The sequence below is a fragment of the Populus alba genome, chromosome 13 (assembly GCF_005239225.2).
Source record: "Populus alba chromosome 13, ASM523922v2, whole genome shotgun sequence".
Lineage (NCBI taxonomy): Eukaryota > Viridiplantae > Streptophyta > Magnoliopsida > Malpighiales > Salicaceae > Populus > Populus alba.
The window spans coordinates 7,036,720-7,108,808 of record NC_133296.1 but is presented as its reverse complement, the minus strand read 5'-3'; the positions used below and the strand labels follow the sequence as shown (position 1 = coordinate 7,108,808).

The 72,089-nt window shown below is 33.8% G+C and overlaps 5 protein-coding genes and 1 pseudogene across 5 annotated transcripts; all 6 read left to right on the top strand.

Annotated features, from left to right (window-relative positions):
* The first annotated feature begins 15,138 nt into the window (after nucleotides 1-15,138).
* Nucleotides 15,139-17,079, top strand: LOC118032164 (benzyl alcohol O-benzoyltransferase). The gene is made up of 2 exons (XM_035036765.2): nucleotides 15,139-15,535; nucleotides 16,051-17,079. Exons 1-2 carry the CDS (start codon nucleotides 15,368-15,370, stop codon nucleotides 16,936-16,938), a joined length of 1,056 nt encoding a protein of 351 aa, XP_034892656.1. The 5' UTR covers nucleotides 15,139-15,367; the 3' UTR covers nucleotides 16,939-17,079.
* Nucleotides 17,080-24,958: 7,879 nt separating this feature from the next.
* LOC118032162 (benzyl alcohol O-benzoyltransferase) lies at nucleotides 24,959-27,121 on the top strand. Its single transcript, XM_035036763.2, has 2 exons — nucleotides 24,959-25,529; nucleotides 26,042-27,121. Exons 1-2 carry the CDS (start codon nucleotides 25,080-25,082, stop codon nucleotides 26,963-26,965), a joined length of 1,374 nt encoding a protein of 457 aa, XP_034892654.1. The 5' UTR covers nucleotides 24,959-25,079; the 3' UTR covers nucleotides 26,966-27,121.
* A 14,858-nt stretch (nucleotides 27,122-41,979) lies between these two features.
* On the top strand, nucleotides 41,980-47,741 carry LOC118032161 (benzyl alcohol O-benzoyltransferase-like; annotated as a pseudogene).
* Nucleotides 47,742-49,421: 1,680 nt separating this feature from the next.
* On the top strand, nucleotides 49,422-51,434 carry LOC118032163 (benzyl alcohol O-benzoyltransferase). The gene is made up of 2 exons (XM_035036764.2): nucleotides 49,422-49,930; nucleotides 50,446-51,434. The coding sequence occupies exons 1-2, from the start codon at nucleotides 49,484-49,486 to the stop codon at nucleotides 51,331-51,333; spliced, it is 1,335 nt and encodes a 444-aa protein (XP_034892655.1). The 5' UTR covers nucleotides 49,422-49,483; the 3' UTR covers nucleotides 51,334-51,434.
* Nucleotides 51,435-54,513: 3,079 nt separating this feature from the next.
* Nucleotides 54,514-55,595, top strand: LOC118032160 (benzyl alcohol O-benzoyltransferase). The gene is made up of 2 exons (XM_035036762.2): nucleotides 54,514-54,960; nucleotides 55,215-55,595. The coding sequence occupies exons 1-2, from the start codon at nucleotides 54,514-54,516 to the stop codon at nucleotides 55,593-55,595; spliced, it is 828 nt and encodes a 275-aa protein (XP_034892653.1).
* Nucleotides 55,596-60,326: 4,731 nt separating this feature from the next.
* Nucleotides 60,327-63,466, top strand: LOC118032165 (protein BOLA4, chloroplastic/mitochondrial). Its single transcript, XM_035036766.2, has 3 exons — nucleotides 60,327-60,742; nucleotides 60,812-60,879; nucleotides 63,176-63,466. Exons 1-3 carry the CDS (start codon nucleotides 60,449-60,451, stop codon nucleotides 63,327-63,329), a joined length of 516 nt encoding a protein of 171 aa, XP_034892657.1. The 5' UTR covers nucleotides 60,327-60,448; the 3' UTR covers nucleotides 63,330-63,466.
* Nucleotides 63,467-72,089: the final 8,623 nt, after the last annotated feature.

The following is a 72,089-nucleotide window of genomic DNA, read 5'->3' as shown; positions in this document are numbered from 1 at the left end:
CGATATGGTCCACTAGAAAAGATCATATCCAATAATGCCTAAAACTTCAATGGCAAGATGACAATAGAACTCTACACTGGATGGAAAATCAAGCATTCCAATTCCTCGTCACATAGGCCAAAGATGAATGGTGTGGTAGAAGTTGCTAACAAAAATGTCAAGAAGATTATTTAGAAGATGATATTCACCTACAAGGATTGACATGAGATGTTGCCATTGGCCCTTCACGCATACTGCACCGCATTCCAAACCTCAATAGGAGCCACCCCGTATATGTTTGGTATATGGAATAGAGGCGGCGATGCTTTTAGAAGTGGAAAACCCCTCATTAAGAGTATTGATAGACTTTGAGTTTAGAAGAGTTGGAATGGGCAAAAGTTAGATATAAATAGTTGAATCTGATAAGTGAAAAGAGGATAGCTGTAATTTGCCATCATCAACTATACTAAAGAAGAATGGCCAAATCATATGATAAGAAGGTCCGACCTCAAGGATTCCACGAAGAAGATCTTACGTTGAAGAAAATATTGCTTTTACTAGGAGAAGATTAGAGTAAATAGGCGCCAAACAATGAGGGCCCTTACGTGGTAAAGAAAGTGGTCTCAGGAAGAGCTTTCTTGTTATCTAGAATGGATGGAGAAGATCTAGTTAGACCTGTGAATACTGACTCTATAAAGAAATACTATGCTTCCCGATCAATGAAATAAAGTTCGGCCATGAATTCTCTTTGTAAAGAACCTTTTTTTTCATAAAACATATGATCTTATAGCATTTCAAATCTTTTACTTAAAAGAACTGTTTTTTTACGCATGAATAAGGAGATGACTCCATCAATTGGAGAGAACCAAATCAAATCTAAACTTGATATATTTTTGCACACCACACTAGGGGGCAAGAAGTGCATGAAGTGCACATAGGGGTCCATAGTGAACCAAAGCCCAAAGGGGTATCATAATAAAAACTTCTAAAAAAGCATCTTTTATGAGAATTGCTAATTGCATTGAAAGTTTTAGTTTTCATGAACAAAACCAAATCTTTTGAGTTTTCCTTTTAAAATAATAAAAGACAATACCCAATTGAGCAAGAAAGGGCCCCATAAGGAACCAAAGATCTCTTCACCAAGAGGATAGGAAGTATAACACATGGAGCATATTCTGTTGTAAGAAGATGAGTCAGACAAACAAATGGAAACAGAAGCTCAATAAGTCTACAACAGAAAAGGGGACCTATGTTTTCAAAATAGGAGAATGTGTGACGAAAGCCAAAATAGTTCCAAGTTTTTGGGAATCACTAAGAGACAATCTCAAGTCAACGGAGCTACGGAAAAGAATATGAATTGTGAACCAGCACTGTTTCATTTCCTCGAGGTAAGATGTTTTCTTTTGAAGTTTGAGATGGGCAGGTCACCCGATATTGAGACCATTTCTTAGAAAAGCGTGGAGTTTTCTAAGAATGTTTTTGGGCCGATCGCCTGATATTGAAACTGTTTCTTAGAAAAGCGTGGAGTTTTCTAAGAATTTTAAGAGGGGCCAGTCACCCGATATTGAGATTGTTTCCTAAAAAATAAAGCATGGAGTTTTTTTTTTCAAAAAAAAAAAAAAAAAAAAAACGTGGAGTTGTTCTAAATTTTTACAATAGGCAGGTCTCCAGATATTGAGACCCCTTTCTAAAAAAAAAAAACCATCATCTTCCATTTGGGTAGGTCACCCGTCATAATGAGACCATCTTACATTTGGGTAGGTCACCCATCACAATGAGACCATTTTTTCTGGGTAGGTCACCCATTAGAATGAGACCATTCTCCATCTTTTTTTTCTTTTTTTTTTACCTGGGTAGGTCACTCATTATAATGAGGCCATTCTTTCCCCTGGGTAGGTCACCCATAAGAATGAGACCATTCTTCCCCCTTTCCACTTGGGTAGGTCACCCATCACAATGAGACCATTTTTTCTGGGTAGGTCACCAATTAGAATGAGACCATTCTCCATCTTTTTTTTTTTACCTGGGTAGGTCACCCATTATAATGAGACCATTCTTTCCCCTGGGTAGGTCACCCATAAGAATGAGACCACTCTTCCCCCTTTTCACCTGGGTAGGTCACCCATCACAATGAGACCACCATTTTTCTTGGGTAGGTCACCCATTAGAATGAGACCATTCTCTATCTTTTTTTACCTGGGTAGGTCACCCATTATAATGAGGCCATTCTTCCCCCTGGGTAGGTCACCCATAAGAATGAGACCACTCTTCCTCTTTTCCACTTGGGTAGGTCACCCATCATAATGAGACCATTTTTCTGGGTAGGTCACCCATTAGAATGAGACCATTCTCCATCTTTTGTTTACCTAGGTAGGTCACCCATTATAATGAGGCCATTCTTCCCCCTGGGTAGGTCACCCATAAGAATGAGATCACTCTTCCCCCTTTCCACTTGGGTAGGTCACCCATCATAATGAGACCACCATTTTTTCTAGGTAGGTCACCCATTAGAATGAGACCATTCTCCATCTTTTTTTTTTACCTGGGTAGGTCACCCATTATAATGAGGCCATTCTTCCCCCTGGGTAGGTCACCCATAAGAATGAGACCACTTTTTCTCTTTTCCACTTGGGTAGGTCACCCATCACAATGAGACCATTTTTTCTGGGTAGGTCACCCATTAGAATGAGACCATTCTCCATTTTTTTTTTTTTTTACTTGGGTAGGTCACCCATTATAATGAGGTCATTCATCCCCCTGGGTAGGTCACCCATAAGAATGAGACCACTCTTCCCCTTTTTCACTTGGGTAGGTCACCCGTCATAATGAGACCACACACATATTTTTATATTGGATGTGGTTAAAGGAGATCGCTAGATGGGATCTCAGTTTAACCCAACCACACACAGAGTTTAGCTTTGGTTAAAGGGAATCGTCAGATGAGATTTCAGGTTGACTGAGCTACACACCGACTTTGCTTCGAGTTAAAGAAGATCGCCAGATAGGATCTTGGTTTAACCCAATCAAAAAGGTAGGTCACCCATAAAAATAGACCAGCATGAGTATATGAGCAGGTCGACCCTGAAAATAGACCAGGTTGAGAGTGTGTGGGCAGGTCGCCCGTGAAAATAGACCAATTTTCTTTTTAAAAAAAGTGAAGTCCTTGGATGAGTGGATCACTCAGCCAGTGAGGAAGACTTTTTTTTTCTTTACAAGCTTACTATGCAAAACATTGAGAAGTTTTGCTTCGTAAGCATTGTAAAGAGGGGGCATCTGTTGCTACCTAATTTTAAATCCATGTATCGATAAATTTTCACAAATAAAAAAAAATAAAAAATAAAGGTTTACATGTGGCGATAACATAGAGCATCAGAAATAATATTAAGGAAGCAATATGTCAAGGAGATAATTGTTAAATCATATATAAATACTACAATATAAAATATTACAATGGATATATGATTTGATTCGTGCCGGTTATGGAAAATAATCAATGCAATATAAAATACCATATATATGAGATTTGTTGGTGATGGTTATAGAAAATAATCTCTGCAATAATTATTGTAATATTTCCTTAAATAAACACATGTAGAGATTTTCTATATAAATGAACATCCAGCCTTATATAAGAGGGGGAGAAAAATTTTACAGGGGGAGGGCAAAAAAAAAAAAAGGCAAACAAAAATAAAAGGAAACATAGAAAAACCCTAACCCTATTTCTCTAGCAAAGAAGCGTAGCCCTGCTGATCTTTTAAAGAAAAAAAAAATAACGAAGCAGCTAGTCCCTGAGAGAAAAGAAGGATCTCTCTCTGGCCATTACACTGTCCCCTCTCCCTTTCACCAGAACCCCGATTCCCCTCTCAGCCCTTCCACCATCGCCATCTCTTCTCCAAAACACAGCAACTCCCCTCTCTGTTAGTTCCCTATCTCCATTCTTCCTTTGCAATTCCAGAGAACCCCATTAAAGTCACAGCCCCATCTCTCTTTTCACAAACGTCCTTCCCCTTCCCTCAGCAAAGTTTTCCCTTCCGTCAGTCTAAAAAAAAACAGCCCATAGCCGCTCATCAACACAAACTTTCAGACTCTACTCCCAACTAGCAGGTCCTAACACATCGTCCCTCACCCGAACAGCAAGAAAACCAAAGCCTCGTCCTGTCTTTCTTTTTGGCTTCTCCCCATCACCACCAGATTCTTCCCCACGGTCCAACAACCTCTCTTACTATCAGCCAAAACCGTGAGTCACAAGCAGTGTTAGGAGCTTTGCTTCACATTTCAAACAGACAGTTCTTCTCCAAGTCCTGCACCAGAACGCAGCCGTCTCCAGCTTCAACAGCGGCGTCTTCTTCAGCCCCGGCAGCCATCGCTAACTCGCAGCCCCTCAACCACTGGAAGCAGGTACTAGCCGCAACAACAATCCAGTAGTGCGACCAGTCTCGTCTCTGCACCAGCAGCTGGTCCCAGTCGTCTCCAGAGAAAGCATCGGCAAGAAGAGAAAGACAGAGATCAACACCAGTTACCAGCATTCTTCGTTGTCTTCAGAATCAGCGTGACCGGTTGTGCACAAGAGAAGCTGGAGTGCCATCTCCTTCGCCTGTACTTTCAGCGCCAGGATCTGCAGAACAGAAGAGAGGATAGAAAAGCTAAAACCAGTAGAGAGAAAGGGATGAGGACACAGAACTGAACGCAGGAGACCGACGCAAGCAGAGAACAAAGGGAAAAGAGCTGGAGCAGACGAACACGGACAGACCAGCCAGCACGCCTTCAACATTGCTGCAGCTCCTTCGTTTTTCTCCAGGTCCGTTATTCAATTCTGCATGCATTTCTTGTTTGCAATTTGTTACTGTTCAAGTGAAATTTAATTCACTTGAACAGTAACTCGCCAGTTTTGCACCCTTAAGCTGTAACTGTACCCTTTTTTTTGTGTCCAGCCGGGTCACTTGCTTGGGCAGGTGACCCGGCCGGACTATTTTTTTTTTATTATTATTTTTAAAATAAAATAAAAGAAAGAGAAAGAAATTTATTTTCTGGCATATTTATTTCAAGGTCTAGATTTTTTTTATATTATATTGTAAAAAAAAATATCAATCTCGTATTTAGAATACCCGGTTTTTCGACGCAATGTGACAAATATACATATATATCAAAAACAAATGTTTTCTTATGTGTTGCATACGGCCAATACTCTAACATGTTTTGAATGTTCTTTTTATATAAAAAAAATATTGGAAGTTTTGAAAATGTGTTTTCGCATAGATTTCTTAAACACAAATTATTTTCTTGCATTTCTGGATTTTACAACATGTTTGTAAAACTCCAAAGGGTATTGGCTAATATTCCAAAAACTATAAAAATCTTATTTTGGGGGGAATTCATCTATTATTCACCGCTAATGTTTGGATAAAGAAATCCTTAAAGGACGAATATCCAAAATATTATTGGGAGTAATAAATCCGCACACATCCTTGAAAGAAGCCTTGATTATAATCGAGGACATTTCAAAATTTCAAATTTTTTACTCCACGGTTTACGAGCCGTGAAAGTATGAAATACTAAGGCAAAAGGAGGCTTTTAAAGCGCTCCTAATTTCCTTAGATTTCTAAATCTGTCCTTCCTTCTTGCGATTTACGAGTCGCAAACTCTTGAAATACTAAGGGAAAGATGAGTTTTTACAGCACATGGAATCTCCATGGATTTCTATCTTAATAAATTTGGTTTGAATCAAACACAGATTTCAAGAGATCTGCATTGGTTCTCCTTGGTACTTTGTAGACATATCTAAGGGTGAGATCCACATTGACCAAGGGTCTTTTTTTTTTTTAGACTTTGAATCCAAGTTTGTTCATCATAGCAAACCTATCATAGGAAAATTGTTGGGATTAGAAAACACCAACACCATAGCAATTATAAGACAAACCAAACACCAAGCAGCTTACCTTAGGTAGGGCGTAATAGGGGTGCTAATACCTTCCCTTTACACAACCAGTCCCTTGCCTTAGAATCTCTGAAAGACCAGTTAGGGTTCCTAGTAACCATAATACTAGGTGGCGACTCCAAAGAACCAATCAAACAAATCAACAAAAACATAAAATGAAAAATCGCCATCGGACGTCGCGCGGGTGACGTGCGACACCCGACAATGAGGTAAGTAGTGTCATTAAACTTTGTCATTCTGAGGCATGTGGGAGTCATTTCTCGTCAAAAAGGACGACTGCAAAAATCTTACAATCTGGATTCTATTGGCCCACCATGTTCAAAGACACACATGTGTTCTGCAAAGCTTGTGAAAATTGTCAAAAGTCAGGATTTATTTCAAAACATAAGGAATCTTTAGATAATCTTCTATTGACTTCTACAACATATCCTGGTGGCAATGTGCATTGTGCATTTCATGACTTATGACCCAATTTTCATAAAGAACATGATCGATTTAGTCTTGGGAATCTGACTAAAAAAGACCTTGTTTGCCAGTTTTTAAGAAAACTGGATGAGAAGCCTATCCCCGACTCATAAAGGGCATTTAAGTCGTTCTTGGACGTAAAACCAAGGGAAGATGTGAGCCACAATCACAACTACCTGTACATACATGCTTTGTCAAAATAAATAAATAAAGAGAGAGAGTGTGAGACTACAGCTGACCTACATATAGGTGGTATGATTGCATTTTCACTTTTTCATCTATAAATTCTTCTCTTCCTTCCCTTCATTTCTACTCATCCCATACATTCATCAAATATAGAAGTGTGTAGAAATGGCAGGTTCCTCAATTCATCACATAAGAAATATTTGTGTTTTCGGTGACCCTGGGAAAGAAAATGAGTTTTTAGAATTAGCAAATCATCTTGGTCAAGTACTAGCTGAGAGAAAGATTCATTTAGTGTATGGGGGAGGTAGCCTTGGGTTAGTGGGAGGTGTGTCAATGGCTGCATTTTTAGGAGGCAGTCAAGTTTTGGGGGTTGTCCCCAAAGCTTTGATAAATGGGGACATCATTGGAAAAACAATTGGAGAGGAATTACAGGTCCCAACAATGTCTAATCGACTGAATGCCATGTTTAGCCATGTTGATGCCTTCATTGCCTTACTAGGTGGTCTGGGCACATTGGAAGAGATCTTTCATATTTCATCTTGGGCCCAACTGCACATTCAACATAAACCTATAGGTTTGTTAAATGTTAATGGTTTTTATGATAAGTTGCTGTCTTTCCTTGATCAAGCTGTGGAACATGAATTTCTAACATCAGCACGACAAATCATAATATCTGTTGCTACTGCTGAACAATTGATTGACCAACTACAATCTTTCATCCCTGTCATTGATCCTTGCATGAGTCGCCTAGATTGGTCAGCTAAGGAAAGCCGTAAAAAGCTTAGATTAGATTTGAGCCTTCATCTGTGAAACCTTGTGTCTTTTGGTTTTATTAATAGCATATTATTTTGTTACTTCTTATATTTGTTTAAGTGTGTTTCAAGTTTGTCATTGTTCGTTGTTTCAGGTGATGTCTTCTATACTCTATCTTTCTACCTTAGGACATTGAGGACAATGTCTCGTTTTGGTTGGGGGGAGAGGGTAGTAGTTTAAAAAAAAAAAAAAACTAACCAACTAACTGTTGTTGTTTTTAAAAAACCATTTGGCAAAACTGTTATTACTAGGATGGCAGAGTAAAGAGGAATTATTCTTGAGACGCATCTTAGTAAAAATTTTCTAATGGTTATTTGCAATATTCATAACAAGGCTTATTAGAATACTTCTTGAAATATTTAGGTTTACAAACTCTCGCATTGTTATCACTTGATTCTGCTCATATACTCATTTAACAAGTATTATTAAAGCTTCATTTTCACACACACACTTTAACATATGATTGTGGGTTGCACATTGGATTATTACATTATTTATGTTCTTTTGTTGAAGGTAACAACTAAGGAAAAGGGATAGTATATAATTTGCAAAAAAAAAAAATATTGATAATATTGATGATAATAAAAATGTAGATAAGTTTGGTTTCGTAGCCTCCCTAACCTAAGCAATTAAACCCGAAGGGGTGTTTTAACACCTAATACCCTAAATTCAACTGACTTGGGAGCTATTGGCCTAAAGCTTGTTACATGGGTTAAGGAGAAAAGCTTAAGGGAATCAAACATTGCACTATCTACGTATCAGTATCTGCAACCCGAGTTGTTAAGCTCGTAGGGGTGTCTCAACACCTAATGCCCTAAGACCAACTGGTCTGGGAGTCATTAGCCTAAAACTCGTTACATGGGTTAAAGATACATTATGTTTTAAGTTGTATGTGTATATAAATAAAATAAAAAAAAGAAAAAAAAAGTAATAATAATAATAATCCCAACCCAAAGAAGTTCACCTTAAACATTTGAACATAATATTGTTTTCTTCCAACAAAAGCCCCATCATCTATGTTTTCATATATTGAGCACATAAAAAGAAGGTTTATTAATATCTTGTTTAAGAAGTATGAAGCAGTAATATAAATTTAATGAGAGTTTGTTTATCTGGATAGATTAATGGAAGTTGAATGATGAATGCCTTGCTTTGTGAAACTTGCAAATTGTTTCTCTATTTTAACACTTTAGATTACTAGGGACTAGTAATAAGCTGGTTAGGGGGTGTGATTAGTACTTAAAAGTGCATGTTTATCAAGGTTTTATATCATCATTTTGCACTTGAAGTATCAATAACTCCTTAACTAAAGCATGTTTTATAATAACAAGTTTGATACTATAAGATACCTTAATTTATGGTAAATGCTCATCTTAAATGCAGACCTATCACATAAATAAAAGGATTGATTGATGAGTTTAAGTATTGAAAATGAAAGGACAAAGAGATGGCCAAACTTAGAAAAGAGATGCCGGTGCAGTCCAAACCGAAACATTGCTCGGTAATTGGATCATATCTGGAGCTCTAGATCTCGGATTTAGGTCCATTTTATATGGATGGAAAGGTAAGACAAAGGCCTACAACTTTCATGGGAGCCCAAGATTTAAAAAGACCGTTTTGAAGTCCAAACTGAAGGAACAATGAAGAAGTCCGAAGCTGTCCTGCAGCCCAGACACAATTTAGTGTTCAGCCCATATCTTGAGTTCTAGAAGTCCAAATGACCTCATCTTTATTTTGTTGGAAAGCTGAGACAATTTCCTAGAACATACTGAGTATTCTGGGCAAATTATGATGTTAGCAATGACGTCTTGTTCAGACAAGAAGATAAGGATTGTCACCAAGTCAAGATGTGGCCACCCACTCATCAATTAATTAACAAATCAATAGTTTCAAATTTTTGCCTATAAAAGGAGGCACTTACCATGTATTGAGGCATCTTGGTTTCCAGATCAAGATCATGCTCTTGCTTTCTCTTTTTGTATTGCTTATGTTTTGCTTTCATTAATATCAAGTTTATGCACTTCATTTCCTTTCCTTTACTTAGTTAACTTCTTTCTCATTTATGTTCTTATCTTGTTCATTTATGTTTCTTTCTTTCATTATGTTTAGCTAAGTTAATTATGTCAAGGTGAAAAGGGTACACTAATGGTGTAAGAATAAGTATAATATAAACTTAACATGGACCTTAACGTTGGATACTAACATGTTTTATATTTGTTATCTTGTTCACTTTTAATACTTTGCTTGTTAAATGGTTATTCTAGATTTATGTTGTATAACACTTGGTACAACAAATACTTGGTACTTTCATAGCCCATACTGTATGGTATAACCGACACCTGAGCTATCAAAGGAACTTGATTTGTTGTTAACATAAGTTATAATCATGAATGCCTGCCAACATTTACAAGTATTAGCTTTATTCGAATAAGATAACTAATGTAATCATGTTAACAATTTATAATCTGATTGGAACCTCCTTTATGTGTGGTTTCCAATTGAGTAATAAAAGTTTATACTATACTTGTTTGAAGTACCATTAGTGGATCCTCTAACCTTGACATTTATTTTTATCGTTGTTTAATCCTTACATTAATCTTTCAACTCAAAGTTCTCATTAATTTCTTCCTTCTCTTCTTTATTGTTGTTGTTGTTGTTGTTGTTGTTGTTGTTATTATTATTATTATTATCTGTTCATAAACTCAGTATATAGGCTGAAAACCTGTGACCCGATCTTTTATATCATTCTCAGGTATAACGCCACGTACTGAGTATTATTATTATTATTATTATTACTAGTACTATTACTACTATTGTTATTATTATCGTTATTATTGTTATTGTTGCGTTGTTATTTATAATTTATACAATTAACCTCTGTGTGGTTCGACCCCGGTCTTGCCAGGTTATTTATTACTTCGACACTCCTGCACTTGGGAGAAGACATCAAGCTTTTGGTCGTGTCACCTACCTACCAATTCAAATTAACCAAGCTTCATATTTATGTTTGAATTGATGGATTAATTAACCCGCGATTGACGAGGGATAGGGAAAAAGAAAAACCAAACACATACTTATTAGAAAATGAGAAATGATTGAAGACACAATTTCAATTTGTGTGTTAACATCAATATTCACATGTGAATTCGATAATAATATACTTAAATAAGAAAAAAAAAATCAATCATGAATAGTATACCAATAAAATTTTTATGAATGACTAGGATGTTAAATCCTACTCAAAGTTGGAATCTCTTATAATTTAAATTGACAAAGTGGTTTAGCTTAGTTAGGAATTCATATGATTATCAACAAATGAAAGTTTAGTTTGTATTAAAAAATCAATATACCTCCTTATCTGATATATGTTACCTATAAAATATTAGAATTATATACTTAGATTAAAATTCTAACACTATATCGATTAAAATAGGGTCATCTAACTACTTTAAAAAATGGCTAGCCCCATACATGTCATTGCTTTTATTTACAACATTATATATCTCTTTTTTTTTTTCCTTTCAAATCATTTTCATGTTTACCTATTGTTCTTCTCATGTGATGTTGCTTGGGATAGATATGTATTTCTTAAGATTTAAAATCTTGAAATACCCACAATTTATTTAATTTTATGAGACTATTACTTGTCTTTGCTTATGTTCCTAGTTGTAGTTTCTTCTTATTAGAAAGAAGAAATTGATAATAGGTTACATAATTGATCAAAATATTAATGATTAGTTAATTAGTTGATTATGTTAGTTTAATATGCCATATAACCAGGTGGTTGGTTACACGTGATATTATTATATTCATGTAAATATATAATTATTATTAGTAAAGACTTAATGTATTTTTAATATTCATATAATATAAGATTAATGAATCTAGAGTAAAGATAAAGTCTATGAGACAAAAATGTTGTACAAAGAAAATTATAAAGTTTTTATAATTATGGGATTTCTATTGCATCAAAAAATTACTTCTAATATGTTCCTCATTGATACTCTCTTAAATATTGAACATTCATTAAAGCCGTAAAGATTGATACATATTATGGTATTTTCTTTATAAAAGGAAGTAGTTGTTCTCATAAGCTGAGGTATAAGGGATACCTAGAACTAATATGTAAGTTTTTATCATAAGACATGTACACTAGACTGACTTGTATGAGAATTCCATAGAAAGAGATAACCTATGTCTATGGAAAAGCTCACGTAACTGTTATGTAAATGTTCTTTATACTTGAGATTACTAAGTAATCTTATATAGAGAATGTTATGCTTTGATTTTATTACTTTTTATCTTAATTAAGGTAACGAAGGGCAAACATTGGGTATAATATGAACTATATAAAGGTATTTGAGTGATCAAGAGAGGATGATCATCACCTTAGATGAATTATGAAAAATGTTTCATCTATTCTCAAATAGTAGTGACTGAGAAATCCTTGGTCAAGGTGGAAAGAAATTTGAAAAGAGTTTTAAATCTTATTTAGATGATCAATGACTATTATGTAAAGAATAAACATTATTTAACATGATAGATATACTCTATGTTTTTATGTTAAATTGAAACAATATGATGAAAGGATATTAATTACATTGAAAAATCGATCACTGAAAGGCTAAGTCAAACCACTAATGACTTTTCTAATATTTGGGGGATCATGACACGTTACTAGACAATACACATGATCTTCAAATATAAATTAATCAATTATTGAATTCGTAATAAATTAAAAATTTTAATTTATTTAATTATAATTGTTGCACTTGACATCGTGGCGGCCCATAAAATAATCCTTGAATTATGGAAAAAGAACAGATTTCTGGCATCTTGTTATTTTAGAAAAAATGGTGTTGTTTAAGAAGTCGTCACCTAGTATTATGGTCACTAGGAACCCTAACTGGTCAACAAAGATTCTATGGTACGGGACTGGTTATGTAAAAGGGAAGATATTATCACCCCTTAAACATTCTGCTTGAGGCAGACTACATTGTTGATTTTCCCTTAAATTGCTAAACATTTGTTCGCTTATGCTATGATGATTTGTTTATAATATTCCTGACTCTGGCGCCATTGAATATTCGATCTTTAAATAATTCCAACTCTGGCGTTGGTAAAAATTCCACCAATAATAATTCCAACTCTCGCGTTGGTAAAAAATTGTGGCTATGAAAAAATCAACATATTTTCTTTTTTATTCATGATCCTGATATCATTGAATAAGTTGATAAAGATAACAGGGAAGCCTTACCTGGCGATTCAAAGGCGCAGGCGACAGCAACAGATCGAGCACTCCTGAAGAATTCTATCTTCCTCCTTCTCTCAGTCCCTTCCCCTCTGTTCGTGTGTTTCTGTTTGTTGGGTTTTTTTACCTAACGTCTGCTCTCCTCTGCTTTCCTCTTCTGTTCGTGTTCTTTGCCTTCTCCCCGCTGCGTTCACTGTTCTCCCTTCTTCTCAATTCTTGAGGTGAGCTAACTAAGAAAGTAATGCATATGCCAGCTTTTCTGATTTTTTTACTTACTTCGGGTTCTTCTTTTTCTGCAGAAATGAAGACAATAACAAGGTTGATTCTTCTTTGTATTGCCCCTCCCTCTTCTCCTTCTCTCTGTGAATTTGTGCTTTAGATTTATGCTCTACTTTTTGTCTCCTCTTTTCTCTGATTTTCTTCTATGGTTTTTCATCTGGGTTTAGCTGGAGTTTTTCCTCGGTTTCTCGTCCAAAATCCCACTGTTTTCCCTCTTTTCAATCCCTAGTTTTCCTTCCTTTTTCCCCTTTCGCGCTCTCTCATCTTCTCTGGCTTTGTAATCAGAGAATGCCAACCATTTGAAACGGCTTCAAAGCCATTATTGCTAGAAACAGCTCTTGACTCATACAATCAAGCCCCTGTGTAAGAGTCTTGAGGAAGAAGGCGAAGAAGGCGATGAACAGCTTCTAAAAACGGTGTCGTTTGTGTGATGGGAATGGCCATTTTCAATCTGGTCACTAAAGTTCTAAAATCATACAATCAAGCCCCTGTGTAAATTGTAATTCGACCCCTTTATTTCAGCGCTTTTTACAAGCTAATCCTTGGATTTTAATTTTGCAACTTGACCCCAAACTTTAATATTTCTTCAATTAAGTCCCTGAATAAGTTAATTCCAAGCTTAATTAAGTCTCAAAACTTTATCAATTCTCCAATTAAACCCTTGATTGGATTAATTAAATTAATTTCAAGCTCAATTAAGTCTTGAAACTTATCAATTCTCCAATTAAACCCTTCATTGGATTAATTATATTAATTTCAAAGTTTAATTAAACCCCAAAAACTTCCAATCATGTTGCCCTTAACCCAAATTTTAATTCATTCCTTATTTATTTCATTTTACTTGTTTTTCATCATTATTATCATTTTTTATCCTTTTCAGTAAATAAAATAATAATAACAATTAAAATAAAAATGGTCAAAAATTGGGTTATGACAATAATTATAGTTTATATTTGGCCCTACATATTAGGAACCTAATAGGTCACACACATTAAGAACTATTAGTTAGAAATTAAAATCGAATGATTTAATTAAGTATGACTTGATTAAAATATATTTTAGAAATCAAGGACTTAAATATAGTTAATACATAGATTATATTTCTAGACTTAAAAAAATAAAGTACGGACTTGATTGAGTTAATTTCTAAAATTATCCTAAATTAATATATGAAAATTTTTCATGAGACATTAATATTTTATCAATTTATAGGTTGTTTCAGATATCTCTATAAATAGTAAGTTATGCCTCTTATTTAGGGTATTTTTCTGTAAGAAAGAAAAACTATGTGAACATAATAATAGAGTTAACACTCTAGGTATAGTAATCCCTTTCTTTTAAATAAGAATTTAGGAGATTTCTCATAAATGGTTTGCGTGGATTACCATTGAAGGTCGGACAACAGAACAGCGTGTGATTTGTAATAACCCGGCCATTAAGAAATTATTCAAAGTCGAAGAAAAGATTTTCAAGTAACAAATCCCTAAGTAATTCTAGATTTATCTAATAGATCCTAAAGACTCTAAAATAATTTTGTTTCGCAATTTCCATTATATATATATATATATATATATATATATATATATATATATATATATTCAGGAGCTCAAAGGACTAATCAACTATCAATAGCATAATTGTCAATAGATTAATAATGTGCAATTGTAAATACACTGCATTACTAAATGTTGCCACGTTTGCTTTAAAATTGGAGAAGTTTTTAAAATTTTGAGTAGTACATTAAGATCATTGGAAAATGGCTATAAAATACAGTGCCAGAAAAACAATAGCAAACTCATTTCCTTTTCATTTTTAACCTCCATCTCTACTATTTTCCCCATTTTACCCAAGATCATTGGTGAGATGGCCCGCGGAGCCAACGCCCCATCTGTCCCTCCAGTGTGGGAAAGACATGTCCTTAATGCAACTAACCCACCTCGAGTTACATGCAGACACCGAGCGTACGAGGAGGTAGCTGGCTCCACGAGCTCAATTCTTACACATGATCATCTGGTTCATCGTTCATTTTTCTTTAGCCCTTCAGATATAACTGCTCTTCGAAGATTGGTCCCACCTCACCTCAGCCATTGTTCTAGTTTCAAAATATTAACGGCATGTCTTTGGATTTGTCGGACCATTGCCCTCCAACCAGATCCTAATGAAGAAATGCGCATAATTTGCCTCGTCAACGCACGCATAATTTGCCTCGTCAACGCATAATTGATGAACCAGAACTCATCAAACCAGCGAAGCCCACCCCACATGAGTTCAAACTGTTATCTGACATTGATGACCAAGAAGGGCTTCGATTCCACATTCCAGTCATACAATTCTATCGCCACAATCCCTCGGTGCAAGGAAAAGACCCCGTCAAGATCATCAGAGAGGCAATTGCTAAGACATTAGTGTTTTACTATCCATTTGCCGGTAGGCTGAGGGAAGGGGATAACCGCAAGCTCATGGTGGAATGCACTGGCGAGGGTATCTTGTTTATAGAGGCTGACGCCGATGTTACTCTTGAGCAGTTTGGTGATCCACTTCAACCTCCATTTCCTTGCTTGGAGGAGCTCCTCTTTGATGTGCCTGGCTCTAGCGGGGTGCTAAACTGCCCTCTGTTACTTATTCAGGTAATTTTTCTGTATTTTTGTCCACTACGCTGGTCCAAGACTTTTTCTGTGTCACCTATTAGGTAGCAAAGATTATTAAGGGAGCAAGAAATCCTTCTACGTATCAAACACTACGAAGTCTATCAAGCCATCATAAGAGTAGACAGATAGCAAAATTATAAGCTATATATTATATCGGTGAAACCTACCATGATTAATTGTATGTTCCGATATTTTTTTTCGCGCAGTTGTTATAGTAACTATAAAATTACATTCAAAATTTTATTAAAACAATGATCTCATAAATTTAGTTTCAAATCGTAATCTTTCTTGTTAGTGCAAGTTGAGGAGGAAAAAGTCACATCATATATGTTATATATATTAGGTTTAAAATTATGTTCCTGCTTTGTTGTGTTGATGATCTAAAAATTCCAATCCACTAGTCAAATAGGCATAATTCGCTAATACATCCACTCATGAAATCATCTAACAATCATCTAGGTATTTGCTGTCTAATTTATTATGCAAATTGGCAGGTGTCACGGCTCAAGTGTGGTGGTTTTCTCTTTGCCCTCCGCCTCAACCATACCATGAGTGATGGCCCAGGATTAGAGCAATTCATGGCAGCGGTGGCTGAGATAGCCCGCGGAGCCAACGCCCCATCTGTCCCTCCAGTGTGGGAAAGACATGTCCTTAATGCAACTGAACCACCTCGAGTTACATGCAGACACCGAGCGTACGAGGAGGTAGCTGGCTCCACGAGCTCAATTCTTACACATGATCATCTGGTTCATCGTTCATTTTTCTTTAGCCCTTCAGATATAACTGCTCTTCGAAGATTGGTCCCACCTCACCTCAGCCATTGTTCTAGTTTCGAAATAATAACGGCATGTCTTTGGATATGTCGGACCATTGCCCTCCAACCAGATCCTAATGAAGAAATGCGCATAATTTGCCTCGTCAACGCACGTGAAAAATTCAACCCTCCAGTATTACCAAGAGGTTACTATGGTAATGGTTTTTTTCTTCTAGCAGCAGTAGCGACTGCAGGGGAACTTTCGAGAAAGCCAATTGGATATGCTTTGGAGTTGGTAAGGAAGGCTAAGGCGGACATGACTGAGGAGTACTTGCGATCTACAGCATCTTTGATAGTGAGCAAGGGAAGGCCTCTTTTTACTGTGCCAGGGACCTACATAGTGTCGGACTTGAGACGTGCCGGACTTGAAAAGGTAGATTTCGGATGGGGAAATGCTATCTATGCTGGGACTGCAAAAGCCATCCCTGAACTTGCAAGCTTTTATATTCCGTTTACAAATAAGAAAGGAGAAGATGGGATCGTTGTACCATTTTGCTTGCCATCTCCTGCTGTGGAAAGATTTTACAAGGAGCTTGAAGGCATGCTAAAGGGACAGCTAGTTAGTTAGCGGAGGAGCAAACTCCAAGTTAATCGTATCTTCTTTATAAGTTAAATTGTTTACTCTTATTTTCTGTGTACCACATATCATTTATTTATGTTTCGTTCGAATTTCATTTTTTAATATTAGTACGACATTTACCTTTTATGTCCATTCAGCATGTGCTATGACTATTAATAATATGAGTGTTTGTTTTTGTAATTCTTTTTATGGCTGTTATTTAAAAAAATATAATTTAAATTGTAGTTGGATATAAAATAATCAAAGAGGATATTGATTTTTTTTCATACATGACATTAAACATTTAATATTTAAGTAAGTTCAACTACTTGTAACATAAAAACTTTTATAATTCTCTCATCAAACTTAAAGTGTTTTGACAAGAATGATGATTGTTGTGGAAACATTATTTTATAGGTTTTACAATCATTTATGGCAAAAAAAAAAAAAAAAAACCCAACACACAACATCTATAACAAAGGTTTTAAGAAGGGAAGAGGTCAATGGAAGAAATTATGAACTATTTATAGAATCAAGAAGACGATAAGAAGTAGGTCAGGGAAAGTAGAGAGGAGAGGAGAGATATTTTGGTCAAGAGATAATTCAACCGTCTTCAATATTCAAAAAGTATGGCATGCTTTAGATGAACCTACATTGTGGGACCATAATTATTATATGGGTCTCATATTCTTCAACCAACATTTTAAATATTTTCCATACACCATACCATATTTTCTACTACAAAAATAAGCACATTCATAAACACAAGGTTGACAAATTTATGCTTGAAGAAAAGGACTCCATTTCATATTTATAACCGATGGACTTTTTCCTAATATATCATATTTGAAGAAATATAACTTGTTGTGCTGAGAAGAGGGAGATTTTTTTTTTTGGGGGGGCTGGTTGTTTGCAGACGGGGAGAGTTGGGATGGGGAAGAAGAAGGAGAAATAGAGGAGGGGAGGAGGAGAGGGTCGGCAGAGTGGGCATATATTAACTTTTTCCGACGGTGTCACCGACTACTTCCGTCGGTGAGTCCGTCGGCTATTCTAACGACAAAATTAACACCTCACCGTACGGATCTTTCATTTTGAATCCCTCGGTGATTTCGTTGGCAATTTAAACGGTAAATCAGTCATGTCACCATAAGAATCTGCCGTCATGAATCCCTCAGTGATTCCGTCAGAAAAAATGATCTGCAAAAACCGCCACATCAGCTAACTTTCTTCTTTTTTTATTCTGAACATTCCATCTGTAATTCAGTTGATATATACCGACAGAATTATGGATGAAAAAAATTACGTCGATAAGTTCGACCTCAAATTATCGACAGAAAAATATTTCATCTATTCTCAAATAGTAGTGACTGAGAAATCCTTGACCAAGGTGTAATGAAATTTAAAAAGAGCTTCAAATCTTATTCAAATGATCAATGACCATTATGTAAAGAATAAACATTATTTAACATGATAGATATGCTTTATACTTTAATGTTAAATTGAAATATTATTGATGAAAGGATATTAATTACACTAAGAAATCGGTCACTAAAAGGCTATGTCAAACCACTAATGACTTTTCTAATATTTGGGGGATCATGACACGTTACTAGATGATATACATGATCTTCAAATATAAATTAATCAATTATTGAATTCTTAATAAATTAAAATTTTTAATTTATTTAATTATAATTATAATTATAATTTATATTTGAGCCAACATATTAGAAATTTAATAGGTCACACACATTAAGAACCATTAATCAGAAATTAAACTTGAATGATTTAATTAAGTATGACTTGATTAAAATATGTTTTAGAAATCAAGGATTAAAATATAATTAATATATAGATTATATTTCTAGACTTAAAAAAATAAAATAAGGACTTAATTGAGTTAATTTCTAAAAATTATCCTAAATTAATATATAAAATTTTTCATGAGGCAAATTGATATTTTGTCAATTTATAAGTTGTTTCAGATTCCTCTATAAATAGTAAATTATGCTCTTATTTAAGGTGGTTGTCTGTTAGATAGAAAAAACTATGTAAACATAATAATAGAGTTAGCACTCTAAGCATAGTAATCCCTTTCTTCTAAATAAGAATTTAAGAGATTTCTCATAAATGATTTGTGTGGATTACCGTTGAAGGTTGAACAATTGAACGGCTTGTAATTTGCGATAACCCGGTCTTTAAGGAATTATTCAAAGTCAAAGAAAAGATTTTCAAATAACAAATTCCTAAGCAATTCTAAATCTATCTAACAGGATCTTAAAGACTCTCAAATAATTTTGTTTCATAATATCCATTATATATATGATATTCAGGAGCCCAAAGGACTAATCAATTATCAATAGCATAATTGTTAATAGATTAATGATGTGCAATTGTAAATACACCGCATTACTAAATGCTGCCACATTTGCTTTAAAATTGGATAAGTTTTTAAAATTTGTAGTCCTTTAAGATCATTGGAAAATGGCTATAAAATACAATGTGTCGTAACCCAATTTTGATCATTTTTATTTTAATTTTTTTTTTATTTACTGAAAAGGATAAAAAAATGATGATAAAAAAATAATAATGATGAAAAACAAGTAAAATGAAATAAATAAAGAATGAATTAAAATTTGGGTTAAGGGCAACATGATTGAAAGTTTTGAGGTTTAATTAAACTTTGAAATTAATCTAATTAACCCAATCAAGGGTTTAATTGGAGAATTGATAAGTTTTGGGGTTTAATTAAACTTTGAAATTAATCTAATTAATCCAATCAAGGGTTAAATTGGAGAATTTGAGACTTAATTAAGCTTGAAATTAGTTTAATTAATCCAATCAAGGGTTTAATTGGAAAATTGATAAGTTTTGAGACTTAATTAAGCTTGGAATTAATTTAATTAATTCAATCAAGGGTTTAATTGGAGAATTGATAAGTTTTAGACTTAATTGAGCTTGTAATTAACTTATTCAGGGACTTAATTGAAGACCTATTAAAGTTTGGGGACAAAATTGCAAAATTAAAATCCAAGGATTAGCTTGTAAAAAGCACCGAAATAAAGGGGTCCAATTACAATTTACACAGGGGCTTGATTGCACAATTTCAGAACTTCAGTGACTAGATGGAAAATGGCCATTCCCATCACACAAACGGCACTGTTTTTAGAAGCTGTTCATTGCCTTCTTCGCCTTCTTCCTCAAGAGCCGTTTCTGGCAGTAATGGCTTTGAAGCCGTTTTAAATGGTTGGTATTCTCTGGCTACAAAGCCAGAGAAGATGAGAGAGCGCGGGAGGGGAAAAAGAAGAAAAAAACTAGGACTGAAAGGGGAGACAGAGAGAAAAAAACAGGGGGAGGGACAAAAAAGAAAGACAAAGAACAGAGACGGGGGAAGAAGTGAACCAGGAGGAGGACACGAAAAAAACGAGGGGAGCGACGGAGAGAAACAGAACCAGGGGAAAATTTTGGTTCATCAACTAGCAGCAAATCCTCGTGCTTTGACCACCACTGTCTTCATCTTGAACAGAAAAGATGAGAGAAAAAAAAAAAAAAACAGATTTTTGTTCCTTGCTTTCTTCTCAAAGAAACAGAGGAGGCCAAGAGAAAAGGGAGACTAAAAAGGAGGACATACAGAGAGAGAAGAATTGAGAAGGACAGGGGACTGGACCGAGAGAGAGGGAACGAGAGGAGAAAAAGAACAGACGGTGAGAGAGTCAAGAGAACAGAATAAATACACAGAGAGACTATACAGAGAAGATAATAAAGAAACAGAAGACCAGAGGAACAAGCAAATACAGACATAATAAAAAGGGAAGAACGAATTCGCAGAATACCAAGAACGAAGAAGGGCGAAGGAGAAGGCGCTCAGCACCAGGTAAGTTGCATTTTCCCTTATTGCATTTTAATTACATGCTTCTGTAGCAGGCGTGCGTGAGCAGTTCACGCCCACCTCCTGGTAAAAATTAACAAAAACAATGGCCAGCCGGGTCAAGTCTGTGACCCGGCTAGGCTTGCTGGGTCCAGCCCAGCCTCCATGGGCTGAGCTGGGCCCAGCCAAAAAAATAATTAAAAAAAATGAAAAAATGAAAAAAAAATAGGAAGTGTAGAAATAAAAATTTTGCATGTCTTAGAAAAAATATATTTTTTGTCAATTTATTCACTGATATCAAGATTGGGTATATATATATATATATATATATATATATATATATATATACTAATGTTTTTTTTATAGCTATGAATTTTTACCAACGCTAGAGTTGGAATTATTCGTGGTGGAATTTTTACCAACACCAGAATTGAAATTATTCGAGGTTGGAATTTTAACCAACACCAGAGTTGGAATTATTTAAGATCGAATATTCACTAGTGCCAGAGTGAGGAATATTATAAACAAATCATCATAGCATAAGCGAATAAATGTTTAACAATTTAAGACAAAACCAGCAATGCAGTTTGCCTTAAGCAGAACATTTAAGGGGTGATAATATCTTCCCTTTTACGTAACCAGTCCCGTACCATAAAATCTCTGTTGACCAGTTAGGGTTCCTAGTGACCATAATACTAAGTGGCGACTCCTCAAATAAAATATTTTTCCTAAAATAACAAAATGCCAGAAATATGTTCTTTTTCCATAACAAAGATAATAATTTTTAAGGCCGTCGCGATGTCGGATGCGACACAATGCTAGAATAACAATAGCAAATTCATTTTCTTTTCATTTTTAACCTCCATCTTTACCATTTTCCCTAATAAATTAACAAATCTTATAACAAATAACACATGCTTCAAACCATCTTAAAATTTCATCCTCAAGTCATAACAATTAACATGGACAAAATGGATTAAAGCTAAGAGCATTAAATGCAACAAATGTTGGAAACATGCTACTATTAAGATATTAGAGATTGAGTGTGGTGAAAAAAAGATTTTTTACTAGTGTAATTAGAATTCTTGTAATAAAATATTAATTTATTAGTAAAATCTTTGTCGCAGGGTGTCGGGTCGATGATGTGTTTACCTGCTATAAGCATGTATTGAAAAGGGATTTGGGTATAATCATAAAATTATTATTATGAAGTTCATGAGTCACCACCTGGTATTATAGTTACCAGAAAACTTATGATCTGCGAGTCTAGGTAAAGAACTAGTTGTGCAAGAGAAAGACACATCACCCTCAGTGCACCTTACCTAAGGTAAATTACATTATTATTTAATTATTTTTCTAGGTCATGTTTTTATCTATTGGCCTTGTCTATGGTTCAAGATAGATCTACCTACGTGAGTAAATCTCTTCCATATCGGGTTAAAACCTAACTATTTTAAAACCCAAATTTTAGTATCCCATTTATTTCTTTGTATCTTAAATACTTAAGGAAAAACTCTACTGTATAATTCTACACCCCCAAATATTAAAATCTACAACTAAACCCTAACACTTTAAATATAAAGTGAACAAAATGATTGGTGAAGGGTTTTTGATATTTTTGTCAAACCCTAACGAATAATCATGAACTAATTACAATATTCATTTTTTGCATTTTAGAACATGAGAAAGATACACTGAATTTGTGTGTGTGTGTGTGTGGATAACAAATAAATTAATTGGTATTTGTATGTTTTTTTATAAGTGACTTCATGATGTTTGGGTTGGTAGGTTGTTTAAGGAAGTTTTTATGGTCTATTTGTAGGTTTTGGTAAAAAAAAAAAGGGTAAAAAATAGGTTTCCAAGCCAAATTTTCTTCAAATTTTTAGGCCACCGCATTTTAGATAGTAACTAGTAGGCAATAAGGTCTGAATTTTCAACATTGAATCTTGCAACAGAGCAAGTAATTAAGAAACAAAGAGAGTGAAGATGGCAAGGAAAGTTGCACTCCTGTCAATTGTGGGGATGGTAATGGCAGAGTGTGCACAAGCTGGGCGTATGATATTAGGCAAAGCAGCCATGTCAAACAACATGATATTTTCTCTTTTGTTTTTCTTTAATTGAAATCTATTTTCTTAAAAAAATAATTAATTTAAAATATTGTAAATGTAATAATTCTTAAATTCTTAAAATTAATTAAGAATATATTTTATATATTATTTTAAAGAATATTATTCAATTTTACTTTATATTTGAATGAGAGTTTAAATATAAAGTGAACAAAATGATTGGTGAAGGGTTTTTTATATTTTTGTCAAACCCTAACGCATAATCATGAATTAGTTACAATATCCATTTTTGCATTTTAGAAACATGAGAAAGATACATTTTTGTTTTTTTTTATATAAGAAGTGTGCATAAAAAAACTTTTAAGATTTGGTCATATGGACGAAAATAAAATATATTTTTTAATTTTTTTAAATAGGAAATTAATTTAAATTTTTTTCTTGAATTTTTTAAATTTAAAAAAAAATTTCAAAAAGGCTTTGGACGAAACCAGGTATTTTAATATCAGATTTGTATTTTACAATGTTAATATACAACCCAATATTATGCAAAATTATTAGAAAAACATGAGAGAAAATCACAAATATTTTGAAATGACTTTTGAATTTTTTTTTATTATTAAATTTAAATTGGGCTAGACTTGAAATATGTCCATCCCGACTTAGGTTAGGTCGATTGGCGGCCCAACATACCCTTTCTCTTTTTTTTTAGTGGGTCAGACCCGACATAGTTATTTAAGCTGTTCAGCCAGACCTATATTAATAGTATTTTTTCATTTGCATGCATTCCTTATGCATGCGAATGACTACGAAGTTTTTAAAGGAGAAAAAAAAGAGGCAAACTTTCTTGGCTGTAGGAGAAGAGAGGTTGGTGGCGTTCCTAAACATCCAAGGCAGATATTTAATAGAGAGCATGGAGGTACTTTAATTATATATATATATATATATGTGTGTGTGTGTGTGGATAATAAATAAATTAATTGGTATTTGTATTTTTTTTTTGTAAGTGACTTCATGATGTTAGGGTTGGTAGGTTGTTTAAGGAAGTTTTTATGGTCTATTTGTAGTTTTTGGTAAATAAAAAAAGGGGTAAAAAATAGATTTTCAAGCCAAATTTTCTTCAAATTTTTAGGCCACCGCATTTTAGACAGCAACTAGTAGGCAACAGGGTCTGAATTTACAACATTGAATCTTGTAACAGAGCAAGTAATTAAGAAACAAAGAGAGTGAAGATGGCGAGGAAAGTTGCACTCCTGCCAATTGTGGGGATGGTAATGGCATAGTGTGCACAAGCTGAGCGTATGATATTAGGCAAAGCAGCCATGTCAAATGGCATGATATTTTCTTTTTTGTTTTTCTTTAATTGAAATCTATTTTCTTAAAAAGTTAATTAATTTAAATTATTGTAAATGTATTAATTCTTAAATTCATAAAATTAATTAAGAATATATTTTAGATATTATTTTAAAGAATATTATTCAATTTTACTTTATATTTGAATGAGAGTTTGTATTTTTATATATATATATATATATATATTATATATATATATATATATATATTTTAGATCTGATTTAAAACGTGTTGAATGCTTATATTTGTAGTTTTGTACTATTACAATTGGATTCATGGAATTTCTCAGCAATATATACAGTGTGTTCCACCTTATCTCCTTTAATCAATCATAACCACCGAAAATGAGGTGATAAAAAGACCACCGAATCTACAGGAAAACATCACCATCTCTCGTGAAAAAAAAAAAAAAAAACAAAATGATTAAAACATGTTGCATGCTTATATTTGTATTCTTACATGCTTCTGCCAGGTCAACAATTAAGGATTGACTATCTTTTTTAAAGAATTAGAGTTGGATACTTGGATTCATGGAAAAATCTCAACTATTCCTCTTTTTTCATATGAAGAATAACTTTGCACCAAAAATAGAAGAGAATAAATAGACCAACGAATCTAGATAAAAACATTAATCAAAATACATTTGACAACCACATAATATATTTATCAATGTAACATGGCTCGTCAAAACATGCCACGTCATTTCAATTTAAACCACAAAATCTAACAATCTTAAATTGTGCTAAAGCATCACTGCATGATAGTTCACTCTTTTATCTTTATTTGTCCGATATACTCTTAGCCTTTTCTATATATAACTTGCTAGTTGGCTTCATTTTTCACAAAAAAAATCATTCCATACCACAATGGCTTCATCACCCTCTTCTCTAGTTTTCAAAGTTCACAGACGTGAACCCGAGCTGATCAAACCAGCGAAGCCCACCCCACATGAGTTCAAACTGTTATCTGACATTGATGATCAAGAAGGCCTTCGATTCCACATTCCACTCATACTATTTTATCGCCACAATCCCTCAATGCAAGGGAATAAAGACCCCGTCAAGGTCATCAGAGAGGCAATTGCTAAGACATTAGTGTTTTACTACCCATTTGCCGGGAGGCTGAGGGAAGGGCATAACCGCAAGCTCATGGTGGAATGCACTGGCGAGGGTATCTTGTTTATAGAGGCTGACGCTGATGTTACACTTGAGCAGTTTGGTGATCCACTTCAACCTCCATTTCCTTGCTTGGAGGAGCTCCTCTTCGATGTTCCTGGCTCTAGCGGGGTGCTAAACTGCCCTCTGTTACTTATTCAGGTAAATTTTATGTATTTTTGTCCACCACGCTAGTCCAAGACTTTTTCTGTCACCTATTAGGCAGCAAAAATTATTAAGGGAGCAAGAAATCCTTCTGCGTATCAAACACTACGTAGTCTATCAAGCCATCATAAGAGTAGACGCATAGCAAAATTATAAGCTATATATTATATCGGTGAAACCTACCATGATTAATTGTATGTTCCGATATTTTTTTTCCCGTAGTTGTTATAGTTACTATAAAATTGCTTTCAAAATTTTATTAAAAAAAAATGATCTTAAAATTTTAATTTCAAATCGTAATCTTTCTTGTTAGTGCAAGTTGAGGAGGAAAAAGTCACATCATATATGTTATATTTATTAGGTTTAATATTTTGTTACTGCTTTGTGTTGATGATCTAAAAATTCCAATCCACTAGTCAAATAAGCATAATTCGCTATTACATCCAATCATGAAATCATCCAACAATCATCTAGGTATATGCTGTCTAATTTATTATGCAAATTGGCAGGTGTCACGGCTCAAGTGTGGTGGTTTTCTCTTTGCCCTCCGCCTCAACCATACCATGAGTGATGGCCCAGGATTAGAGCAATTCATGGCAGCGGTGGCTGAGATGGCCCGCGGAGCCAACGCCCCAGCTGTCCCTCCAGTGTGGGAAAGACATGTCCTTAATGCAACTGACCCACCTCGAGTTACATGCAGACACCGAGCGTACGAGGAGGTAGCTGGCTCCACGAGCTCAATTCTTACACATGATCATCTGGTTCATCGTTCATTTTTCTTTAGCCCTTCAGATATAACTGCTCTTCGAAGATTGGTCCCACCTCACCTCAGCCATTGTTCTAGTTTCGAAATAATAACGGCATGTCTTTGGATATGTCGGACCATTGCCCTCCAACCAGATCCTAATGAAGAAATGCGCATAATTTGCCTCGTCAATGCTCGTGAAAAATTCAACCCTCCGTTATTACCAAGAGGTTACTATGGCAATGGTTTTGGTCTTCTAGCAGCAGTAGCCACTGCGGGGGAACTTTCGAGAAAGCCAATTGGATATGCTTTGGAGTTGGTAAGGAAGGCTAAGGCGGACATGACTGAGGAGTACTTGCGATCTACAGCATCTTTGATGGTGAGCAAGGGAAGGCCTCTTTTTACTGTGCCAGGGACCTACATAGTGTCGGACTTGAGACGTGCCGGACTTGAAAAGGTAGATTTCGGATGGGGAAATGCTATCTATGCTGGGACTGCAAAAGCCATCCCTGAACTTGCAAGCTTTTATAGTCCGTTTACAAATAAGAAAGGAGAAGATGGGATCGTTGTACCATTTTGCTTGCCATCTCCTGCTGTGGAAAGATTTTACAAGGAGCTTGAAGGCATGCTAAAGGGACAGCTAGTTAGCGGAGGAGCAAATTCCAAGTTAATCGTATCTTCTTTATAAGTTAAATTGTTTACTCTTATTTTCTATGTACCACATATCATTTATGTATGCTGCGTTTGAATTTCATTTTTTACTATTAGTACGACATTTACCTTTTATGTCCATTCAGCATGTGTTATATATGATTATTAATAATATGAGTGTTTGTTTTTATAATTCTTTTTATGGCTGTTATTTAAAAAAAATAATTTAAATTGTAGTTGGATATAAAATAATCAAAGAGGATATTAATTTTTTTTCATACATGACATTAAACATTTAATATATAAGTAAGATCAACTACTTGTAACATAAAAACTTTTATAATTCTCTCATCAAATTTAAATTAAGTAGTTTGACAAGGATGATGATTGTTGTTGAAACATTATTTTATAGGTTTTACAATCATTTATGATAAAAAAAAAAAAAAAAAAAAAAACAACACACAACATCTATAACAGAGGTTTTAAGAAGAGAAGAGGTCAATGGAAGAAATTGTGAACTATTGATAGAATCAAGAAGACAATAAGAAGCAGGTCAGGAAGAGTTGAGAGGAGAGGAGGGATATTTTGGTCAAGAGATAATTGAACGGTCTTCAATGTTCCATAAGTAAGTATGAAACTATATTGTGGGACCATAATTATTATATGGATCTCAACCAACATTTTAAATGTTTTTCAGAGAATCATTAATTGTGAATGCGCCACACCATATTTTCTATCACAAAAATAAATACATTCATAAACACACGGTTGACAAATTTATGCTTGAAGAAAAGGACTTTTTCCTAATTCTTACACATGATCATCTGGCTCATCCTTCATTTTTCTTTAGCTCTTCAGATATAACTGCTCTTCGAAGATTGGTCCCACCTCACCTCAGCCACTGTTCTAGTTTCGAAATATTAACGGCATGTCTTTGGATTTGTCGGACCATTGCCCTCCAACCAGATCCTAATGAAGAAATGCGCATAATTTGCCTCGTCAACGCAGGTGAAAAATTCAACCCTCCATTATTACCAAGAGGTTACTATGGTAATGGTTTTTTTCTTCTAGCAGCAGTAGCGACTGCAGGGGAACTTTCGAATGACCCAAGGCCATTTTGGATCATGTAATCTGCAGGATCCACGGCTATGTTAGGTCCTGCAGAGAGGCATACCAAAGGTTATGTTGGGTCCTGCAGTCTTTAGAACCTGAAGCTAGTTTAGGTTCTGCCCGACTCCCCAGACTCAAAGCTATTTTGGATTCTATACCTGGCCAAATCCTATGCTATTTTGAGTCCTGCCCTGATCTGACCCCACGCTATTCTTGGTCCTGCAGAGGCTAGGATCCAAGGATATTTAGGGTTCCGGCTGGAACCAAGACTATTTTGGGTCTTGTCCAACTCGAATCCAAAGTTATTAAGGTCCTGACCCGGCCAGAACCCAAATTTATTTTGGGTTTTGTATAATATCGGATCCAACATAGATTTTATAGTATTACTAATAAGAGTACACAGATAAGGGAGGAAGAAATTATTAAGGGAGCAAGAAATACTGTTGCGTATCAAACACTACGAAGTCTATCAAGCCATCATAAGAGTAGAAAGATAGCAAAATTATAAGCTATTATATTGGTGAAACCTGCCATGATTAATTGTATGTTCCGATATTTTTTTTTTGGTAGTTGTTATAGTTACTATAAAATTACTTTCAAAATTTTATTAAAAAAATGATCTCAAAATTTTAATTTCAAATCGTAATCTTTCTTGTTAGTGCAAGTTGAGGAGGAAAAAGTAACATCATAAATGTTATATTTATTAGGTTTAATATTGTGTTCCTGTTTTGTGTTGATGATCTAAAAATTCCAATCCACTAGTCAAATAGGCATAATTTGCTAATACATCTAGGTATATGCTGTCTAATTAATTATGCAAATTGGCAGGTGTCACGGCTCAAGTGTGGTGGTTTTCTCTTTGCCCTCCGCCTCAACCATACCATGAGTGATGGTCCAGGATTAGTGCAATTCATGGCAGCGGTGGGTGAGATGGCCCGCAGAGCCAACGCCCCTTGACATGTCCTTAATGCAACTGACCATCTCAAGTCAAGGTATCAATTCTGTTTTTTTATAGGTATTTTATTTTTTCAATTAGAATGTAATATTTTAATTTTAGAGTATTTTAATTTGTTGTTTTAGGATTGTACTGTTCACACACACATATATATATTCTCAACAAGCCTAATTCAAATGCAAGATAAATTAATTATAAATTATGCAATATAAACACAATACCAAACAAACATAATTTTAAAATTTAAAATATTTCTAAATAGTCAAGATTAAATAGATCTTTAACTTAAAGTAATTCAACTTAAACAAAATATCAAAATATTATGAAAGTAAAATTTTTTAACACAAATATTTTAAATATAAAGTTAGGTCAATGTTATCAAGGCTAATGGAATCTAAAGCATTCCTTGTTTTGCTCAAATTCCTACAAAGTATAAACATGAAAAAAACAACAAGAATATAAACCATATATATTAGTGATAAATCTAATTTTAAAAAATTAATATCATCGTTAATAAAAATAGTAATAATAATTTTCAATATTATTATTAATATCATTGCTATTGAAAATAGTAATGAAAAAGAACTTTTTATACTTGAATGGTTTACTTAATTAAATTGAACAAGGTTCAATTTGATTCAATAGCTTTTTAAGAGCGGAACAGAACATGTAGAATGAAACCGAAACGTTCCGGCTGAAATTTAGTCGAAAAATTCAGAACGAACCAAGATTTAAAATAAAATAAAAATTATTTTGTTTTATTCCGTTTTTTGAATTGATATGAAATATTTCAGTTGTTTCAAATAAAACAGAATGGAATTAACAACCTTACCTTGAGTTGCATGTAGACACCGACCGAACGGGAGGTAGCTGGCTACAAGAGCTCAATTCTTACACATGATCATCTGGCTCATCGTTCATTTTTCTTTAGCCCTTCAGATATAACTGCTCTTCGAAGATTAGTCCCACCTCACCTCAGCCATTGTTCTAGTTTCAAAATATTAACGGCATATGTTTGGATATGTCGGACCATTGCCCTCCAACCAGATCCTAATGAAGAAATGCGCATAATTTGCCTCGTCAACGCACGTGAAAAATTTAACCCTCCATCATTACCAAGAGGTTACTATGGTAATGGGTTTTTTTTTTCTAATAGCAGTAGCGACTGTAGGGGAACTTTCGAATGACCCAAGGCCATTTTGGATCATGTAATCTACAGGATCCACGGCTATGTTAGGTCCTGTAAAGAGGCCATACCCAAGGCTATGTTGGTCCTGCAGTCTCTAGAACCTGAGGTTATTTTAGATCTTGCACTGGACCTGAGACTATTTTGGGTCTTGCCCGACTTCCTAGACCCAAAGCTATTTTGGATCTTGCACTCAGCCAAACCCCATGCTATTTTGAGTCCTGCCCCGACCCGGCCCAAGGCTATTCTTGGTCCTGCAGAGGCCAGGACCCAAGGATATTTGGGGTCCTACCTGACCGGAACAAAATGCTATTTTAGGTCTTGCCCGGCTAGAACCAAGGCTATTTTAGGTCTTGCCCAACTCAAATCTAGGGCTGTTAAGGTCCTGACCCAGCCAGAACCCAAATCTATTTTGGGTTCTACATAATGTTGGACCCAACATAGATTTTATAGTATTAATAATAATATTTAACTTGCCTATCCAAATTCTTATTTTTTTAATTAATTTTAAAAAAATATATCCCTTTTCTTCGATAGTAATAATATTTTTTTAATTTACTAATGATAATAATAATATTTTAAATAATAATATTTTTTTAGTAATATTTTGAATTATAATAAAAATAATAATACTATAACATGTTTAAATCAAGAAATAAAGGTTGAAATTGATCATAAATAATTAATCAAATAGGTTTGAAGAATATTAATCGATTAAAGAACTAGACTGCAAGAGTTTAAATTCACAAGAATGACTAATAGGTTCAATTCTACTCTAAATGAGAATTCTTTATAGATAAAACTATTCAAGTCATTTAGCTTAGTTAGAAATTCACATGATTATTAGTAAATAAAAAATTTAGTTTGTATTAGGATTTAATATAGCTCGTTATCTTATATAGATTACATTTATTTTTTAATATTATGATTAAATTAAAATATTTTAATCTCTATATATATGATAAGGAGCTATATTGAATCTTAATACTATAAAAACAAGCTCTTTGAGATTCCTAACTAAGCTATACTGAATCCTAATACTATATAACTAATCTCTATGGTTCGGTAAAAATCAAATTCAATTTTTTAATTTTTTTTATTGAATCCCTTGTGGCTAATTTCATAATCCAATTTTTGACCCTTTTACTTTAATTATTTTATTTAATGAAAAAATAATGAAAAACAAGTAAAAATAGAATAAATGAAGAATGAACTAAATTTTGGGTTAAGAGCAACATCATTGAAAGTTTAAAGATTTAATTAAATTTATGACTAGTTTAATTAATCAAATTAAGAGTTTAATTGGAGAGTTGATAAGCTTTGAGACTTAATTAAGCTTATAATTAATTTAATTAATCCAATTAATGGCTTAATTGAAAAATTATCAAAGTATAAGGCTGATTCTGGTAAATTTTGCAAGAAATTAACATCCAGGGACTGTTTTGTAAAATTCACTGAAATATAGGGGTCCAATTAAAGTTTATCCAAGGGCTTAATTACAAAACTTTCAAAACATCAAGGACCAAAATGCAAAATAACCTAAACACTGTTCATCTTCTTAAAAATACAAAGATGGATTTTTGACAATATATTCTTGAATGATGAGAGCCCTGGTGGATAACAAAATTTGATTTTTTGAGGAGAAAAATCCAAATTTGGAGGTTTATGGACTTAATTGAATTTTTAATTGAATTTATCGAGGATTTGAGTGCAAGAAAGATTGATTTTTAAGTCAATTTGGGCTTTAATTAGAAGAAATTTAAGTTCTGGGGCCAAAATATATTTTTTAGAAATTTATTAGGTCAAATCAGGGGCTTAATTGCATAAATATTGAAGTTTAATGGCCAATTAGGGGCTTAATTGTGAAAATCCGAAACCAGGGACCAATTTGGAAAAGGCGTGAAGATAGAGGGGGCTGTATTGAATTGATTCAGGGGCCTAATTGAAGAAATTAGAAGTTTATTGATTAATTGAGGGTCAAATTGCATAAATCAGAGACCAAGGACCAAAGTGAAAAACACGGCCAACAAGAGGGGCGGAGATGGAAATTGAAAGGGATGCAATTGAAATGTACAAAATATAATTGAGGGCTGATTTGAAGTTTGACGCGTTCTGGCGCCCTGTTTTAATGAAACGAAGCGTTTTGTCCAAAACGACGCCGTTTCATGGTAAAAAAAAAAAAAAAAAAGGACCGAACGGTGTCGTTTTGAACGACACTGTTCCTCTTTCTTCTTCCCCCGGGCGTGCAGCAGGGGAAGAGAAAACGTTTTTTCTCCTTTCTTCAACCCTACACGCCAATGCCTGCCACGACCCGAAACCCCACGCCCTCTCATGATGAAAATTTGGGGGAGCCGCGCCTTGCCAGCCGCGGCCACTGGCCAACCGACTAGCCCTGCCCTGCTCACCATAAGCAGCAATAATGAGCCCCGCTCCCTTGCCCCCTATAAATAGCAACTTAACGCCAGCATGCGGGGGAGGAGAAAAAAAGGGAAGAGAGAGAGAGAATCAAGGACGCCGGGGAAAGAAAAAAAGAAAAAAACCGAAGAGAGAGGAGGAGAGAAAAACAACCAAACATAAGAGAGCCACCGGAAAAAAACCTGAAACTGAGAGGAAGGGGAAAGCTTGAAACTGGGAGGAAACTTAGAAAATGAAAATAAAGCAACGAACTGAGAGAACGTACCGAACCGTTGGAAACAGCTGCAGCGCCACCTGGAGCCGCCGTCCGTGAGCCACGACACCGCCACCGGCCTCCACCGCAACACCACCAGCGACCACCTCCTTCATGCCAGGTAAAGTCTTCTTCACCTCTGCATTTTAGTTACAGGCTTTTGCCTCTTGCATGCAGAATCGTTCTGCATGCAGGAGGCGGGGGGGGGAGAAAAATAATTCTCCCCCTGCTGGGCTTCTGTTGCTGGGCCAGCCTTGCACGTCTGGGCCGGGCCTGGCCCAGATTGAAGAAGATTTTTCGATTGGGCCGAGGTCAGCCCAACCTTTCTTTGTTGGGCTGAGCCCACATGATATATTATATTGTATATTATAAATTATAATATATGTGTGTGTATATTATATATATATATATATATATATAAATATATTTTTTGAAAAACCTTTGAAAAATACTGTTGATTTTCCTGCATATTTTTGTCAAAATGGTTTGTATTTCTATATACCGTAGAAATACAAATTCAGTATTAAAATACCCAGTTTTCGTCAAAACATCAAAGATTTTCAAAATAAAAAATGTTTTTGGTTTTTAAAAAATTCTAAAAAGTCCTTAAAAATGTTGTTGATTTTTCCTAGATATTTTTATTAAGGTGGATTAATATTGGGTTGTATTTTTATACTGTAAGGATACAAACCCAGTATTAAAATACCCGATTTTCGTCAAAACATCAAAAATATATTTACATAAAAAAAAAATGTTTTTGTTTTAAAATACGGCCTAGTCTCTCAAAAATAAAGAAAAATCATCGCATCATATTTTCATACAACAAAAGGGATTTCGAAAATGATATATATATTAACGTGCATCTTGGCTTTAATAACCAGTTTATTCAAGCCATAAGAACTAGGTCAATATTTCAAAAACAACAAAAAAAATATTTTGTTTTCTTGTAACATTTGGGATTACGAATTTATACGTAAAACGTATTCCTAATATTAAAATAGAGTTTTGTATAGATGTTAGAACAGTTAGGATTTTACCCATTAAGATAAGGATCTCCTTACCGAGGAGGACTTTTCTTGAACCATACCAACAATTAGGAAAACACGAAAAGACCTTAGATTTCATTAGACAATAAAACAATGCAGCTTACCTTAGGTAGGGCGTATTTAGGGTGCTAATACCTTCTCTTTACGCAACCAGTCTCCGTACCCGATCTCTAAAACCAGTTAGAGTTCCTAGTGACCAAAATACTAGGTGGCGACTCCCATTCCATTTTCCATTGATAAATGACAAGAATTTCTTGTCTCTCCATATTTGCCAAATAGATTTACATTTTAGATTTAAAGTGGGACATATATAATATTTTTCGCCGTGACGTCGCACATGAATGAAAAAACACTAGGGGGAGAGGAATGAAAAAAACAATGAGGGGCTGACTGGAGAAAGCTTCAACATAGAGAGCAACGAGAACCAGAGGCAAAAAAAAAAAAACCAGGAGGCAGAGAAAGAAAAAGGAAAAGACGTAGGGGAATGGGGACGAGGAAGACGAAAACGGGTTAGACATAGAGAAGATAAAACACAGGGCATAAAACGCAAGAGAAGAACCCCTATCTCCTCCCTCTGTTCAGACCTCCATCACCATCACCATCGACCATTGTCTTCGTCTTCGTCTTTGTCTTCCAATAATAGCACAAGCAGCAGCATAGGAAAGAAGGACTCGAGAAGACACAGAAAAACAGAAACATAGGAGGAAGCATCAGCAATCGGGCAAGCCTCCGTCACCATCAACCTCGTCTTCGCCTTCAGCTCGCAGCTGCGCCCGCCCCAACAGCTCTTTCCCCCATCGTACTCTTGAGGCTAACGTCCACCAGCTCCTCAATCGTGAGAGGTTTCTTCTCCTCTGTGAACAACAAGCTGAATCGCCTGCCGTGAACACCGTCTCCCTCAGCTTTGCCAAGTAAGTTCTTCAGCTTTCCTTCTTTAGGTAAATTAATTACCCTGCTACTCTTGCATGCATGCGTGAGTGATTCACGCCTGCAGGCAATAGTGGCCAACTGGGTCACCAGTCCAAACCAGAGACCTAACCTTTTTTTTTTTTAGACCATGCTACATAAATAAAAAAAAAATTGTTTCTTTTAATATAAAATTTTAAGGATTTATTTACTAGCATCAGAGTCATGAATACCATACTTTTTTGGGTTGCTCTATATTTACCAACGTCAGAGTTGGAAATATTCATAGATGAATATTCACTGACGCCAAAGTCAAGAATAATAATATTGATTTAAATTATTTTATTTTTATACTACGTAATATTTATCAACGCCAGAGTTGGAAGTATCCGTAGTTGAATATTCACTAGTGTCAGAGTCAGGAATATTATAAGTAAATTATCATAGCATAAACTAATAAACATTTAGCAATTTAAGACGAAACTAACAATGCATCTTGCCTCAAGTAGGATGTTTAAGGGGTGGTAATATCTTTCCTTTTACGTAACTAGCCCCAAACCATACAATCTCTGTTGCCTAGTTAGGGTTCCTAGTAACCATAATACTAGGTGGCGACTCTTTAAACAAGATCTTTCCCCTTAAAAGAACAAGATGTCAGAAATCTATTCTTTTTCCCTAATTCAATCATCATTTTTAGGGACGCCGTGATGTCGGGTGCAACAGCTAATTTAATGAGTTATTATTGAAATTTGTAATGGAAATTGTTTTTGGCAACAACAATTTTAAATTTTGTTGATTTTGCTTCTAATTGAATCTTTTTGTGGTAAATTTATAATAGAAAAGTAAAATTCAAAGAAAGAGAAATTTGTATGTATAATTCTTGATTTATTATTTTAAAAACATGTATTAACTTTGTAGTTTACAATTAATTGTTTTCTAGATAACAAACAAAAAATACATTAACAATATCCACAATTTTTTTTCTTGCATTGAACAATAAAAAAATGCTCCATCTCACAACATAGAGCAAGTAGACTAACACACATACACACACACAAGAAATATAGGGCATGGAAAAAATGCTATAGCACTAGACACGAATTACTATTAATTGTAGTAGTGAATAGATGATTTTTCCCTTCATCAAATTAGCCTAGAAGACTAAACTCCGGGGAAAAAATGATGTTTTACATGTTATCCATTTGTTATTTTTGTTTTGATTAGGGGTACAATGATATTTTCCTTTTCTTTTTTGAATAGTAAAATACTTTCACTACCCTTAAAAGTAAAAAAAAAAAAATCAGATAATTAGTCTCCTAGTTGTTTTTTTTTTTTAAGATTTTAAATTTTCTAGCACAATGAATTTTCTAAGATAACCTTTCATTATATATATATATATATATATATATATATATATATATATATATATATATATATTCTTTTTCAATCTCATAACTTGATGTTGATTTTGATTTTTATTAGAATAGGCTTTATGGTTTTCTTTGTTTTTATATAGGGTTATCTCGATCTCATGACGTAACTTATGAGTTTGACGAGTTAACCTAAGTGGGCTCGCACTTTTTTTTTAACTTTTAATTGTTTTTTTTTCTTTTGGATTTTTTATATGATTGATTTTTTTTTATCCTTCAATATTATTTTTTTGATTTACGTGGGTGTCCGGGTCAGCTTGCACGCACCACGACTAATCCCACGGCCCACTAAACTTCCTGCAAACCCAATGAGCATGTAAGGCATCGCGGGGATGACAGGCATGCACAATGAGCTTTGAACCCTAGTGCAGGGAAAGGGAACAAGCCCCTTCAATATTTGATATGTTAGGAGGTGGTCTTCGTTGTTTTTCCATGTTAGTGTTTCCGGTCAAATTGTTTGAGACATAGGTTTTATGGGTTAACACGGATCAACATTGTTTTTTTTTTTTTCATGATTCAACATTGATTTTTATCATTTGATATTATTTTTTTTCTCTTTCTTTAAAACACATTTGTGTTGACTGAACCTTAGATGTTTTCTTAGTTTTTTTATTTGACTTGCAGCAAAATATGGGTCGCATGTAGAGAATGAGACTGTGGTTGAAGAAAAGTACTCAATTCCAAATTTATAATTGTTGGATATTTTTTTTAATTCTACCATAACCACCAACTATGTGATGCGACCTGCCTACCTACCGATTCAAATTTACCAAGCTTCATATTTATGTTTGAATTGATAGATTAATTAACCCGCGATTGACGAGGGATATGGAAAAAGAAAAACCAAACACATACTTAGTAGAAAATGAGAAATGATTGAATGACACAATTTCAATTTGTGTGTTAACATCAATATTCACATGTGAAATCGATAATAATATACTTAAAGAAGAAAAAAAAAACTAAAATTAATCATGAATAGTATACCAACAAAAATTGAAGATTTTTAATCAATCAAGAAAATCCAAAAGAAACTGATCATAAGACCAAGTGTCATGATATACAAAAAAATATGATTGATTGTAAGTATTAAAATTTATATGAATGACTAGGAGGTTTAATCCTACTTAGAGTTGGAATCTCTTATAATTTAAATTGACAAAGTTGTTTAGCTTAGTTAGGAATTCACATGATTATCAACAAATGAAAGTTTAGCTTGTATTAAAAATTCAATATACCTTCTTATCTTATAGATGTTACCAATACAATATTAGAATTATATACTTGGATTAAACTTCTAACACTATATCCATTAAAATAGGGTCATCCAACTACTAGAAAAAATAGCTAGCCCCATAAATGTCATTGCTTTTATTTACAACTTTTTTGTTTCTTTCAAATCATTTTCTTCGTTTACCTATTGTTCTTCTCATGTGATGTTGCTTAGGATAGATATGTATTTTTTAAGATTTAAAATCTTGAAATACCCATAATTTATTTAATTTTATGAGACTATTACTTGTCTTTGCTTATGTTCCTAGTTGTAGTTTCTTCTTATTAGAAAGAAGAAATTGATAATAGGTTACATAATTGATCAGAATATTAATAATTAGTTAATTAGTTGATTATGCTATTTCATATGCCATATAGCCAGTTGGTTGGTTATACATGACATTATTATATTCATATAAATATATATTTATTATCAATAAAGACTTAATGTATCTTTAATATTCATATAATATAAGATTAATGAATCTAGAGTAAAGTCTATGAGAAAAAAAAATGTTCTACAAAGAAAATTATAAAGTTGTTATAATTATGGGATTTCTATTGCATCAAAACATTATTCCTAAAATGTTCATGGTTGATACTCTCTTAAATATTGGACATTCATTAAAGCCATAAAGATTGATACATATTATGTTATTTTCTTTATGAAAGGAAATACTTATTCTCATAAGTTAAGGTATAAGGGATACCTAGAACTAATATGCAGGTGTTTATCATAAGACATGTACACTAAGCTGACCTGCTAAGAATTCCATATAGAGAGAACATATATGTCCATGGAAAAGCTCACTTGACGATTGTGTAAATGATCTTCATACTTGAGATTACTAAACAATCTTATATATAGAATGTTATGATTTCATCTTATTACATATTATCTTAATTAAGATAATAAAGGGCAAACATTGGGTATAACATGAACTATATAAATGTATTTTAGTGATTAAGAGAGGATTCATCACCTTTAGTGAATTATGAAAAATGTTCAATATATTCTCAAATAGTAGTGACCGAGAAATCCTTGGCCAAGGTGGAATGAAATTTGAAAAGAGTTTCAAATCTTATTCAAATGATCAATGACTATTATGTAAAGAACAAACATTATTTAACATGGTAGATATACTCTATGCTTTAATGTTAAATTGAAATATTATTGATGAAAGGATATTAATTACACTAAGAAATCGGTTATTGAAAGGTTAAGTCAAATCACTAATGACTTTTCTAATATTTGGAGGATCATGACACGTTACTAGACGATACACATAATCTTCAAATAAAAATTAATCAATTATTGAATTCATAATAAATTAAAATTTTTAATTTAATTAATTATAATTATAATTTATATTTGGCCCAACATATTAGGAACCTGATAGGACACACATTAAGAACCATTAGTCAGAAATTAAACTCGAATGATTTAATTAAGTATGACTTGATTAAAATATATTTTAGAAATCAAGGACTAAAATATAGTTAATACATAGATTATATTTCTAGACTTAAAAAAATTAAAGTACAGACTTAATTGAGTTAATTTCTAAAATTATCCTAAATTAATATATGAAAATTTTTCATGAGGCAAATTTATATTTTATCAATTTATAGATTGTTTCATATTTCTCTATACATAGTAAGTTATGCCTCTTATTTAGGGTAGTTGTTTGTTAAATAGAAAAACTATGTAAACATAATAATAGAGTTAACACTCTAAGCATAGTAATCCCTTTCTTCTAAATAAGAATTTAGAAGATTTCTCATAAATGGTTCGTGTGGATTACCATTGAAGGTCGAACAATAAAACGGCGTGTGATTTGTGATAACCCGGCCTTTAAGGAAATATTCAAAGTCGAAGAAAAGATTTTCAAGTAACAAACCCCTAAGCAATTTTAGATCTATCTAACAGAATCTTAGAGACTCTAAAATAATTTTGTTTCACAATTTCAATTATATATATGATATTCAGGAGCCCAAAGGATTAATCAACTATCAATAGCATAATTGTTAATAGATTAATAATATGCAATTGTAAATACACCACATTACTAAATGCTGCCACGTTTGCTTTAAAATTGGAGAAGTTTTTAAAATTTTGAGTAGTATTTTAGGATCATTGAAAAATGGCTATAAAATACAATGCCATAATAACAATAGCAAATTCATTTCCTTTTCATTTTTAACCTCCATCTCTACCATTTTACCCAATAAATTAACTTTGAAAATCAACCTACATGATCAATTCAAATCCTATAACAAACAATACCTGCTTCAAACTATCTTAAAATTTCATCCTTAAGTCATAACAATTAACATGGACAAAATGGATTAAAGCCCAAGAGCATTAAATGCAGCAAATGCTGGAAACATGCTACTGTTAAGATATTAGATATTGAGCGTGGTGAAAACAAGCTTTTTTACTAGTGTAATTAGAATTCTTGTAATAAAATATTAATTTATTAGTAAAATCTTTGTCGCAGGTCATTAGGTTGACGACAGGTCTTCCTCCTATAAGTATGTATTGGAAAGGGATTTGGATATAATCATAAAATTATTATTATGAAGTTCAGGAGTCACCACTTAGTATTATAGTTACCAGAAAACTTATGATCTGCGAGAATCTAAGTAAAAGATTAGTTGTGCAAGAGAAAGGTACATCACCCCCAGAACGTCCTACCTAAGGTAAGTTACATTGTTATTTAATTATTTTTCTAGGTCGTTTTCTATCTATTGGTCTTGTCTATGGTTCAAGGTAGATCTACCTACGTGAGGAAATCTCTTCCATATCGGGTTAAAACCTAACTATTCTAAAACCCAAATTTTAGTATCACATTTATTTCTTTGTATCTTTAATACTTAAGGGAAACTCTACTATATAGTTCTACACCTCCAAATATTAAAATCTACAGCTAAACCTTAACACTTTAAATATAAAGTGAACAAAATGATTAGTGAAGGGTTTTTTGTATTTTTGTCAAACCCTAACGCATAATCATGAATTAGTTACAATATCCAATTTTGCATTTTAGAACATGAGAAAGATACATTTTTGTTTTTTTTTTTTATATAAAAAGTGTGCATAGAAAAATTTGAAGATTTGGTCATATGGACGAAAATAAAATATTTTTTATTTTTTTTAAAGAGGAAATTAATTTAACTTTTTTTGTTGAATTTTTTAAATTTTCAAAAAAAAAATCAGAAAGATTGCGGAGGAAACCAGATATTTTAATATCAAATTTATATTTTACAATGTTATTATACAACCTAATAATATACAAAATTATTAGAAAAACATGAGAGAAAATCACAAATATTTTGAAATGACCCTTGATTTTTTTTATTATTAAATTTAAGTTGGGCTAGACTTGAAATAGATCCATCCTAACTTAGTTAGGTTAGGTCAATTGGCGGCCCAACAGACCCTTTCCTTTTTTTGTTAGTGGATCAGACCCAACCTAGCTATTTAAGTTGTTCAGCCAGACCTATATTAATGGTATTTTTTCATTTGCATGCATAAAAAATTCTGCATGCAAATGACTACGAAGGTTTTGAAGGAGAAAAAAAAGATGCAAACTTTCTTGGTTGTAAGAGAAAAGAGGTTGGTGGCGTTCCTAAACATCTAAGGCAGATATTTAATAGATGGCATTGTAGTACTTTAATAATATATATATATATATATATATATATATATATATATATATATGTGTGTGTGTGTGTGTGTGTGGAAAATAAATAAATTAATTGATATTTGTATTTTTTTTGTAACTGACTTCATGATGTTTGGGTTAGGTTGTTTAAGGAAGTTTTTATGGTCTATTTGTAGTTTTTGGTAAAAAAAAAAAAAATACATTTTTAAGCCAATTTTCCTTTAAATTTTTAGGCCACCGGATTTTAGACAACAACTAGTAGGCAACAGGGTCTGAATTTTAAACTTCGAATCTCGCAACACAGCAAGTAATTTAAGAAACAAGGAGAGTGAAAAAAAAAAAAAAAAAAAAAAAAAAAAAAAAAGAAACAAGGAGAGTGAAGATGGCGAGGAAAGTTGCAGTCCTGCAAATTGTGGGGATAGTAATGGCAGAGTGTGTACAAGCTGGGCGAATGATATTAGGCAAAGCAGCCATGTCAAATGATGATATTTTCTTCTTTTTTTTTGTATGAAGAAATTTGCACCATAAATAGAAGATAATAAAGAAAACAACGAATCTATATAAAAATATTCATCAAAATACATTAATTGAGGACATTAATCCTTGTAACATGACAACCAAATAATATATTTATCAATGTAACATGGCTCGTCAAAAACATGCCACGTCATTTCAATTTAAACCACAAAATCTAACAATCTTAAATTGTGCTAAAGCATCACTGCATGATAGTTCACTCTTTTATCTTTATTTGTCCGATATGCTCTTAGCCTTTTCTATATATAACTTGCTAGTTGGCTTCATTTTTCACAAAAAAAAAAAAAATCATTCTATACCACAATGGCTTCATCACCCTCTTCTCTAGTTTTCAAAGTTCACAGACGTGAACCAAAACTCATCAAACCAGCGAAGCCCACCCCACATGAGTTCAAACTGTTATCTGACATTGATGACCAAGAAGGATTTCGATTCCACATTCCACTCATACTATTTTATCGCCACAATCCCTCAATGCAAGGGAAAGACCCCGTCAAGGTCATCAGAGAGGCAATTGCTAAGACATTAGTGTTTTACTATCCATTTGCCGGCAGGTTGAGGGAAGGGCATAACCGCAAGCTCATGGTGGAATGCACTGGCGAGGGGTATCTTGTTCATAGAGGCTGAAGCTGATGTTACACTTGAGAAGTTTGGTGATCCACTTCAACCTCCATTTCCTTGCTTGGAGGAGCTCCTCTTTGATGTCCCTGGCTCTAGCAGATAAACTGAGATAGCAAATGCAAAAGTGCAGCTTCTCTCTCTTTCTTGTTGACTTAGTTACACAAATGATCCTATATATATACACATATATTACGTGATGGTGTTGACAGCTGGTGTAACTGAATAGCAGTTACTATTGACAGCTGGTGTAATTGAATGTCTGTTATAACTATTTATTCAGTTATAACAGATTGCAGGTTATTACGTGATGCCTGTTATAGCTGGCTTATCATCCCCCCTCAAGTGAAAAGGTCTGGGAATTATACAAAGCTGAGATTTAAGAGATAAGAACTTTGAACTTGTGAGATTCTTTGTTAGCAGATCAGTCGGTTGCTCTGCAGTAGGAATGAACTGCAGCTGAAGCTTTCCTCGGGTGACTTGATCACGGAGGAAATGAAGATCGATTTCGATGTGTTTGGTCCTGGCATGAAACACAATATTCTTGGCCATATGATAAGCACTGATATTATCATGCCAAAGAAGAGGAATTGCAGGGAGAGATACACAGAGTTCTTGTAGTAGAGCTTGCAACCAAATCATTTCAGTCGTAACAAAGGCAAGACCACGATATTCTGACTCTGCACTGCTACGTGAGACCACCTTTTGTTTGGATGAGGACCACGAGACAAGATTGCCTCCGAGATAAACCAGATAGCCACTGGTACTACGTCTATCATCAGGTTGTCCACCCCAATCGGCATCGCTAAAACCTTCCAATGTCAGGTGACTGGAAGGACTCGATACTAAGCCATCATGCAAGGTGCCTTTAAGATAACGAAGAATTCATTTAGCAGAAAGCCAGTGAGCAGAAGTAGGTTGCTGCATGAATTGACATGCCTTGTTGACAGCAAAGGCAATGTCAGGTCTGGTCATGGTAAGATACTGAAGAGCCCCTACAACACTACAATATTGAGTAACATCTGATAGAGGATCACCATCAAACTTGGATAGGTTCTGTCCAACAGCACCAGGCGTGTGTGCTGGTTTGGTATCAAACATGGAAGTTCGATGGAGTAGATCAGAAACATATTTGCTCTGACTGAGAGTTATTGAGCCATCATGATAAGTAACCTCAATACCAAGAAAGTAGGATAGCTTGCCTAAATCTCTCAATGCAAAGACTGAATTAAGTTTATCAATGAGGGACGAGATCTGTGTGGATGAACTGCCAGTGAGGATAATATCATCAACGTAGATAAGAACAATGAGAGTTGAGGATTTTCCAAAGTGAACAAACATGGAACTATTAGTTTTGGAACTGCTGAAGCCCCATTGTAGAAGAGCAGAACTCAGACGTTGAAACCATGCCCGTGGGGCTTGTTTCAAACCATATATAGCTTTGTTCAACCTACATACTTTGTCAAGAAATGAAGTGTCCATATAGCCAGGAGGTTAAAGCATATAGACCTGTTTTTGAAGATCACCATTGAGGAATGCATTGTGCATATCAAGTTGACACAATTCCCACTTAAAACTGAGAGCAATAGTTAGGATGGTTCGAATAGTGGCAGCTTTAACAACAGGGCTAAAGGTTTCAAAATAATCAAGACCATGAGTTTGATTATACCCTTTAGCCACAAGTCTGGCTTTATACCTTTCTATGCTCCCATCAGACTTGTGTTTGAGTTTGATACCCATTTACAGCCTATGATATTAGCATCTGAAGGTTGTTGAACAAGATCCCAAGTTTGATTGAGATGTAAGGCAGCTATCTCTTGATCCATAGCTTGAATCCAGTTTGGATCAGTGAGAGCTTGTTTGAGAGTGGACGGTTCTGAGATTTTTACAGCAGAGAGATCAAAAATGGGCTTTTTCTTTGTGATACCATGCATTAACCTGGTTGTCATGCGTGGAACTGGGGAAGAAGATGGAGGAGGAGTGGGAGGACACAACTCAGGGAGAATATTAGAATCAGGAGTGAGCTCAGAACTGCTTGGAGAATATGAGCTGGTACTATGGTCTGGCAAAGGAGATGATGGGGTTACAGAGTGGTTAGAAGAACAAGTAGGAGAAGGTGTTGAAGTAGTGATGATTGCTGGAGGAAAAACCTCATTTGAGATGACATTTGTGGAAGAGGAATTTGTAGCAAGAGGGAATTTGTGTTCATCAAACACAACATGAGAAGAAGTGTAGACACGTCCAGTGGCAGAATCAAGGCATAAGTAACCTTTATGATGGAAACTGTAGCCAAGAAAAGTGCATTGGACAGATCTATACTGCAACTTATGACTATTGTAAGGACGAATGAAGGGATAACACAAACAACCAAATACTTTAAGAAATCTATAGTCAGGTTCTTTGTGAAAAAGAGTGAAATATGGGGAGGCATGATTGAGTACCTGGCTAGGCATTCGGTTGATAAGAAACGTAGCTGTCTGGAAAGCATATTACCAAAATGGCATTGGTAATGAAGCATGAGCCAACAGTGCTAACCCAGTCTCAACAACATGCCGATGCTTTCTTTCAACTCTTCCATTCTATGCTGAGTTGTAGGGACAGGAAAAGCGATGGAGGATGCCAAACTGGTGTAAAAAAGTCATAAAACACCTGAACTCTCCACCATTATCAGACTGTATGCATTTGATCCTAGTCTCAAATTGATTCTCAATTTGCAGTTTGAACTGCTTGAAGATAGGCAAGGCTTGGTCCTTTGTATGTAAAGGATAGAACCAAGTGTAGCGGGAGTAATCATCTAAAAATAAGATGAAATATCTGGCACCAGAAGTGGCCTTGACAGAAGCAGGTCCCCAAATGTCAGTGTGAATAAGTTCCAGTGGTTTGGATGCACGAGAGCTTGAGAGATGAGTGGGTAACCTATGACTTTTAGCAGGCTGACAAGAAGAACAAACAGTAGCTTTATTCTTTTCACAAGAAATGTTACACCTTTGGAGGACTTTGGTTACAATCTCAGTAGTAACGTGGCCTAGTTTGTGATGCCACAGCACCAATTTACTATCAATAGGACGAAATTTATAAGACTGAAAAGCTGAAAGCTTATGAGCACCAACATAAGCTAATTTCTTGTTCTTCAATACTGGAAATCTGTAAAGACCATCTTCAAGTCTGCCTCGAGCAAACACCTTCATCGTATGTAGATCCTTTACAAGGAAGCTATTAGACCGAAACTCAATTAAAGCATTGTTGTCTAAGTAGAATTTAGCAACACTGATTAAATTGAGTTGGATAAAAGGAACATGGAACACCTTCTTGAGTTGAAAGACATGAGAATTAGAAGGCAAACTTGTAGAACCAATGTTGGAAATGGATAGATGCTTACCATTCCCAATTGTGATTTTATCTTTTCCATTGTAAGGTGAGGAATCAGTGAGATTGTCTCCATTCTGAGTGAGATGATGACTTGCGCCAGAGTCAAGGTACCAAGATTCATCTGCAATAGTGTTAGAAGAGGCTACCATAGCAGGAATAGAAGTTTGATTACCAGTTATCAGAGAAGAGGTGCCACTGCTCTGAGGACTCTGATAGGAGATATCAAACCTGTGATAGCACGTTTGAGCCATATGACCAAATTTTCCACATAACTGACATTGTGATTTCTCAGAATTGTTCAAATTATATCTTCCAGTTTGTCTATATCTTCCTCCTCTGCTACGGTCTCTGTAGTTACTGAGATTAGGATTGTAATATTGACCTCTACTGCCAGTGTATGTTCTTCCACCTCCTCTGTTACTAGAGGAGGATGCATAATTGGCAGTCATGGCTGAAATTTGTTCAATTGAGCTTTGTTGCTCAAGGCGATGTTCAAAGGTTAGAAGCATGTTATGAACAGCTTCAATAGAGATTTTGTCATCTCTGATGTTAATTGCAGTAACAACTGCATTGTAGTCTGCTCCAAGGCCTCCAAGGAGATTCATAACTTGATCTTGCTCAGAAACAGGCTCTCCAATAGCAGCTAAACTATCTGCAGCTGCTTTAACTTTCATGATGTAATCTATCATGGTCATAGATCCTTTCTTTGTGGACTGTAGTTCCAGTCTTAATTGCATTATCCTGGCTCTTGAAGATGATGAGAAGGTTTTCTCTAATGCTTTCCATGCACAGTGAGAAGAATGGTGACCTATGATCTGTGCCATGATCGGTGGGGTGAGGGAGGAGTATATCCAGCTCAGAATTGTGTGATCCTATCGTCTCCATGCAATAAAAGCTGGATTGAGCACTCCTGGACTTAGTTCCTTCTCTGGACAGATAGTCGATCCATCTATAAAATCTTCAAATCCATTGGCAAAAATCACATTGTCAACTTGAGACCTCCAGAGGATGTAATTGGTGCGATCAAGTTTTACAGGCAACGTGTGATTTAGCATTTGATAAGAAGGTAAGGGAGCCATTGTTGTGGTTTATGTAGAGCCAAGAGAACCAGCAGCTGAAGAAGACTAGGTGGAAGCAGAAGCCATCTATTGGATCTTTGGATTGCTCTGATACCAAGATAAACTAAGATAGCAAATGCAAAAGTGCAGCTTCTCTCTCTTTCTTGTTGACTTAGTTACACAAATGATCCTATATATATACACATATATTACGTGATGGTGTTGACAGCTGATGTAACTGAATAGCAGTTACTATTGACAGCTGGTGTAACTGAATGTCTGTTATAACTGTTTATTCAGTTATAACAGATTGCAGGTTGTTACGTGATGCCTGTTATAGATGGCTTATCACTAGTGGGGTGCTAAACTGCCCTCTATTACTTATTTAGGTAATTTTTCTGTATTTGAAATAAAAAATTTTAATTTTATATCGTAATTTTCTTGTTATTAGTGCAAGTTGAGGAGGAAAAAGTCACATCATATATGTTATATATATTAGGTTTAAAATTATGTTCCTTCTTTGTTGTGTTGATGATATAAAAATTCCAATCCACTAGTCAAATAGGCATAATTCGCTAATACATCCACTCATGAAATCATCTAACAATCATCTAGGTATTTGCTGTCTAATTTATTATGCAAATTGGCAGGTGTCGCGGCTCAAGTGTGGTGGTTTTCTCTTTGCCCTCCGCCTCAACCATACCATGAGTGATGGCCAAGGATTAGTGCAATTCATGGCAGCGGTGGCTGAGATAGCCCGCGGAGCCAACGCCCCATCTGTCCCTCCAGTGTGGGAAAGACATGTCCTACATAGTGTCGGACTTGAGACGTGCCGGACTTGAAAAGGTAGTTTTCGGATGGGGAAATGCTATCTATGGTGGGACTGCAAAAGCCATCCCTGAACTTGCAAGCTTTTATATTCCGTTTACAAATAAGAAAGGAGAAGATGGGATCGTTGTACCATTTTGCTTGCCATCTCCTGCAGTGGAAAGATTTACAAGGAGCTTGAAGGCATGCTAAAGGGACAGCTAGTTATTATTTATGCATGCTTCGTTTGAATTTCATTTTTTAATATTAGTACGATATTTACCTTTTATGTCCATTCAGCATGTGTTATATATGATTATTAATAATATGAGTGTTTGTTTTTGTAATTCTTTTTATGGCTGTTATTTTAAAAAAATAATTTAAATTTTAAGTATGAACCTATATTGTGGGACCATAATTATTATATGGGTCTCACATTCTTCAACCAACATTTTAAATATTTTCCAGATAATCATTAATTGTGGATACACCACACCATATTTTCTACTACAAAAATAAACACATTCATAAACACAAGGTTGACAAATTTATGCTTGAAGAAAACGACTCCATTTCATATTTATAACCGATGGACTTTTTCCTAATATATCATATTTGAAGAGCTAACTTGAAATTGCTAAATAAAAATCTCAACATATTCTACCAAATAATATATTTATCAATGTAACAACGTTCATACTATCTTCATGCACATGGCAAGTTAAAACATGCCACATAATTTCAATTTAAACCACAAAATCTAACGATAATAACATTAATTTTAAATTGTACTGAGCATCACACAATTGGATAATCTTTTGTCTTCTCCATGCTACCTCAAAACCCCATCTTTATTTGTCTGATATACTCTTAGCCTTTTCTATGTATAACTTGTTAGCTGGCATCATTTTTCACAAAAATCATTCTACATCACAATGACTTCATCACCCTCTTCTCACTTCTCTAGTTTTCAAAGCTCACAGATGTGAACTTGAACTGATCAAACCAGCGAAGCCCACCTCACTTAAGTTCAAACTGTTATCTGACATTGATGACCAAGAAGGATTTCGATATTATTTTAAAGAATATTATTTAATTTTACGCTTTATATTTGAATAAGAGTACGTATTTTGAATGCTTATATTTGTAGTTCTCAGCAATAAATACAGTGTGTTCCACCTTATCTTCTTGAAGCAATAGTAACCACCGAAAATGAGGTGATAAAAAGACCACAGAATATATAGGAAAGCATCACCATCTCTCGTGAAACAAAAAATGATTAAAACATAACCATCTAGGTGGTGGCCCAGTGGTAAAAGCTTGGGATCAAGAAATTTGCTTCCTCTGTGGTCTCAGGTTCAAACCCTAGGTTGATCATATGATGATCACTGGAGGTTTACATGGTCGTTAACTTCAGGGCCCGTGAGATTAGTCGAGGTGCGCACAAACTGGCCCGAACACCCACGTTAATCTAAAAAAAAAAAATGATTAAAACATGTTACATGCTTCTGCCAGGTCAACAATTAAGGACTGATCATTATCTTTTTTTAAGGAATTAGAGTTGGATTCATGGAAAAATCTCAACTATTCCTCTTTCTTTGTATGAAGAATTTTGCACCATAAATAGAAGATAATAAGTAGACCAACGAATCTATATAAAAACATTCATCAAAATACATTATTTGTGACATTAATCCTTGAAGAGCTAACTTGACAATCAAATAATATATTTATCAATGTACCATGGCTCGTAAAAACATGCCACGTCATTTCAATTTAAACCACAAAATCCAACAATCTTAAATTGTGCTAAAGCATCACTGTACTTCAATCTTTTATCTTTATTTGTCCGATATACTCTTAGCCTTTTCTATATATAACTTGCTAGTTGGCTTCATTTTTCACAAAAATCATTCTATACCACAATGGCTTCATCACCCTCTTCTCTAGTTTTCAAAGTTCATAGACGTGAACCCGAGCTAATCAAACCAGCGAAGCCCACCCCACATGAGTTCAAACTGCTATCTGACATTGATGACCAAGAAGGGCTTCGATTCCACATTCCACTCATACAATTATATCGCCACAATCCCTCAGTGCAAGGGAAAGACCCCGTCAAGGTCATCAGAGAGGCAATTGCTAAGACATTAGTGTTTTACTATCCATTTGCCGGTAGGCTGAGGGAAGGGCATAACCGCAAGCTCATGGTGGAATGCACTGGCGAGGGTATCTTGTTTATAGAGGCTGACGCCGATGTTACACTTGAGCAGTTTGGTGATCCACTTCAACCTCCATTTCCTTGCTTGGAGGAGCTCCTCTTCGATGTGCCTGGCTCTAGCGGGGTGCTAAACTGCCCTCTGTTACTTATTCAGGTAATTTTTCTGTATTTTTGTCCACTACGCTGGTCCAAGACTTTTTCTGTCTCACCTATTAGGTAGCAAAAATTATTAAGGGAGCAAGAAATCCTTCTACGTATCAAACACTACGAAGTCTATCAAGCCATCATAAGAGTAGACGGATAGCAAAATTATAAGCTATATATTATATCGGTGAAACCTACCATGATTAATTGGATGTTCCGATATTTTTTTTCGCGCAGTTGTTATAGTAACTATAAAATTACATTCAAAATTTTATTAAAACAATGATCTCATAAATTTAGTTTCAAATCGTAATCTTTCTTGTTAGTGCAAGTTGAGGAGGAAAAAGTCACATCATATATGTTATATATATTAGGTTTAAAATTATGTTCCTTCTTTGTTGTGTTGATGATATAAAAATTCCAATCCACTAGTCAAATAGGCATAATTCGCTAATACATCCACTCATGAAATCATCTAACAATCATCTAGGTATTTGCTGTCTAATTTATTATGCAAATTGGCAGGTGTCGCGGCTCAAGTGTGGTGGTTTTCTCTTTGCCCTCCGCCTCAACCATACCATGAGTGATGGCCAAGGATTAGTGCAATTCATGGCAGCGGTGGCTGAGATAGCCCGCGGAGCCAACGCCCCATCTGTTCCTCCTGTGTGGGAAAGACATGTCCTTAGTGCAACTGACCCACCTCGAGTTACATGCAGACACCGAGCGTATGAGGAGGTAGCTGGCTCCACGAGCTCAATTCTTACACAAGATCATCTGGTTCATCGTTCATTTTTCTTTAGCCCTTCAGATATAACTGCTCTTCGAAGATTGGTCCCACCTCTCCTCAGCCATTGTTCTAGTTTCGAAATATTAACGGCATGTCTTTGGATTTGTCGGACCATTGCCCTCCAACCAGATCCTAATGAAGAAATGCGCATAATTTGCCTCGTCAACGCACGTGAAAAATTCAACCCTCCATTATTACCAAGAGGTTACTATGGTAATGGTTTTGGTCTTCTAGCAGCAGTAGCCACTGCGGGGGAACTTTCGAGAAAGCCAATTGGATATGCTTTGGAGCTGGTGAGGAAGGCTAAGGCGGACATGATTGAGGAATACTTGCGATCCACAGCATCGTTGATGGTGAGCAAGGGAAGGCCTCTTTTTACTGTGCCAGGGACCTACATAGTGTCGGACTTGAGACGTGCCGGACTTGAAAAGGTAGATTTCGGATGGGGAAATGCTATCTATGGTGGGACTGCAAAAGCCATCCCTGAACTTGCAAGCTTTTATATTCCGTTTACAAATAAGAAAGGAGAAGATGGGATCGTTGTACCATTTTGCTTGCCATCTCCTGCTGTGGAAAGATTTTACAAGGAGCTTGAAGGCATGCTAAAGGGACAGCTAGTTAGTTAGTGGAGGAGCAAATTCCAAGTTAATCGTATCTTCTTGTTTGTTTATCAGAAAATAGTTTTTTTTAAAATAAAATCTCAAGACAATCAGTTTATTTCTTTCTATTTTCAAAAATTTGAAACCAACAATGGAAAATGCAAGCCGTAAATGATACCAAAAGTCCATTAAATTACTACGCTTAGATAGCTAAAATGTAATTATTCGTAAATGGTGGGTGTGAAAGTGAGGATGAGTGCTGATAAAAACAACAAACATAAGCATGAGAGGATGAATAATATGTACCACGTATCCTTGTATGTTTTGGTTTGAATTTCATTTTTTAATATTAGTATCACACTTACCTTTTATGTCCATTCAGCATGTGCTATGACTATTAATAATTTGTCGTGATTATGATTAAGTAAAACTATATATATATATATGAGTATGTTTCTTATTGTCATTTAGCTTGAAAAAAAATAATTTAAATTGTAGTTGGAAACGAAATCATCAAAGAAAACACTAATTGTTTTTTATACATGACATTGAACATTTAATCCATATATAAAATCAACTACTTGTAATATAAAAACTTCTATAATTCCCTCATCAAACTTGATGTTATTTGACGGGAATGTTGTTGAAATGTTATTTTATGAATTTTGCAATTATTTGTAGCAAAAAAAAAAAAAAAACCAACTTCGGTAATAAAGGTTTCAAGAAAGAAAGAAGTCAGTGGAAGAAACTATGAACTATTGATGGAAACAAGGAGATGATAAGAAACAGGGAGAAAGAGAGGAAAGGAGGGATATTTTGGTCAAAAGATAATTAATGAACAAGCTTCAATGTTTAATAAGTAATATGGAATGCTTTCGATGAATTAATGGTTGGACCACAATTATTTTATAGGCCCATATTCTTCAACCAACATTTTAATAGTTTTCAAACAATTATTAATTGTGAACACACTAGACTACACTTTCTACCACAAAAATAAACACCCTTGAAAATACAAGGTTCACAAGTCTATGATTAAAGAAAAGAACACATTTCATATTTATAACCAACAACTATATGACACTAACTATCTACCTACTCAAATTAATCACGCTTCACATTAATTTTTATCATAGTATGAGTACAAAAAATGACATTTAACCCAACCAAATTGTGGCCTATTTAATGGGTTTGAAGTATTGTTGTATATTGGTATTCAACATTTTCCCCTCATAAATACAAAAAATAAAATGCACCCTTAAAATTTTTGTTTGGACAAATTGGCCGGTTTCACTTGAGCCAATTCAGTCATGTTAATAATTTACATATTTTTTCTTATAAAAAGATTAATCTTACAATAATGTTTTAAACAATTCAAATTCATATTCATAGCAAAGCGTGCGCAACTATTCTTGTGAGATCTGGAAAGACTAGCAAAATAATTAATGGCATTCTTGCATTTAGAATTCAAAACTGGATAGGAGGACCACACTATGCTACAAGCCAACCTAATATTTTTTTCAACATTAAAAAAAAAGTTAAGACAATGCAAGAATTAAAAAAAAAAGTAAAAAGAATTAGAAACTTGGTTCATTGACTCGATTAGGTTTAATAAGCTCATTTAATTTAAATAACACGAATGGAAAAAAAAAACACAATGATAATAAACAAACTAATAAAAAAATTAAAAGCCTAGAAAAAGAAAAACAAAAAAAAATGAATCAATCATATCCGAGTTAACATGTCAAATCTACAACATGCTTGTGATATGAGGTAACCACATCATAACCAAACTAAACATAAAGCTCAAATATAAAACAATTTAATATTCAAGGATGAAACTAGAAAAATAATAATTAAGAAAAGCAATGAAAAAAAAATATTTATGTCAACTCAGATTAACCCGCTAACCCCGTGACCATAGGCACATGATTGGGATACCTCTATAGAAAAGAAAAGAAAAAGATATGAAGACCAATTCCTAATAAATCAAATGTTGAATGATAAAATTGAAAAAAAAATTAATTTTAGAAAATGACTTTAAAAAATACAAAAGTCAACATGTATTAATATTCAAAATCCACGACTCTAATCATTAACCCGAGACCAACCCCTATAAAGGGCAAACCCTAAAAAACAATGAATTAAGATTATAAATCAATAAAATTATAAGGGATGAAATTAGAAAAATAAAAAATAAAAAATCCTTCAAAACAAAATAAATAATAATTAAAAGAAAGGGAATTGAATTTGATACAAAAATAATTTGAAATCAAATGTAAAGGGGTGAAATTGAAAACAAAATTCAATTAGCAAATGTATAAAAAAATAAACAATAATTAAAAGAATGAGAATCAAATTTAATATAAAAATCAAATAAAAGTACCAAATGATGAGGGACACAGAATGAAAAAGAAAAAAAATCCATCAAAATAAGATTAAAAACAAAATATATAGAAATGACCACATTGGATACAAAACCCAAATAAAAAAATACATTTATTTTTTGGTAAAAAAAAGGGTGAGAAAAGAGGGAGAAGAAGAAAAAAATCACTTAAGCCCAATTACATATCCAATGACCACACATGCGGTATCGTAGGAAAGAACAAGGCAGGCCATTTCAAACGTCATCTTGTAAGACAGTGTTTGGATAGAGACGATGTTGCACATGCAAACAACTTTTTTACCGAATCACCCATGATCCAATAGGTTAATTATATATAAAAACATGGTCTTAAAATATGTAAATACTGCTAGTTAAGGTTTAATTATTTTACTTTTAAGGGTATGAATGTGTTTACATTATTTTTTAAAAAAAATATTAAAAGATCAAATCTATCTAGAGAAACCTATTAATTACAAAAAAAAAAAAAAAAAAAAAAACCTAACCTGAAAATAATAGCCTTGATTGTAAGCTTTAATTCTTTTGCTTTCAAGGTACTTACATTGTTCTTTGAAATTGCTAATAAAAATCTCAACATATTCTGCCAAATAATATATTTATCAACATCCATACTGACGTCATGCACATGATAAGTCAAAACATGCCACATAATTCTGCTAAGCATAATAAAATAGGTCAAATATCTTTTTTCTTCTACATGCCACTTCAAAGTCCAATCTTTATTTGTGTGATATACTCTTAGCCTTTTCTATATATAACTTGCTAGTTGGCATCATTTTTCACAAAAATCATTCTATTTCACAATGGCTTCATCACCCACTTCTCTAGCTTTCAAAGTTCACAGACGTGAACCCGAGCTTATCAAACCAGCAAAGCCCACCCCACGTGAGTTCAAACTGTTATCTGACATTGATGACCCAGAAGGACTTCGATTCCACATTTCATTCATACAATTTTATCGCCACAATCCCTCAATGCACGGGAAAGACCCCGTCAAGGTCATCAGAGAGGCAATTGCTAAGACATTAGTGTTTTACTATCCATTTGCCGGTAGGCTGAGGGAAGGGCACAACCGCAAGCTCATGGTGGAATGCACTAGCGAGGGTATCTTATTTATAGAGGCTGACGCTGATGTTACACTTGAGCAGTTTGGTGATCCACTTCAACCTCCATTTCCTTGCTTGGAGGAGCTCCTCTTTGATGTCCCTGGCTCTAGCGGGGTGCTAAACTGTCCTCTGTTATTTATTCAGGTAATTTTTGCAGAAATCAAAAATTTTAATTTCAAATCGTAATTTTCTTGTTATTAGTGCAAGTTGAGGAGGAAAAAGTCACGTCATATATGTTATATATATATATTTGTTTTAAAATTGTGTTCCTGCTTTGAGTTGATGATCTAAAAATTCTAATCCACTAGTCAAATAGGCATTCGCTAATACATCCTCTCATCAAATCATCTAACAACCATCTAGGTATATGCTATGTACTTTATTATACAAATTTGCAGGTGTCCCGGCTCAAGTGTGGTGGTTTTCTCTTTGCCCTCCGCCTCAACCATACCATGAGTGATGGCCCAGGATTAGTGCAATTTATGGCAGCGGTGGCTGAGATGGCCTGCGGAGCCAACGCCCTCTCTGTCCCTCCTGTGTGGGAAAGACATGTCCTTAATGCAACTGATCCACCTCGAGTAACATGCAGACACCGAGAGTACGAGGAGGTAGCTGGCTCCAAGAGCTCAAATATTACACATGATCATCTGGTTCATCGTTCATTTTTCTTTAGCCCTTCAGAATTAACTGCTCTTCGAAAATTGGTCCCACCTCACCTCGGCCATTGTTCCACTTTCGAAATATTAACAGCATGGCAAGGTCCTCTTATCCAGTTTTGAATTCTAAATGAAAGAATGTCATTAACTATTTTGCTAGTCTTTTCAAATCTCACTGGAGTTAGAATGTCAAATCTATGATTTGATTGTAATACGAGGTAACCCATCATAACTAAACTAAATAAGAAACTCAATTATAAAATTATTTAATGTTCAAGAATAAAACTAGAAAAAAAAATAATTAAGAAAAGCAGTGAAAAAAAAAAGATTTTTGTCAACTCGGGTTAACCAGCTAACCTCATGACTATGGGCACATGATTGAAATAACTCTATAAAAAGCACCCAAATAAATTGGGTCTGGACATCGCACCCAAGTGAATTGGATCCTGACATAGAACCCAAAAAAATTGGGTCCGAACATCACACCCAAGCAAATTAGATCCATTAGCGTTAGGTCATGGTGTCAGGACCCATTAGCCTTGGATCCTGACATAAGATACATAGTCTTGGGTCAAATGGGATTGCAAGACCTAAGGGATTTGGGTCTGCCTTCATGCCACACCCAAGCAACTTGGGTAAGGCGCCTCTTTCCAGCCCCAAGTTAATAATAATAATAATAATAATTGATGTTGCCCTTTAAATCAATTTTTTATAGTAAAAATATTTATTTTAAATTTAATAATATTAATGAATATAATAATATTTATAATATTAATTATAATACTAATAATAATATTAAACTCACATGACCCAAGTTCTTATAGTTTTTTATTCATTCAAATCAAATTTATGGTTTTTCTTCAATAGCAATAATATTTTTTCAAATTTAATAATAATAATAATAATAATAATTTTACCCTTCAAATGAAATCTAATTTTGTTTTTCAATATTAATAATATTTTTTTTTCAAATTTAATAAGTATTATATTAATGATTTTAAATATAATAAAAATAATAATATTTATAATACAAATAATAGTATTTTTAATATTAATAATATTAATTATAACAAAAATAATAATATTTATAAGACAAATAATAATATTTTTTATACCAATACTTTTAATTATAATAAAAATAATTATATTTATAATACAAATAATTATATTTAGAAACCTAAGATCCAAGAACCTTGGGTCTTGACACCAGACCAAAGAAAATTGGGTGGACCCAAGGTTCTTGGGTCCTGACGTGGGACCCAACGTGTGGTCCTGTAGACCTTAGATGCTCGGGTTTGCACACTCCAAGCAGCGGGTTTGCAGACCCGTTTGCCTGGGTTTGCAACCAGGCACGTGGGTCTTGTCCTAGCACCCAGGGTATGGTAGCCCCAGCGTCAAGTGTCTGCAGTCTGGGGTTACGCCCGGGCGAGGGGGCTTGCCCTAGCGCCCAGGGCGTGGCAACCCCACCCAAACCCGAACTGACCATTTTCTTCCCAATCAAAAAGAGAACCCCACCCCACTTGCAGTCTCCTCAACTCTCTGTGGCATGAGCAGCTCTGATATTATATCGCTTCAATCCACAATGTTTTTAGCAAAGAGTAAACCTAAACAGTGCAATCCATAGTGAAATCGCTCTCGGTTTATAGTACTTCCAAACAGAGTAATCTATAATGAAAGCACTCACAGTTTACAATAATTAAAATTTACTAATGATGATAACAATAATAGTAGTAATATTAATTCTTAATTTTACCATACAAATCAAATCTATTTTTGCTTTTCAATATTTATAATAATTTCTACAAATTTATTAATTATTATATGAATAATATTAATTATAAGCAAAATTGTAATATTTATAATAAAAATAACAATATTTTTAATATTAAAAATCATAATATTTATATCACACGGACCTCTAACCCTTAGGTGGCTGTAAAATCTTGGTGCAGGTTAGAAGACACCTCGGCAGGCCGGTTTGCACCAAGCGCGCAGGTTTGCAAACCTGCTCGCCTTGGTCTGCAACCAGTGCCTGGGGTCTATAGCCTTACTATGCCCCACCAAACAAATTTGTTATTTTTCGCTGCGGGGTCTGGAGACCCAGAGGAGCAGGTCTATAGTCAGGTGCCTAGGGTTTATAGCCTTACCATGCCCCCACCAAACAAATTTGTTATTTTTCGCTGCGGGGTCTGGAGACCCAGAGGAGTGGGTCTATAGTCAGGTGCCTAGGGTCTATAGCCTTACCATGCCCCACCAAACAAATTTGTTATTTTTCGCTGCAAGGTCTGGAGACATAGAGGAGCGGGTCTACAATCAGACGCTCGGGGTTTGCAACTTCACCATACCCCCACCAAATAATACAATCCACGGTGAAATCACTCACAGTCTACAATAATTCACTTTACAATACCGAACAATGCAATCCATAATAAAAAGCACCCACAGTCTATAGTAATTCAGTCTACAGTAAAACACCGATTCCTTTTAGTTATAGTTAATATGTAAACTTTACATCAAAAATAAATATTTACATGTCAACTAAGTAAGAATATATTTAAATAAAAAAACAAAGGCTAAAATCATTATGAATAATAAGATCAACCAAACATGGAAAATCTTAATCAAGCAAGAAACTAGAAAGTAATTGATCAAATGGATAGAAGTCATAATCAACCAAAGAAAGTAATAGAATATAAAATTTTAATTTCACACCAATAACTAAGAGATTCAAACCTATTTAAAATAGAAGTTCTTGATAAATAAATCTGATCAAATTATTTAATTTAGTTAAAAATCCACATGATTATCAGTAAATAAAAAATTTAGTTTATATTAGGATTCATTAGAGCTCCTTCTCTTATATAGGTTACCTATATGGTATTATAATTACATGTTTAGATAAAAATTCAAACACTATTGATACACATAAGGTCATATAACTACTAAGAAATACAGTTAGCCTCATATATATATATATATATATATATATATATATATATACTTTATTTCTTTAATTTTTTGAACTTATGTTTTTCCGATAATTATTTTTATTTATAATTTTATTTACAACTTTATTTATCTTTCTCGCTTACAATTCCTTTTCCTCTTTACATATTTTTCTTCTCGCTTTGTGCTGTTTAGGATAGATTTACCTTTCTTATGTTTTAAAATCTTGGAACATCCATATTTTATTTAATTTTATAATATTGCTATATGTCACTCATGATTCGTAGTTGTAGTTTCTCCTTATGGCAAAGAAGAAATTGATAATAGGTAGCATAATTAATCAAAAAATTGATGATTGGTTAGTTGATTAGCCAATTGATGATCAATTGCATGCTAGTTTGTCAAATCAAAAGTATGCAACTATAACTATACCACATTATTAAATGCTACCATGTTTGCTTTAAAATTGGAGAAATTTTGAAATGTTGAGAATGCTTCTGAGATAATTGGAAAATGGTTATAATAACAAAAAATCCAGTTCTCTTTCATCTTTATTCACAATCTTTGTCATTTTCCTCAATAAATTAACTTTAAAAAACAATATCTTTGTAATTTTACCTAATAAATTAATTCAAATCCTAGAATTGACAAGCTTTTTCTTATGATTTATCTCTTGAAAGCAGCCACTCACCTATGGATCACATTCAAAAATGTGTCCATGATATCAAAAAGAAAAAAATAAAATAAAAACTCAAATCCTATAAGAAGCAAATGTTCACATAGTGAACCTTTGGTGCGAGTTCTTCGGTTAGAAAATAATGAAGAAAAACTAGCAATAAATTATTTGTATAAACCGATGGATAAAACAAAATTAATCATCAATACAAAGTTGAAAAATAAAATATCTCAATATGGACCATATATCCTGGTCATTTATGCTAGTTGGGATAAACAATTTCATAGTTGATTACATATAGCAAGTTATTTTCTTAATTTTGTAATCTATTTTAGGCGTTCTTTTTTTAAAAAAAGGTTATTCAAGGTTCGCTTAGTATAATTACTAGATTAGCTCCTAATTGTGACACTCAAAATGTAATTAGTAGCTAACTTAAGAAGTATAAAAAAGAAATTGGTAATTTTTGCATGCCATTAGCTATTCGTCAAAGAAAAAAGTTAAATCTGGGTAATAACTTTGTATTTTTAAAATATAATATGGTTTTGTATCTATAATATCTAATTTATTGAACTTTTATCTTAATTAGTTGCATGATGTGAGCAATTTAAAAATAATACTTCAGAACTTTAAATGTTTACAATTCGAGTTCTTAGTCAATGTTATCGTGCAATTGGGTGTGAAACAAATTAAAATATATTTGAATATATCCATTCTAAAAGGCCAAATAACTCACACACAAGAGACTAAGTGATATTGTATTTGTTTGTTATAATTTGAAGATTCAACAAAGATAAAATATCAATATTATCATATTAATAATAATATTGAAAATGATTATTACTATTTTCATTAATAATGATATTATTTTCTTAAAATTAAATTTATTACTAATATAAATAATTTATATTCATGTTGTTTTATTTCATGTTTATATTTCATTGTTTTAATTGTTATTTATTTTATTTAAAATAATTTATTAAATTAAATTTTTTTTCAAATTTCACCTTTTAATTTTTTATTTATAAGATTTGATCCTTTAATAAATTATTTTTTATGATATAATTAAACACTAAGAAATTTTTTCAAAATCATTTTCTATTATATTACCAAATATAAAAAAAAAATATTTTTTAATATTCACATTCTTAAAAAAAAAAAAAAAAAAAAACCTTTCCAGTAGAGACTCAATATTATAACAGGCAGCTCCCGGCAGATGGAACGTCTACCACTTGTGAATGAGCGGATCGGGCTTGCAAAGAAAAAAGGCCCTTCGCCCCTTTACGGGTGAAAACCTTCCTGATGTATCTCTTCAAAATGGGTTAAAGAGATAAACTGCATAAAATTTTCCCTGAAAATGGCAAAGAGCCACACCATCTTCATGTCGTGGCGCCCCTACTCTCTCCTTCGCCAAGCTCTCCCTTCATCTCTTCTCCACCTCCCCAAACCACACTCGGTTATGTTAAACAAGACTCGACCAAACTTGCTCTTCTCTTGCGCTAACAGAACCAAACTCCACTTTGAAACCCATGGCTTCGTTAAATTAGGGTTTGGTTCTGTCGGTAATCGCAGATTCAGTACTGAAGCTACCCGTGATGTTAATGATGCTGGCTCCATTGACTCTCCTCTTATGCAGTCCATGGAGAACAAGGTAAATTCATGCATTTTATGGATGAATTATCAAATTGACATTAACGAAAATTATTTGTTTGTGAAACAGATTAAGGAAGAACTAACTGCGGAATCAGTCTCTGTAAAAGATGCTTACGGTGATGGTCGACATGTCTGGTATGCGTTATCTATTTCTCACTGCTTTAAATGAATTCTATGATGTTTTAAATTCTATGGTCGATATGTCATTGTTTGATGAATCAGTTAATGGAGCTTCTGGCTACTTTCGATTTGATCTTTTAGAGTAGCATTAGAATGTTGAAGTTGCGTGCATTGCATTTAGAGAATGCCAAGCCTTGTTACAAAAATTATTCTTTATGTTTGCTCCCTTTTTATGAAATCATTGGAACACTACTCAGTTGAGATCAAGATACTGTTATCTATGTGTCCCGCGTTGGAATTTTTTTTTTCCCATCAAAGATTATTGTGAGCAATTAAATGATATTTAGTTTTCTCCCTTGTCAATCCCCTTTGTTACCGTTCAAAGAACATCAGAATTTGCCAAGAGATCTTCAAAATGAAAATAAATAAATAAAAGTTGACTTCATTGAGTTTATGAATATCATCAGTGGTTAGTATAGGAGAGAGTGATGGTTTTGAAATGGCTCTTTGCAACTTGTGTAAGCAGAGATAAGTGAGAAATGGGAAAATGCATATAAAATTATGCAGAGAGAAAACAATATTTTACGTGTCCGGAAATTAGGAAATCTGGTTGGAGAGAACAGGAAGAAAGATATCAAGAGATATATCCCAAAAGCCCAAGTTCTGGTAAAAAGATTGATATGCTTACAGACCTCAAAATCAGAGTGCAGGGGGTGATGATAAGCCTCGATGAATAACTCATTAAAAATGAAAAAATTCATTGTTAAATCTAATTATTGAAACATGTCAAAGTAATGATACAAAGAAGGAATGAAGATTTTTCCTTGGGTTGCAATATGAATGAGTACATTTCCTTTTTTTTTCTTCCATTAGATGTATTTTAGAACATGATTCCAACAATTGATAGTTTTCAAATTGGATGAATCTTTCAGCTTTTGACTATTACTTTGAGAGTGGGCTAGATGTTTACATGAGTTGTATTTGACACCATGGGCTTTTCTCGAGAAATGGCACATTTTGTAAAGGTAGAGGTGAACTTGAGAGTGTAGCTTATGTTCAAGCAGAGAAGACACTGTTGATCCATGACTAAGGAATTCTCCTGGATCTTGTGGAGGGACGAAACAAGAGTGTTTAAAGAACAATAATCCTTCCTCTCTCACCTTTTTGAAGGTTTCTAGGATGTTGTCCTTATATTATTGGCATACTGAGGAATCTTCTGTCAATTGGAATTTCCGGTTCAGTTGATTATGTAATTTTTAAGCTGTTTGGAGTATGGTGAAACTTTTTTTTTCCTAACAAATTAATGAAACCCCCCTGGCTTCTTTAATCAATATTGATTTTTTTATTTTAAATAATTTTTTAGAGCAATATTCATCTAACCATTGCCCTTGTACCTTAAGAGGCCTTCTGTTTATACACATGTTATTTAGCTAGTCATTCCTCATGAAAACACATGCCAAAATGGAACTGACCTTATGTTGTTAGTAGTTTGTGCTATTGTGGTTGATTAGTACTACCATGGGCCCTGATTTCAGGCCATAATAATAGGTGTTTTTACTGTATGTAAATATTTTGGTATTTTATATTGTTGGTTGTATTTAAATTTCGGATGAGTAAACAAAATAGATTGTTTTCATAGTTTACTTTCATTATGGAGTTTTGATCTCTTTATCCTTGGTGGATATAGGCATTATCACCAAAGATCTACCTGCTCATATATCTGTTTGTGTGTGTCCTTCACAACATCATGTGAAAGCTTTAGAGAATTGTTTGACTAAGAAACTCAACTTGATCATTTATCATATATTAAGAGATAGCAAGTATATCTGATACCAAGAGTTGCATGTCTAATAGATTAGGGTTATAAATCCCTTGCCATTTCATCTAATGAATGAAAGTTGCTGGTATTGCTTAAACAATACTACATATTATCTGATAAAGCCTTGCTCTACTAGTCTGCTATTTCAAGCAGTGGGTAGATGCAGGGCATAAATATATGGAAGGAGGTTAATTAGGCTTTATGGATGAGATACTGTTTGATTTTAGTAATCTTTGAAAGGGCCCCATGGCCTTCATTTTTTATTGACTCCCATGAGCACAGCCCGTTCTAATGAATTTGAAACATTGTTTATGACAATAATGAACCTTCTCAGAACAAATCATTTCACTTGGCCATTAAATTAATGTCTTTTTATATGTATCTGACACGCTTCAGATCATTCTGGGCTCAGTCGAATCAGTACATCTCATAACCAGCCATGATTTTTTCGCTTAGCTATGTTAATTGAGTTTGTGTGCCATGTGTTTGCAGCATAGATGTTATCTCTGAAGCCTTCGAGGGACAGTCAGCTGTGAATAGGCAGAGGATGGTATACAAAGCCATCTGGGAGGAGCTTCAGAGCACAGTACACGCTGTTGATCAGATGACTACCCGAACCCCAACTGAAGCAGCTGCCCAGAAGTGATGGAACATTTATGAAAATGACAATAAAAGTCGAAACTTCCCATGTTCAGTTTTGTTGTTGCCTTTCATAAAAGGAATCAGTAAGCTGTGATCCTACGTCTCTCATTATTAAATTTGCTCTTGCTCCCTGGCTCTTAATCTTTTACCTCAAAAATTGATCCTTGTAGAATTTATAATCTTTAGGGCTTTAAAGAAAGGACTGTGCGTTGTGGGTTACAGCCATGCCAAATCATTCGTATGGTATTGCTCTTCCACAGCTCTTGTTTTGTAGTAGTTTCTTTTTCCAATTAATGGCAACCATGGTTTCTGCAAGCCTGACATATGTTTGTCAATGCTTAGAACGTATTTGGGAACGCAAACGCGGTTGAAACTGGGTTATTTTAAAATTCAACTTTTTTTTTATTAAAAATGATTTGTTTTAATGTTTTTGATATACTGATTTAAAAAATAATTTTTAAAAAATAAAAAAAAAAATTATTTTAAAATATTTTTAAGCAAAAAATATTTTGAAATAAATATGCTATGAAACTGGGTGTGATATCTGTGGGATCGATAGTGATGATGTCTGTGCATCAATGATACGTCTCCATTAATAATCTTACAATTAATCCAGATCCAAATGTTTAATTTAGTCCTAGGGCTTAAGCATGCGTGTTGAAGATTATCAATGCAAATTGTCAACCGATAAAGGACTTTAGTGGATCCTCAACAGTAGATAAAGATGCAAGAAAAAGATGGATAATTTTTTTTTTTTTTTTTTTAATGTTGGCTGAAGTCTTCGAAAGGGTTTGGTGGAAGGGGGGTGGTTTGAAACTGACTAAATTTAATGCCCTAATAATATATTACCAGCTTAAACCAAACTTGCTACTGTGACAAATTCCTGCTCCTTAATAAACTGAAGGGATAATGCTTAAAGCCAGTAATTAATCTATTTCCAAGTGTATGCGGGTGGTGAAATTACCAATCCTTCGAATGGATAGGCTTGTGACCTGTACGGATGCTTCCATCGAACATCAAAGTTTGGTTTTTTTTTTTTTTTTTTTGGCATTTTAAAAATATTTTTTTTAAAAAATTAAAATTCTTTTATTTACTTTAAATTAAATTTTTTATATATATATAAATATTATTTTAATATATTTTTAAATAAAAAATAACTTTTATTATTCTTTGAAAACTGAGGCTGTAGTATTCCATTTCCTTTTTCTTTGAAAACTGCCCCTCTCGAGTTACCATCACTAAAGAACATCATTCTCAAAGAAATTGAAGTCTGTAACGATGCTAACATATTAGATAAGAATATTTGGAAACGTGATTGAAATGGTGTTTTTTTTTAAAAAAAAATTTTATGTTTTTAAATTATTTTGATGTATTAATTTTAAAAATATAAAAAAATTATTTGAATATATTTTTAAATAAAAATATTTTAAATCGTAACTGCAGAAATTCTAGTAAACAAAGCGGATAAGATAACGTAAAGGGAAAACTGAAGGCATGCTTAGACATGCAAGCAAACAAACAAACATAAATAGTAAAAAGAGAACACTTAATTATTGAGCCCACCACAAGAAAGGTGAAGTGATGTTTGCCTTGTGCCCCTAAAACTCTCTCCAGGAGGAAGCCTATCTCTTACTTTACACGAGCAGAGATGCATAAACGACAACTATCCCTTCCAGAAAGCGTGCCGCAGATGAAACCCTAATAAGTCTGCCTTCCTCCAAACGTAACTCTTTAATGCCCTCCCTCCCCCACTCCCTCGAAGATTTCATTCACAATATTTTTCTTCTTTTTAACCTGTTGCCTTCCACAATTCATCGCTCTTTTTCTTCCTGGGCCAACAAATTACATCCTTGCTGCAAATTTCTACAAAGCCACGTTGGAGACGAACCTTCCTTTGACTATTCTGGACTTCAGTTTCATTCAAACATCCTGGTCAACATAGTTTCCGTGCATTGTAGGAAAAGACACCGCCTCAGATACATCTGTGAGCTAGAATGTTAGAATTCCCCAGGATTTGGCAAGCTTCACAAATCAAGAACACATGGCATCAGGGGATTTGCTGTTTATACTGCCTCCATCACTCACAATTACAAAATTATCATGGTTTTTTTTTTAGATGAGATATACCATCTCTAGGATTCAATTTGTGTTTGGCATTGAAGGTGGGCTCACGGCCGTTGAAAAAAAATGTTTAATATAATATGCAGTTGAAAGTATATTTGTATTAATATATCTAAAATTAACAAAACACTAAGCTATCAGGTGGGTTTATTGTGCTAAACGTATTGTAGTCACTCTCACATTTCACTATGAATTCACAAAGTAATTTTCTTTTTTCATTTTGGTTATAAAGGCTTAGACGTTTGGCCTTTTAGTTTTTTTGGTCTCTAATGTATTTTTTTCCTTGGACTTGAAAAAAAATACTTCCTCTTTTATTATTTAAAGTTCTTTTTTCCTTATTTAACTTTTTTTAAAATGAATATTTTTGTTATTTATCTTATAAAATTTAAGCATGCTTTTGTTATTTTAGTCCTATGAGCATAACTTGTTTGTTTTTTTTATTCATTTTAGTTCATTGAACTTTTTTTTTTTAAAAAAAAAAAAAACCTCATCCTTTGTCATTTAAATGACTTTTTGTTTGTTTCATTTTAACAAATCACCTACCCAAGATGATATCATTGTAATGACGGACATATCTAAGATGGTGAAAAATACAAATATGGTTGGTTAAAGACATGACCTAGCTTATGGTTTAGAAATCACTTACCTGGTAGTAAAATCTAACATGAGATGTCTTAGTTGTATGGTCGAGTTTGAAACTTCCTAATGGTAAGGTTAACCCTTACTTCCTAATCACAAGGTTGAAATTAATGCTTCCTCTTATTCTTGAAAGGACTGAATCATTATCTCTATGTATCTATGCTCTTGAAGTTGGATTGTCATTTATCTAAAAGTATCTTTGAGATTTTTGCAAAAATATTAATGTAGAGATTTGGAGTTAGATAACATATATGTATCCTTACTTGGTTTAAAATATAAGCTCTATTTTTTTTTATTTGGAATTTGTCTTTTGCATGATGGATAAGGTTTATAATTTTTTAGATGATTCTTCTTGGTTACTTAACTTTTCAGCCCACTTAAATTTTATACGTATAATTAATGTCTAACTGCCACTTTAATCATGTAACTTAGATATTATGCTAGATATATTTCCCTCTTATCAAATGGTGCCCCCAAGTGTGGTATTTGTGCATCATTGTGCACTCATTATTTGCCTTAATAGAGAATTGATGCTCTATGTTCTCACTTTCTGAAAGAGTTTATCAAGTCATATACTGCTAAAAACTATTTAAAATCGCCTCTAACTAATATGGTTGTGTAAACTTTTTCAGCGATGATAAAAAAGATACTCATGTAGCGCCACTTTCGCCAGGTATCATGATCATCATTCGGAAGAGAAAGCTACATTCCAACCACGAAGATGCCCCCTAGTTGAACCAAGTTCCTCAAGTGTGGTTTTACTCTCAACTATTACGGGAGTTCACCAAATCATTCATTGTCATTGAATGTTTTGAGCCACGTCACCACTAATTGATTTTGCTATGCATGTTCTTCTATTAGAATTGCCCACAACTGATTTGGCCATAAAAAACATTTCCCCTAGCTACAATGACTCATATCCATCATCATCGTTTAGATTTTTAGGTAATCATATCGATGTAATTATTAACCAAAATGACCTAAAGCTAAATTTAACTAGTTGTTTTCCTAGTGGGCCATATGAGGTTCTCATGCATTAATATCATCTTCACCAAGAATTTTGCAAATTCAGGCGATGACTATTTTTTATAAATCATTTTTCTTGTCTTGGGCACAAACCTTAAATTTTAAAAATGGTATTATTTCAAATCTAATTATTGAAAAGAAATCGTCAAGATGCAAATTTGAAAGTAATTTTATGAAGATTAAATTTATTTGATTGAGAACCCAAAGCATATCTTTCAAAAATAAGATGCACTTTAGTATATGGGCCAAATGTTAATTGGGTTTGAGAAAAAAAATGATCTGGATCAAATGATTTTTTTTAGTGCATGATGAATTTGGAAAGAAACGATTCCAAAGGTTTTTTTTTTTTTTTGCTTTCAACAATGAAAATATCTTGCTTATATTGCATTAAGCTTGTCTGTTTATTAGTAAATATTGAATGATTCAGTAATATAAAAATAACTTGTGGTACACATTCCAGGCCACAATCTTTTTTCCATTTATAGTGGCTGACACTTTTCAACGTAATCAAATAAGTTTTTATCAAATAGGAATTTTTTAGGCAAGTAATGTAGGTCATGGCTCATAGCTATAAAATAATTGATAATCATAAGGCTCAAACGGTGTTTATGGGTCATAATATCACTTATTTGTTATAGAGATCTTTCATGCTTGTGGCTTGGATTTTAGTTGTTTGATGGCTGATGTCATCATGATCTTAATTCTCCAAGTTTTCATGATTTGTTATTCAACATTTATCTTTCAATAGGTACATAAATAATTGACAATCAAAATATATCTTATGTAGAAGTAAATGGTGGTTATTTTAGAAAACATTTTATGGTGTCTCTGAAGGTGTACTAACTTTGCTAAAAAGGCATTTAAGGTCAGTAGCTTGCTTTAAAACATTTTTATATGTGCTAAATTTTTTGAAAAAGACATTTGAGGGTCTACCACCCATTTTAGCAGCACGATAATAATGAATAGAATCTTAAAAAATCACGTTCTACTTTCAAAGAATTCTTTACATTGTTTGAGATCATTGTTTATCCTTTATAACAGTCTGTTTTTTAATATTATTAGAAAGGATTTCCAAGGGAACATAACATTGGCTATGGTTCTAGGCTATGAAAACAAAGGATTTTTAAGCTTAAAAGGTGTTTAAAAGGGTTTAGATGACCCATGATCACTTTAGAATACTTTTGAACTTGTCAATCTTGCTGCATGAATGTTCTTTTTTGAGAATTTATCTTGATGATGCATTTTGTTTGGCTTTGGCTTTGGTTTTGTCATAACTTTTTATTTTTCAATATGCCAACTTGCACGCTTTTCTGAACTGTAGCTGCTTTAGAGGATTTTAAAGATTTATTTATCTCTAGTGATTTGTTTCCCTTTTAACATGGGGTGTGATCTTGGTTAAAGTTTTTAAATTTTTCAAGCTCAAATGAGAACTAGCAAGGGATAATATTTTGTTTATGATTATAAAGGCAAAAAAAAAAAAAAAGAGAGCATTTTTTCATTTTAAATGCAGACTATTTGGAATGATAAGTACTGACCTCATTAATGTGATTTGTTCATATTTAATAAAGAACTACTTGATATGAATCTATCTATAACTTGAAAGTTTTCTATGCATCGTCATTTATAATTCTCGTCATTTGTGGAAATGCAAAAGAAATTGTCAGCATGTTTTTGGATTGTAATCTTTCATTTACACTTTTTTTAGATATTTCTGTTCCTTTTAGAGAATTCTAAAAATTGCCCCGAATGTGATCAAAGGTTACCATTTAAGAAAAAAACCATGGCTCAAACGTTGATAACAATGGGTAATTTTTTGAATTGTGATAAGATTGCCAAAGATAATCTTTCTTATTTTCAAATCCAAACTTGTCTATGCCTATAAATATTAGCCTCATTTTAGGAAAACCTATTGGTTAGCCTTAGAAAAAGATACGGTGGGATTGGTGAGGTCATAACCTAAATGCACACTATTTATCACTATTTATGTCACCGAATCATTGATTTTGTTTTGGACATAACTTTGTTTCAAGCAAGATTTCTCTATATAAGGTTCATTTATAGGTGAAATTGGCTTTTAGGAGCTTGGTCTCTTTATATTCATCAAGGGTGAAAAATGACTCTTTTTTAGTTTCAAAAGGGTGGGATTGTCTCCTAGAATTTGCATGGTTTATTTTGGAGTCTAACTAAATTTTAGTAATTTTATCATCTTATTTATCCGATCATAGATTCAAATAAGATGCCAATATATTTTCAAAAAAACATCTCATGATTTCTATGCAATAATATGACATATGAAAAGATACTTTATTGAAAGTGCAATGAAGTTCCCAAAACATGTGAAAAATAAAGTGCAGAAAATATGGGTTTCAAAGAACTTATTCATAAAATTCAAGTGGCAAAGCAATGTTACAACGTCTTCACATCATGTATCCCAGATCAAACATTTGGGGCTTTCAAAGTCGACTAATTCACACCTTATCGTTGGTGTCGGAACTAATACAATCCAATAAAGGAGCTTGTTTTGTAAGGCATGACCATTTCCAATGTTATGCCCAATTATGCTTATTCCTTGACAGTTAGGGTAGATCAAAATGGAAAAAATGCATAGAGTGAACCATTTTCTATTCGTAATATATCAATACTTCTGGTTTTGAAGTTGAAAAACATCAATTTAAAAAAATATTCACTCGTTAGCATAATTTCAATATTGTAGAAAACAAAAGGACTTACATTAGGTTCTTTTCTTATTAAAACCTCTATGTTTACGAAATACCTCTTGTTTTATTTTTTTCTATTATAATTCTCCATGAAATTATTTTTCACATCAATACATGTTACACCAAGTTTTCTTTTGTATTCGACAAGCCTAATGTCTTTTTTATCATTGGACTTAAAGATTGGTGGAGGTAGTGGAAGCAAGTTATATCCTCCATCTTAACATCAAACACAAACATGTTTCTCTTCCAGGTAAGCCATAAAGTGAACCATTCATAGATATTTTTGTCATACAATAAAATAACTCTAAGGAGGTCTTTTTGGAACTCTTGAGAAATTTTAAAATTATAATTTTGCTACATTTAGGGAAGCCAAACATATATGAAAAAAAGTCTCACATCAGATAAAAAAGAAAAATCAAAATGCTTATATATAAAGATAAATATATAATATATGTCCGTTAAGTATATAAATCTTTTTACAGAGTTTCATGAATGAGTTCAAAGTGACTCTTTAATACATATCTCGTCAACATCAAGTGAAAGGGAAAACAGCTATTATTGATCCCTGCAAACTCGGCCCGAAGATTCCTAAGTATTGGCCCAAAGAAGACTCCTACTGGCAGATGCAACACATTACATTTTCGAGCTTGTAGTTGTTGTGATCGTTTTGCTTTGAGTGACAGAGATAGCAAAGCATTATTCATGGGACCTCGTATGCAAAAGTACCAACCAGGTCATTGAGATATGTCTTGAATATAATAATAACACCAACTGCAATAATTCAATTAAAACTAACTAAATTCATATTAAAACCACAAAACCCATCATTATTTTCCTACACAAACCCATGCATTTTCATGCCAAGTGTAAAACGCAGATATGTTAAGCAACCAGGGCACTGATAAAATTGAAGTAAAGAACTAACAATCTCCGCTTGGTGGCCATGTCTGTGTGGTAATTACCACGTTATTTAGTATATCATGGATGAACTTCACGATCACCACCATCTTTGGCTGAACTGACCGGACCTTCACCCTCCCTGTGATCATTGTGTCTCTTTGATGGAGCCGAAGGTGGAACAGGCAAGCCCTTGGGGAGGGATCCAAACGCCACAGGTGAATGGATGTTTACCTTGTGGATCCTCAGGTTATGGACTCTATAGATAGCTCCATCGCTTAAAGGAGAGAGGACAATTAAAAGAAACAAGAGCAGAATACTGTGGTTCCAGGCCATAGATGGTGCAGCTAATAAAAGATGAAATTTTTTGTGTTCTTCTAGCACTGCAATGCAGTGGTTATATCTGATGGTATGTTTGAGGAAAATCAAGGCAGTGATGAAGAGATTTGTTCATTTGGGTAGCGAAGTTCATCCAAGGCAAGCTGTACAAAAAGAAAATTGGAAATGAGATGGAAAGTGTCGAGAAAGAGAGTTAGAGCGTAACGTATGCTGAGAAATAAAGAGAGAGTTGAGTTAATGAGGATTTAAGGGGAGCAATAAGAGACAAATTTTGGTATTCTTGAGGCAGAAACAGATTTTGCCACAATGGGCGCCCAGCACTGCTAGCACTTGTGGAAGAGCAACGCTTTTCAACGCTTACAATGGATCTCGTTTGCAAGGTTCTTCACTTTTATTGGACCAATCTCTTTTGTCTCTCTTTTTTTCATATATTTTAAACCGGGTGTGCATATATTGTCAACTCTGAGTTGACTCGAAGAAAAAATGGAGTTGGATTGAGTAAAGTTTCTTCAGAATGGGACCTTGTGTTAGTTTTAAATCAACAAATTGAACCATTTATAAATAATTTTACAAATTCAATCCTTTAATTATTACATTTTGACAACTCAATCCAAATGACCTTAATTATTAACATATACCCATTTGGTATGTCAAAGCTTGCTACTAGCTATATTATAGCACATAATCTTGACTAAGATATTCAGCCCCGATTAAAATTAAAATATTCTAAATTCAATAAAATAAGATAGTTACAAGTTTTTATCTTCCTACCCCCCCCCCAAAAAAAAAAAAATCTGCGCTCTAGGGAGTCCATTTTTCTCTTTTTTTTTTTTCTTTTTTTTTTTAAGATTGTAGATGACTACCTTAGTCAAAATTATGTGTCACATCCTTTATATTTTCCCATTAAAACACTTCAACTTAGCAGATGAATTTATGTTAATAATTAAAGATATATTTAATAAACTAAATATATAATCAGATTTAAAAAATTATTTACATAAGGTTTAAGTTATGTAATTGATACA

Excerpts from the sequence above, each read along its gene's own strand:
- LOC118032162 (XM_035036763.2), top strand. The coding sequence starts at position 25,080 with ATGGCTTCATCACCCTCTTCTCTAGTTTTCAAAGTTCACAGACGTGAA. Across the intron at positions 25,530-26,041 it reads GCCCTCTGTTACTTATTCAG|GTGTCACGGCTCAAGTGTGG; the intron begins GTAAATTTTATG and ends GCAAATTGGCAG.
- LOC118032160 (XM_035036762.2), top strand. The coding sequence starts at position 54,514 with ATGGCTTCATCACCCACTTCTCTAGCTTTCAAAGTTCACAGACGTGAA. Across the intron at positions 54,961-55,214 it reads GTCCTCTGTTATTTATTCAG|GTGTCCCGGCTCAAGTGTGG; the intron begins GTAATTTTTGCA and ends ACAAATTTGCAG.
- LOC118032164 (XM_035036765.2), top strand. The coding sequence starts at position 15,368 with ATGGTGGAATGCACTGGCGAGGGTATCTTGTTTATAGAGGCTGACGCC. Across the intron at positions 15,536-16,050 it reads GCCCTCTGTTACTTATTCAG|GTGTCACGGCTCAAGTGTGG; the intron begins GTAATTTTTCTG and ends GCAAATTGGCAG.
- LOC118032163 (XM_035036764.2), top strand. The coding sequence starts at position 49,484 with ATGGCTTCATCACCCTCTTCTCTAGTTTTCAAAGTTCATAGACGTGAA. Across the intron at positions 49,931-50,445 it reads GCCCTCTGTTACTTATTCAG|GTGTCGCGGCTCAAGTGTGG; the intron begins GTAATTTTTCTG and ends GCAAATTGGCAG.
- LOC118032165 (XM_035036766.2), top strand. The coding sequence starts at position 60,449 with ATGGCAAAGAGCCACACCATCTTCATGTCGTGGCGCCCCTACTCTCTC. Across the intron at positions 60,743-60,811 it reads TGCAGTCCATGGAGAACAAG|ATTAAGGAAGAACTAACTGC; the intron begins GTAAATTCATGC and ends TTTGTGAAACAG. Across the intron at positions 60,880-63,175 it reads GGTGATGGTCGACATGTCTG|CATAGATGTTATCTCTGAAG; the intron begins GTATGCGTTATC and ends ATGTGTTTGCAG.